General features: G+C 60.8%; 2 protein-coding genes across 2 annotated transcripts; both read right to left on the bottom strand.

The window, feature by feature from the left end:
• Positions 1-42,345: 42,345 nt before the first annotated feature.
• Positions 42,346-48,793, bottom strand: IFITM10 (interferon induced transmembrane protein 10). Its single transcript, XM_047101176.1, has 2 exons — positions 48,255-48,793; positions 42,346-42,981 (listed from the first exon to the last, which is right to left on the bottom strand). The coding sequence occupies exons 1-2, from the start codon at positions 48,780-48,782 to the stop codon at positions 42,832-42,834; spliced, it is 678 nt and encodes a 225-aa protein (XP_046957132.1). The 5' UTR covers positions 48,783-48,793; the 3' UTR covers positions 42,346-42,831.
• Positions 48,794-53,528: 4,735 nt separating this feature from the next.
• Positions 53,529-63,374, bottom strand: CTSD (cathepsin D). The gene is made up of 9 exons (XM_047101168.1): positions 63,251-63,374; positions 61,100-61,259; positions 58,998-59,121; positions 58,418-58,536; positions 57,223-57,443; positions 55,281-55,403; positions 54,747-54,891; positions 54,564-54,662; positions 53,529-54,403 (listed from the first exon to the last, which is right to left on the bottom strand). Exons 1-9 carry the CDS (start codon positions 63,316-63,318, stop codon positions 54,236-54,238), a joined length of 1,227 nt encoding a protein of 408 aa, XP_046957124.1. The 5' UTR covers positions 63,319-63,374; the 3' UTR covers positions 53,529-54,235.
• Between the last annotated feature and the right edge of the window lie 5,713 nt (positions 63,375-69,087).

Here is a 69,087-nt window from a genome sequence, read left to right as displayed (position 1 = left end):
CCTTTGGTCCGTGCTCTGTCTTCCTCCGTCTCTGTCTCTCTGTCTCTCGTATACGAATGGAAGTGATGGACTCCTGATGGCCAGGGCACGTGGAGGCAGGCGCTGAGCTCCTTGAGTCTCTGCCTGGAGGAGACCCTCCTCGCAGCCCCCGCCCACACAGCCGACCCAGCCCGTGCCCCGTCCCAAGGTGCAGACCGGCGGCACAGCCAGGATCCCCGGTGTCGGTGGCGTTCATGGAAAGACAGCCTGCTTCCGACGACTGGTCTGTGTGGATAGACACAAGCACCGGCCAGCCCTCAGCTCTGCCGCGGGTGCCAGAGCCACAGTGACCAGCTCCAGGAGGGACATGGCCCTGGGACAGTGGCTGGTGGCAGAGGCCGACCTGACTGCACTGTCACTCTCGGCACCAGAGCTGGGACACTGCTGTCAGGGCCAGAGGGCCGGATGGAATGGCCTCAGTCCCTGGGGATGAGCTGGCTCTTGCAATTGCCTGGAAAGGGGGCGTCGTGCCCACATGCTTCTCAGTAGGACAGAGGGCTACACTCGCCCCTCCTCTTGCTGGTGGCCCTGCAACTGAGGCAGGGACTGTGGGACCCAAGCTGGGCCTGCCCTGAGCCGGGTGTGGGTTGGCTCTGACCAGTGCGTGGCCCTGGTGTGCTTTGTCCCCGTGTCCCCAGCTGCCCACAGGAAGGATCTGTCTCCTTTGCCTTTAGTGGTGGGCAGAAACTATTGCCCCTCACAAACAGTACACGCCCGGGGGACGTCCCCCCAGAGGAACGAGGGAAAGACGGCTGGTTGCTGGAAAATCAAATGAAGTAACAAATACTCTCTCCACACGCCCCAGAGGCACTTGATAAAACTCAGCAGCCACCTACAACAAACCCCAGTGTCAAACAAGGGTGGAAAGAAACTGCTTACACGTGAAAAATATTTTTCAAAAGCCAATGGGGACATAACTTAAAAATATGAAACTCCAAGCCATTGTCACTAAAATGAGGATTAAGTTAGAGATTCCCCTGTCACCACCTCTATTCATCATGGTGCTGATGCTGGTGGTGGTGATGGTGTGAAAGGAGAATGCAGTCTGCCCACGTTGGTACGACGACGTAGAGCGCATTCGGTGCTAACTTCTTGTCTGCCGATGACAAATCACCGGGTGGAGGTTGGAACTCACTCCAGCCATTTGGGTTGCCTGGTCTGCTACGGTCTGACGGGTTTCTGGATGCGGGACTCTGTGTGCAAACGCCAGAGGAGCACTCGGCCACCTGGGACGCACTGGTCGCCCTCCTGGCCGTGACTGATGGGTCCCTGCCTGCGTCCCTGTCAACCCGGGATGAATGAGCTCATTCGCGGTCTCCCTTTGCATCTGTAAGACCCTCCCGATTTTGTCCTATGTGCACCGGCCATCAATATTTCTTCTTACACATGAATTTCCCATTTACATGACTTGTCCATATTTCTACTAGTCTTTTTGTTTTCATCTTTTTAATTTGAATTGCAGATATCCTGGGGCTCTCCAGCTCATTCTGGATCTCAGTCGTAACTGAAGCGTGTCAGCATGAAGATATTCACAAACAAGGGTGTCTCTCGCTGCATTATGTGTCATGGAAACAGCAAAACAATACAAAACAGATGATCTGGAAATAATGTGATTTTCCACCGACGGGGTAACTGTTTAACGCACGGTGATACACCTACACGATGTGCATCTGGGGGGCAGAATGAACCACGTCTACACCCGTGACCCCAAAAGACTCCCGTTTGGGAGAAAAACAAGGTACGTGCACAATGTCCACGTTCGTGCACGGAGCTGGGTGAGAGTTCGTACCAACGATGCACTAATATCGCTGTGCAAGGTTGGGCTTCGGGGAAGCTGGGAGAAGACCTCACTTCAAACCCATTTATCACCATATTGTTGGCCTCGGACGGCGACTGGGGAGTCCCTCTATAAGGAGCACAGTGGACAGTGTAAGGGCATCTTGTCAGGTCCCTTCTCGTTTAGTTACACGCCATCCACGGAGGAACTAGAGACAAAGTTTGTGACTTCATAAAATGAAAAAGGAAAAAGAAGGGAGACGGAGTGAGGCGTAAATGAAAGGAAAAGAAAAGAAAGAGAAAAGCCCAGCAGAGCTGACCGAACTGAAAGCTGGTGTTTGCTCCTCGAGGTCGCGGCCCCTGCCTGGACACGGCCCTTTGCCACCTGGACCAGCGCGTGGTTGACACGCGCCGTGGCAGCTGGGACAAGGAAAATACACAGACCCCATGGTTGCGCCTGACATCGCCAATGACACAGGTGGGCAAAGTATGGACGGGTCAGAAATGTGCTACCCAAAAAACATGTCGATCCTCAGGCTATAAGCTAATCACTGAATTAACTAACTTTACTTGCTACCATAATATCGGGAGGAACAGACAGCCCGCCACGAATCGTCCTGGGAGACGTGACGTCTCGAGGCCGTCACCCCCGCCCCCTGCACGTAATCCCAGGCCCCAGAGAAGACCCACGTCACAGCAGTGGTTCTGCCTCTGCAGACGCTTTTAGCTTTTATTCTAGGTACAGCGGGAAGCCACCAACGCTTTGAAGAGGGGAGGGCTGGGCGCTGGCTTGTGTTTGTGGAGGCCCCTGTGGCTGCCCTGCATAGACGGGCTGTCAGAGGAGGAAGAATGGGGGCCACGGGCCGAGTCCCCGGGCATCCTACAGGTGACGGCGGCCGTGACGGCCGGAGGGCCTGCCAGCCATGAATCTGAGATGCGCAGTTGGGAGCGGGAATGACAGGGCCTGCTGACGGATGAGCGTGGAACAGGCAGAGCCAGTCCCCAGCGGGACAGCGGGCAGGCTTCTCACCAGGGGCTCGTGGCACCAGCTCCCACATTGGGGCGGGTGGCTGGAGTGCGTGTGGGGATGCAGGTGTCTGAGCGTGCCCTGAGTGCCAGGCACAGAGTGCGTTGTGAGCACACTGGGGGCTGGGCAGGGGGCTGGGGTCTCCTGCATCCAATGGACAAAGACGGAGGAACAGGGCGAGGGCTGCGGTGGGGGCGGGGGGGGGAGAAGAGGGATGGGGGGAGGAAGACGAGGAGGAGGAAGAGGGGAGAGGAGAGGCCATGGGGGGAGGAGGACGAGGAGGAGGAAGAGGGGAGAGGAGAGGCCGTGGGGGGAGGAGGACGAGGAGGAGGAAGAGGGGAGAGGAGAGGCCGTGGGGGGAGGAGGACGAGGAGGAGGAAGAGGGGAGAGGAGAGGCCATGAGGAACTCAGCACCTAACAGACCAGGAGAAGGTGCTGAGAGACGACCGGCAGAGCTGGGGGTGGGGGGGAGCGTCGGCTGTGGACGCTGATGGAGAGGGGCTGAAAAGGATCTTCAGTGGTTTGGGGGATGCCGACGGCCCACACCTGCGCCTGGATACCCCCCCCCCGACACACACACTCAGAGGCTGACAAGTAACCACGCCCGCCACCACCCACAACCTCCCGCTGCCAGTGAAACCAGGTGCTGCGGCGTCCCCCCGAAGGACTCCGCTCCGGGCACTGCCAGGTCGAAGGGCCCGGCACACTGGCACCCCTGCCCCCGGGTGCCCAGCAAGGATGGGGACACGACCACAACAGCCCGGATGACGAGTGCACAGCCAGCAGTACGGTAGCAGGTAGCCAACACTGGGGCTGAGCACACGTCGTGCCGTGTGTCCAGACCTGCAGGGGGACGCCAGGGTGCGGTGAGCAGGGACCCTGGGGTGTGCAGTGCCCCTAGAGTGAGCAGTGACCCCACAGTGAGCAGGGATCCCACAGTGAGAGTGACCCTGGGGTGAGCAGTGACCCCGGAGTGAGCAGTGACCCAAGAGTCAGCAGTGACCCCACGGTGAGAGTGACCCCACAGTGAGCAGGGACCCTGCAGGGAGAGTGACCCCGCAGTGAGCAGGGACCCTGGGTTGAGCAGGGACCCTGCAGGGAGAGTGACCCTGGGGTGAGCAGTGACCCCTCAGTGAGCAGGGACCCCGCAGTGAGCAGTGACCCCACGGTGAGCAGTGAACCAAGAGTCAGCAGTGACCCCGCGGTGACAGTGACCCACAGTGAGCAGCGGCCCCACTGCGGGTGGGGGTGTCATTGTGGACCGTGCGGCCGGCCCGACATGCCGCCCCGACCTGGCCCGTGGGGGCGCCCGACAGAGGACGTTCCTGCAGGGCAAGGGGTCCTTCAAGGATGATCACACGGCAGGGGGCTGCAGCTCAGAGAGGCTCGGGGGGGGGGGGTGGTGCTGACTCAGTCCAGCCACATCTGGGTGTCACAGCCGGCGCTCAGGAGGACCGTGGGTCTGCAGCCAAGTTGGAGGTCACCCCTGGGTGCATGGGACCGTCTGGGGTGGCCAGCGGTCCAGGACGGAGACCCCGGGACGTCATGCTGGGCAGCGTGTGGGGTTGGAGGGCTCACTCGCCCCAGAGTGGGTGTTGGTGGGGGCTGCACGGGCTCCCGGGAGTTTGAGGAGGGCGCCGGCCTCCGTGAGCCCCGGGGTCCAGGCCCGCGCACTGGTGCTTCCTGGAGTCCGAGGGCGGGAGGTACCGGAGGCCCAGGGGACACGGCACAGCCGAGGGTCCCCGGCCAGGAGGGGGGAGAAGGAGGCCCGGGGGACACGGCACAGCCGAGGGTCCCTGGCCAGGAAGGGCGAGAAGGTCCTGAGGACAACAGGACCAGCAAACCCGGGAGGGGCAGCTCTCCAGAATGATGGGAGGACATGGGCAGTTGCCGCAAGGGGAAGGGACAGTGGCAGGACGCGGGACTGGAGCTAGAGGCTCAGTCAAACCCTGTGGAGAAGGAGGACCGAGGCCGGCCTCTGGGAAGGGGGTGCAGCCGGGCGATGGCCGGCCCGCGGTGGGCAACGGGGCTCTGGGGACGCCGGCAGGGGTTCTGTCGCTGCACGGACGGGGCCGTGGCCCCGGAGCAGCCCCGTAACCGTGGCTCCTGCGGCTTGAGGCTGGAGACGGGTCCAGGGGCCCCTCGTCCCCGCTGTGGTTGGGCTGTTCCAGGGCCCCGTGTGGGACCCCCGGCAGCTCCTCCTGTGCCGTCCTGACCCCCCGCCCCCCACACCCCTGCAGCCCCTCGAACGGGTGCGGACGCCGGGTCCCCCGGGCAGCGGGGCGTCTCTCGGGCTGTGGAGCGCCCCAGGTCCCGCTGCCCACTCACAGCCTCGGGGGGGGCGCCGGCCATCCCGTGCACTGGCCTGCGGGGACTGGGGGTCTGGCGGAGGCCCCCCTGTCCTGCACGTGGGGCGCCGCTGCCCAGGCTGACGTGGCTCGGCCCGCTCCCCACCTGCGCTGCCTGCCCGGGCTCCGGCTGACCACGCGGGTGGCCGGGCCACGGGCCGACGCGTCCCCCGGATGGGGCCGCCTGGACGTGGCGAGCCTGGCGCGATGGCGCAGACGGTCCCGGGGGACCCGAGAGACCTGCAGAACGTTACCGCCGGTGAAAGGGGGGCAGAGGGAGACACAGACGCGGCGTGCTGTAAACAGTCTGATTCCTCGATGTAAACCAGATTCTGCCCCGGGACGTCAGGTAAACATCTGTGCCGGAGCCCGGGCCCCCCACCTCCGGGGAGGCCCAGGGGTCTGCATCGCCTACTCTGGGACGCGTCAGAGGGACCGCCCAGACGTTCCGTAATTAGGCAAAATTGGCCTCGCGTTCCTTCGCTAAGTCCCCGAGATCTCTGCAATTTTCGGTCTTCTCAAAAACGAAAACACTTGGTAATTCAATGACACAGGCGAAAACAGCCCGGGATGTTCTCTCAACTGGAAAATACCAATTAAGGCAGCGATTCTGGGTTTCCAGCCCGCTCGGGCTGAGCCGGGGGCTTATCTCCGGGGAGAGGAATCCGCGGGCACCGGGGCCCCGCGAGGGCCGAGGCCCGGGCTGCTTCCCGCAGCCTCGCCCGCCGGCGCTGCCCCGGGGCCCGGCTCCGAGGGCCGGGGGCTGCCGCGGGGGTCCCGGGGCTGGGTGACCCTTGGGGACGGAGCCCCGGTCCTGCATGCAGCTGTGTGCCAGCACCAAGGACAGTGCCTGGACAGCTGGTGTCCCTGCTGGGTCTCCCTGCAGGCGGCTGAGTCCCCCCACCTGGTGGTGGCTCCCGCCTGAACCTCAGGCCACATTGTGGGGGGGGGGGCGGTTCGTGCCATCAGTGACGCCCCCACCTTCTGGCCTCAGGAGCTTCCTCCCTCTGGTCACCCAGCTCAGCTCACGGTGGGTCCTGTCCAGTCTCCTCCCATGTCTCACGTTTGCTTGGAGCCTGTCCGGGGTCAGCGCTGCTAACTCAGGGTTTCCGAATCTCTCACTGCTGAGAAGCCAGTGGTCCTTGTCATTCCGTCTGCTGGAGAACCTGCCCCCACTGTCCAGGGACTCGTCTGCAGGGAAGGCGTCCCTCTGTGTCCCATGTGCCTCTGACCTCCAGGCCTGGGTTTGAGGCCACATCCTGCTTCCCCTTGCCCCTGAACAGCCCACAAGCTCAGGATCATTTTTACATTTGAAATCACTGAGTGAAAACCAAAAGAATAGCACTTTGTGACACGTGAAAACTGTAGAAGTTGCGATTTCTGTGCCCGTAAATAACGCTTTACTGGAGCACAGCCCCCACCACGTCCAGACTGTTCGCGGCCACTTTCCTGCTATGAAGGCCGAGCTGAATTGTCCCTGTTCATGCGAGATGAAATAGCCTTTCAGAATTCTTTTTTTTAAAAAAGGGAGAGAGTTTTATTCGAGCCCCAGTGAGGACCACGGGCCGGTTTACACAATCTGCACCAAGAAGCGAGAAGACTGGGGAAGGAGAGCGTCACTCGGGGCCTGTGTGTTCTTTCTTACGGGAGCACTTAGGAGTCATGGCGAGGGCAGCCCGGAAAATCACAGACTTTACCTTATGCTTCTCGTGTGCAAGGCCCCCGGCTCCGGAGGGGTGGGAACGGAACTCAGGGATATTTTTACTCTTATCTTTAGTTTGAAATGTTTCTTTCAGGCTATTTGCTGACGAAGCAGATGTCACGGTGTGTGATCGGGGCAGAAATAGAGCCCCCGCTCTGGGGTCTGGTGAGGTCACTGTGACCTTGGTCCAAGTTAATGTATGGCATCCCTGGGGGCCTGGGAGCAGGGCCCACTCACATTCGAAGCTGAAAATTCCCTTCATCGCCCCAGAGACCATGTGGCCTGCAGAGCCTAAAATATCTCCTTCCTGGCACTGCAGAGGCCTGGGCTAGGTCCACACGCAGAAGCTTCCCTGGTTCTGAACAGCCCTTGTGTCCACCTCCCGAAAGCCTCCGTCACATGTTTCCAGAACATCCACTCACGACGGGTTATCAGGTGGGCAGCCCAGGTGACTGTCATGTGGTCCTGGTGTTCAAGGGCATCCTGATCAACCCAGAGAGATACAGAAGTCAGGTCACACGGAGGCTGGTTTGAGCTGGACGCTAGGCTGGGATGCCCAGAAGGCTCTAGAGCTCCAGGCCCCTCAGAGGAGTGACCGCGAACACGTTTTCTAACCTCTCTGAGCACTGGGTCCCATCTTTCAAATGATCTGATTACAAACCAATGGGCAGATGCGACGGGTCTGCTGCTTTTTTTTTTTTTAAGAGGTAATTGCTAGGTTCGGTGCAGTGGCTAGCACCGTGTCACAACCACACTCACACACACACACACACACACACACACACACACACGGGTCTGGGCAGGGAAACACCGCTGCGTGGTGAGCAATGGCGTGCTTTTGTGTGAACATATGGCTGGGCCAGAAGCGGGGGTATGCTCTGGTCGCTCTCGGGAACCCCCAGGTCTACACTGCTGATGCCCCAGACGTCACAAGAAGGTAGGAGAGGACTGGCACTTATGTCACGGGCTTCTGGGGAGGGCGGGGTGGCTCTGGGAAGGGAGCCGGCAGGGGCTCTAATTTGGGGCGGGGGTCCCTTGCACGGGCAGAGGGCCGCAGCCTGTGTGCTCATCTGTGCCGTCCCATGTAACCCTGGCTGCCCGAGCGGCCTCCCGACACAGGCATATCGCTGCCCGCGACCTCCGTGTGCCCGGCAGTCTTTGCGACGAGCCTGAGGCCCGCGTCCGCACCCCCTTCCCCGTTTCGCATCGGAGCTCCCAGAAATCAGTTCACCAGCCCCGGGTCACACACATTGAGGGGCCAAGGCCCAGCACCTCAAACAGCTCTGATTGCTTCAGACTGTGTCCGAACATCAGTAACGGAGCGGAATGATGTCATATCCCCTCAGAGCCAAGTACATTTTCTTCTGGCAGCAGGAAGAGAACAACGGGTCACGGCGGTTCGGTCAAGGCCAGTGTGCTGCTCGCTCACTCCCCGTGTAGCCCCTTCCCAGGTCTCAGCTGACAGCCGGGGCCCCTCACGTTGGCTGGCCTTCCCGGCCGTCATTTGCTGAAATCTCTCCCTGGAAATCTGTTTCCTGCCTGGTTTCTCACGCCACGCATACACGGTTCATTGTCAGAAATCCCTCGAGGAATGTCACATATGTGGGCTCCCTTTTCCCTGGGAACGTGGTCCTCCGAGTCCCGCTTTCCTCGGGACTTGGGTTAGGCACGCTTCTCCAGAGACACAGAGTCGAGAAACACATATGCAAATATATACATGAAGTTACGGGTTGTAAGGAGTTGCCTTATACGAAGGCCGTGAGTCCAGAATCTGCAGCTCAGGCTGAAGACCCGGGACCACTGAGGGTGCGGGAGGAGTCAGAGGGCCGTCTGCTGGGGTTTCCTCTTGCTTGGGGAGGTCAGTCTCTGGTTCTATCCACGCCTTCAACTGATTGGATGAGGCCCACCCACGTTATGGAGGGCAACATGCTTCCTCAGAGTCTACCCCCTTGAGTGTTAATCTCACCCCCACCCGCCCTCCAAGCTGACACACACAATTAGCCATTGCAGAGCAGTTAACATGTATCTCGTGACGTTCCGAGTAAAGATTTTTCAACAAGACCCTCGGCTTGAAAGGCTGGCTGAGAGAGACAAAGAATATCAGACTATCGAGAACCAGGCCTGGGAGGCTTGGATCACATTCATCGATTCTGGCGCAGACGGGCCCTGAGCATGTTTGGGAAGGAGGAGAATACAGCTCCGAAGACGGAAGGGAAGAGCCTCCCCGTGTGCCTGGCGGTAGGACCGGGCGCATCAGGGTGCGGGAGGCAGACGAGGCCTCTCCCGTGATTAGACTGGAGCGGGACAGGGGTGCGGCTGCAGGAGGCCCAGCTTCCAGCCGCTGTGCTGCGCACACACTCGGAAGAGGCTGGGAGAGTACGCGTTGCTACCTGTATTTTAACACAATAAGGAAGCGTATCAGGAGAAGCTTTCCTGAGTCTGCACGGGTGTGATAAACTGCACACATCGAAAGTGTGTAATTTTATAAATGCTGACACGTACCCGCCCATGACACCGTCAGCACAACCAGGAGAGGAAGCGCCTTCACCCCGAAGGTCTGCCACGCGCTCGGGGCCCCCTCCCTGCACCGCTGCGCCCGCCCGCCCCGCACCGCCGGGGACCTGCTGTCATCATATGTTTTCTGAATGTTCCAGAGAATGTCTGGCCTTTGCACTCAGCACGGTCACCTCGAGACTCGTCCAGGTCGTTGCTGTACCCCCGGACCACTCCTCGGTTGCCCCGCGGACCGTCTCAGGGAAACGGCACCGGGCGTGTGTCCCTGCACCTGTCGGGGGCCCTGGTGCTGTGTCGGGTTTGGGCCTCCGGGCACAGAGCAGGCACGTGAGCCTCTGTGTGGTCGTACCCTCCGTTGTCCCCAGTAGGCACCGAGGGCCGAAGTCTCCGTCCCACTGAAGGAGTCTGCTCGCCTGGTGGCGAAACCGCCAACCCGTCCTCCAAAGCGGGGCCCCACCTGCTCGCCCCTCGCTGGAGCCCGCGGTATAATTGCAGCCTTCTGTAGCCGAGTGATGAGGGCACCGCGGTTCTGACTCCCAGTGACTCACCATCTCTCCACGTGTTCGCTTCCCATCTGTGTATTTCAGGGAAGGGACTGTTCCATTTCTGCCCGTTTGTAAATTGGGATGCTTGTTTTCCCCTCACTGGAGATGTGGGAGTTATTTCTGTACTGGGGACGCGCGCCCTCTCTCAGGTGGCTTGCACACGTCCCCCCATCTGTGCGTGCCGTGTCCTTCTCCCGACTCGTCGTTCAAAGAGCTGAAGCAGCAGTTTTTAATCCTGGCGAAGTCTGATGGAGCAGCTTGTTCTCTTACAGACCGTGCCTCTGGCGCTGCACCTAGCGGTCTTTGACCAGCACGTGCACGGAGGCCCCTCCAGGAGCTCCTGGCGGTTTTATGCTCTCACGCCACTCTAGATCCGTGACACCCGTTCGTCTCTGTGGCAAATGAATATCGAGTTGTTGGGCCGCTGGGTGCCAGCCGGCATCGAACGCGAGGTCCTCCCCCCACCGGGCTGACGTGCAGCTTTGCTGAGCCCAGTTGTCCATAGTGGGGTCTCTTCTGCGCCCCGCGCTCAGCCTTCCGATCTGCTTTCCTCTCCCGTTGTCAGCACCGCACGGTCCGGGTTCCCGCAGTCGGTAACGAGTCTAGAGCTCACGTGGACTGGCCCCTCCGTCTTCTTTCTCCTTCTCCTCAGAGTTCTTTTGGTTTTTCCCACATCCTCTCGTTGCCACAATCGGCATGAATTTTGTAATCACCGCAATGAGTTCTATTAAGAGAAGGAGTTCCTGAGGTTTAGATCTGCTGGGCACTGCGTCCAGAGGCCAACTTAGGAAGAGCCGTCCGCTGACCGGCGTCGGGATCTCGACCCCTTGACAAGATACGCACCTCAGGGCGCCTGAGTGGCTCGGTCGGTGAAGCGTCTGACTTCGGCTCAGGTCACGACCTCACGGTTCGTGAGTTCGAGCCCCGCGTCGGTCTCTGTGCTGACGGCTCAGAACCTGGAGCCTGCTTCGGATTCTCTGTCTCCCTCTCTCTGCCCCTCCCTGACTAGTGCTCTGTCTCCCTCTGTCTCTCAAAAATAAATAAATGTAAAACAAAATTAAAAAAAAAGATACGCACCTCAGTTTATTTGATTCGACTTTGCTTTCTATCAGCAGCACGTTGTACTCCTAACTGTATGGGTCTTGCACACTTTTGTCTGATTTACTCCTAACTTTAAATGTTTTCTCCAATATCTCAGTTGTTAATGGCTGGGATAGAGAAACAGCTCTGGTGACATACAATTCACACACCACACAATTCGGCCACTGGCCGCGTGCAATCCAACTGTTTTTCGTGTGTTCACAGGTGGTACAACTATCCCCACCATCTAACCACACGCGATGCGATTCTAGAACATTCCCATCACCCCAGAAACAAGCCCCATACCCCTCAGTCATCACTACTCATTCCTCCCACCCCACGACGCCTCGGGCTCACGCGACCACAAACCTCCCATCCCCGCCCGCTCCGGACACTGAGCGTGATGGGAACCTTGCACCGTGTGGACTTCTGTGCCCGGCGCCTGTCACTGAGTGTGAGGACTTCAGGGTCCCTCACGTTGCCACACCAGGATCAGTGCTTTGCTCCTTTGATGGCTGAGGGACATACCATGGGTGGACATCTGGGGTGTTTCAGCTTTGGGGCTGTTACGAACAATGCCGCGGTGAACGCTATGTGTATGTCTCCGTGTCTCTGGGCTGTGCCTGACGGGCCATGTGTAGCATCTGGGGTAACTGCCAGGAGGGTTTCCAAAGGGCCCGTAGCACTACGTTCCCGCCAACAATATCCGAGGGGTCCGGGTTTGCCACATACCTGGAGGCACTTACTGGACTCCCGTCTGCTGAAACTTTGGTGTCTGTGTTTGTGAGGAAAGCCGGCCCGTGGTTTTCCTGTGGTGTCTTCAGTGGTCTTGGGATGAGGGTGGTTCTGGCTCCAAGAACGAGTCGGGAAACATCCCTGCTCTGGATTTTCCTGGGCTACATTGTAGAGAGGCCACACGGGTTCTCCGCTAAATGCGCGCGGCCGGTAGTTTTCTTGGTCAGAAGCTTGTTGCTACAAACTTAATTTCCTTAACAGGTGTATCTATTTCTCTGGTGGTTTGTGTCTTTTGAGAAATGTGTCCGTTACATCCAAGTTGTCAAATTTACTGACACAAAGTTGTTCCTAAGATCCCCTTTCTCATCCCCTCCAGTGTCTGTAGGGTCTGTGCTGTCATCACTCGGTCCTGATTCACTCTGTCTCTCTTGCCTTTATCGATCAAACTGGGTAGAGATGCCTCAGTGTCAGAGGCTTCCTCAAATTACGCCTTACAACAGGAGGGACCAACGCATCTCCGCCTCTCCGGCTCTGGACGCTGAACGAGACGGGGCTCGGAACCGGCAGCGACGGAGGGTGGATGCCGTCCGGGGAAGGGGATCCGGTTGTTAGGCTCCCACCTCCACAGTGACAGCAGCCTACTCTCTCACAAGGCGTCTGCGTGGCCAGCTGTCCGGCCCGGGCTGTGGCCTCTGATGGATGCCGCTGGTCACCCGAGTCTTGATCTGATGACACGGCCCCACGGGGCTTCTCAGGCCACATTCACCCAAGTGCAGAGCCGTGTGGTGCAATTCACCTCCACACGCCCGTGTCTGGAGTCAGGATCCCCCTTCTCTGCAGATCTCCCAGGGAGAGCTGAGGCCCAGGAGGGACGCAGGTGGAGGGAAAGCGAGGAGGTCCCTGGACCTGTGCCCTCTGCTGTGAGGTGTGTGTGACTTGAGCTCCATTACTTCCTAGGTTTACTTGACTAAAATACAAAACAGTAAACATACACAGCGGGACCTAATTGTAGTGACTATGTCATTATTTTAAGACTAAAATAAACAAAACAAATTTCTCTGGGTAGTGGTATAAATAGAGGAAGAAAGTGACAGGGGCTAGGGACACCCTGGCGGGTAATTAAAGCCCCCCCGCCCACAAGGCTCCACACCTGAACACCTCCCCTCTGCACCTGCGTCTCTGACCGACTCCGCCCAAAACCCACCAGAAACATGGGCTGCTGTGGCTGTTCTGGAGGCCGTGGCTCCAGCTGTGGGGGCTGCGGCTCCAGCTGTGGGGGCTGCGGCTCCAGCTGTGGGGGCTGCGGCTCCAGCTGCTGTGTGCCCGTGTGCTGCTGCAAGCCCGTGTGCTGCTGCAAGCCCGTGTGCTGCTGTGTGCCAGCCTGTGCCTGTTCCAGCGGCGGCTCGTGTGGGGGCTCCAAGGGAGGCTGTGGCTCGTGTGGGGGCTCCAAGGGGGGCTGTGGCTCCTGTGGGGGCTCCAAGGGGGGCTGTGGCTCCTGTGGCTCCTGTGGCTGCTGCCAGTCCAGCTGCTGCAAGCCCTGCTGCTTCCAGTCCAGCGGCTGCCAGTCCAGCTGCTGCAAGCCCTGCTGCTGCCAGTCCAGCTGCTGCAAGCCCTGCTGCTGCCAGTCCTGCTGCTGCAAGCCCTGCTGCTGCTCTTCCGGCTGTGGGTCCTCCTGCAGCCAATCCAGCTGCTGTGTCCCCGTTTGCTGCCAGTGCAAGGTCTGAGGCTCTGGCTGATGGCCTCGGGGAACTCCGAAAGACCTGTGCTTGCCCTCAAGTGACTATAGGTACATCCTGGTTACACCCCCCCCAAAAAAACACACAAAGCCCGCCCCCCAAACACTTCCTCTCCACTTGCTGGATCCCTCCAGTGTCTTGGCTTAGACTTTGCCCCCAGCCAGCCCTTGTGGCAAAGCAATGGACTACTCTCATACACATTCCCTACAAAGGCGATCCCATCCTGCAGGCCCTTTGGCCTCTCCTACGGCCATGCCTTCATGCCTGAGCCACACTACCTGGAAAAGGCCCATAGGCCCAGGACGTGGCCCAGATCCCCCTCTCTCATCATTCTCTGTGTCAAAGCACCACATCCTTGCTCTCCTCTGCTTGCTAGGAGCTTGATGGCATTGGCATCGCAATGTCTCCTGGAAGCTGCCTCACTAACACAGGTGTGTTAAGATCCAACGGGTCTTGGTGCACCACCCCCATAAGTGGTAAATGAACTCTCCCCCCATAAGTCTTGGTCTTCGTGTGGCGGTTTCCTTCCATCCGCGGTCTCACTTGCAAAACACACCGTGTGTCCCTCATCTCACTTCTTAAGGGACCACCGCTCCCCACATCTTCACTGCTGTCACTCCACTGTTGGCTCACTGCTCACTGCACATACGTTTGTGGAATTAAATCAGGAACGACTCACTCACTACACGCATGGAGGAATGAGTCAATAAGTCAGGAAGAGACGACTGAATGTAAAAGAGTCGTTCTTATCAGGCTTAAGGGAGCCCAGACAGCTGAGCCTCCATGGGATTCAGACTTTGTGGGAATCGTGGAGGCTGCTCCTTCCCCATGCCATGATCTGCTTCGCAAGGCATCCCATGAGTGGTGTCTGCGCCCATCCAGGCCGCAGAGCAGGAGCCAAGCCTAGAGAGAGGGCAGGGACTTCAAAATGGGCTGTGTTCCTCAGGTGTTCCGGATGACAAAAGGAGAAACGGTGCCGTTTTCAGACACCAGAGGCAGGGTGTCTCGGCACACACTGACGAGCACTCTTTCCATCTCTGGGCTCACAGACATCACAGCGTTGGTTCCACACAGGATGGAACACAAGGCGATGTCCTCGACCCGAGCAAAGGATCTACCAAACAGCCACAGCTGCCACCACACGTCCCACTGAAAGCCTGGAATTTCCTTTGAAGGTCAGGGACAGGAAAGGATGTCCACATTCACCACATCTACTCAACATTGCACGCAAGGTCTACCCAGGCTAATAAGGCAAGACAAGGACGGAAAAGGCATCCATGTGGGAAACGAAGAAGGAAAAGTATGTCTCTTCACAGAACACATAATCTTGCACAAACAAAAGAACCTAAGACGTGCATGCACACGCGCGCGTGCACGCGCACACACACACACACACACACACACACCACGCTCAGAAATCAACTCAGTGGGTTGCACGATCCATCCGCAATATACAACAATCAGCTGTATTTCTAGACACGAGCAATGAAGAATCATCATTGAAGTTCAGAAAATGTCCTCAAGAAGAACAAGTACTTAAGAATATACTTGAAGGGGCACCTGGGGGGCTCAGTCAGTCTAGCGTCCCACCCTTGATTTTGGTTCAGGTCGTGGTCGCGCATGGGCTCGTGAGTTCGAGCCCCACATCGGGCTCCATGCTGACACCTTGGAGCCTTCTTGGGATTCTCTCTCTCTCCTCCTCTCCTGCCCATGCACTTGCTCTCTCGCTCAAAATAAATAATGAAACTTAAAAAAATTATTTTAAAAAAGGCACACTCAACAGAAAAGGGCATATCCAGACAAAAGTAGTTGGAAATTGGAAAGGATGGCATGAGGTTGTCAAGAAAGATTCTCAGATAAACAAGGAGTTGAGAGAATTGTCCCACAAAACCTGCAGCAAAAAACACCAAATGATAAAGGAAAAATATCCAGTAGGCACCGGAAAAGGTATAATAAAACAGAATGATAAGATATTTTTTGATAAATTCATTATCTGTTTTAAAAAGGCAAGAGCCAAATAAGAAAAATTATATTACTGCATTTTCTGTACAATAGTTATGTGTGGGAATAAAAATGAGTTTGCAAAGGCACATGTTTCGTTAACAAGGAAATATAGACATTGTTCAGTTTCAATTAAAAATTAAGTGTAATCACCAGAAGAATAAAAGCAGAATGTTTAGGGGAGCCTAGGTGGCTCAGTCGGTGAAGCGTCTGACTCTCGGTTTGGGCTCAGGTCATGATCTCACGGTTCGTGAGTTTGAGCCTCACGTCAGGCTCTGCACTGACAGCACGGAGCCTGCTTGGGATTCTCTCTCCCTCTCTCTGCCCCTCCCCCCCGGAGCTCGCTCTTTCTCTCTCAAAACAGACAAATAAATAATAAATATATAATGGATAATTTTTAAACCAGGAGAAGAAACCTGATGTATACGATGGCGTGTGGTAACCACAGAACAAGAGAAGACAGCCCGGTGACAGACGTGACTTCGATGGCAGAAACAGGTCCTGGTCTGGCAAGGACATCGTGAGAGTGGTGGATTCCATCTCCCAACAGAGGCTAGGGGTTAAATTAAAAATAAAAGACCCAACAGTCTGTGACCTACAGGACTCAGCGTAGCTGACGATAGAAAGACGGGAAAGTCCGCACTGGGGCGTGTGCACCTGAGGACGGGGACAGCAATGGCGATGGTGAGCCATAGTGCAGCCTTCTGATGCTGAAAGGGCCAGCACGTGGAGCACGTGTTCTCCTATCCCAAGGCAACACTTGGAGCACGTGTTCTCCTATCCCAAGGCAAAAATATTAGAAATTAAGTCACAAAGGCAGTAGTTAAAATACTGTATGTTTGCAAATTCGGGACCAAAGAAGTAATCACAAGAGAAAATATGAAATACTTAATGGTAATGTTAATAAAAGCAGCACTTGTTGGAGTGACTGGAACACAGAATACAGAGGCTGTCCTTGCTGGCAAATGTACGGTAGGAAAGAAATAAATGTGTCACAAATCATGAGATCGGTGAACTGTCTGCTCAAATCTTTTGCCCATTTCTAATTGGATCTTGTCTTACTGTTGTAACAGGTTGTGTGTGTGTGTGTGTGTGTGTGTGTGTGTGTAATACGTATATACAATCTTCAGCACCTGGCGCTCGGCAGAGCTTTTAAACACAATATCGAAAGCATGATCCATTCACATTTTTTTAATCAATGAATTAGACTTCGTCAGAATTAAAAACTTTTGCCCTACAAAAATAACGCTGTTTGTTCACCATCCTGGAATGAAAATAAATAGCGAACTTGTCCCACACAAGCTGCTGCTGGGAACCGGAAAAAAAGAAGCTCCAGGCTGGGAGGAAATGTGTGCCAACCACACAGGTGAAAACGGACTGGAACCCAGAACATAGGGAGGACTGTGGGGCCTCAGCGGTCACGAGGCGGACAAAACCGGGAAAGGCACGAGGGACACCGAAGGGGGTGTGAGTGCAGAATACGCACCCAAGATGCCTGACGTGGCTCTCCAGTGGAGATGCCACCGGGCGCCCATCAGCCGCTGAAAGGAAATAACGACAGGGCCCAACGCCCGCAATGTTCGGAAAGGTGCGATCTCGGACACAGCTGCGGAAAGCGCGATGTGACAGCCATTCCGTGAAGCAGTGTGACAGGTTCTTAAAAGACGAAGCACCCGCTTACCACACGGCCCGGCGCTCCCACTGCTGGGCGTCAATCCCAGAGAAGTGAGCACTCATGTACGCACACAAAAAACTACACGGATTGTTGGTCAGGGTTCTATTTGTTACAGCCGCAAGCGGGAACCAACCTGACTGTCCTTCGGAACGGATGGCTACACACTCAGGGAACACTGAGTCCATAAAGTCCATAAAGGGAACAGAGTAGGACACACACCGCGACGGGCGAGGATGCCCAGGGCGTTCTGCTGAGTGACGTCACCCCGATCTCGAATGGTCACGTAGTGTGTGATTCCTTTTACCCCTCATTTTTCAGACGTACGAGGCAGGTCAACACAGGGAAGGCAAGGTGACCACCTGTGACTGAGAAGGCGCAGTGGGGACGTGGTGACGGGATGGACAGTTCTCTCACCAAGGTGGCATGTGCCAGATGCTATGGCAAGGTCAGCTCCCGCTCACATGGCTGGCAGCTCGTGGGGATGTAACCACTGGAGTGCACAGGTTGAAGGGTGCATGAGATCTCCCTGGACAATATTTTTTAACATTTATTTATTTTTTGAGACACAGAGAGAGACAGAGTGAGAGCAGGGGAGGGGCAGAGAGAGAGTCACAGAATCCGAAGCAGGCTCCAGGCTCTGAGCTGTTAGCACAGAGCCTGCCTCAGGGTTTGAACTCATGAACCGTGAGATCGTGACCTGAACCACAGTCGGACACTTAACCGACTGAGCCACCCAGGCACCCCTCCCTGGACAATTTTTGAAATGCCCTGTGAATCTATAACTATCTCAAAATTAAAAGTATTTTCTTAGGGGCGCCTGGGGGGCTCAATCAGTTAAGCGTCCGACTTCGGCTCAGGTCATGATCTCACAGCTCGTGGGTTGGAGTCCCCTGTCGGGCTCTGTGCTGACAGCTCAGAGCCTAGAACCTGCTTCGGATTCTGTGTCTCCTCTCTCTCTGCCCTTCCCCTGCTCATGCTCTCTTTCTCTCGAAAAAATAAACATTAAAAAAATTTTTTTAAGTTTTTTTTTTTTAATGATGTGTGTGAAAAAGAGCCTATAGCGCCCTCCTTTTGTGTGAGAAAGAGAGGAAATGGGGACACAGGCACTGAGTGCTTCCTCCTGCAAGAAAACTTCAGGAAAGGTGAACAGCAAACAAGTGGAGGAGGTGATGACAGGAAGTCAACTCCGGGAGGTTTTTCCCCACGTTCTCTATCGTCCAAAAATGAAATCCATAGAAATGCTCACAAAGGAGGACAACTGAAATGGAACAAGGTGAGAGGTCTGCAGTCATTTTTCCGGAATACTTCTGACCGCAGCCTGCACATACCCCCCCGCCCCCGCCCATACACACACAATGTGGCCTGAACACACAACGAGGTTCAGGCGGGAGCCACCACCAGGTGGGGGGACTCAGCCGCCTGCAGGGAGACCCAGCAGGGACACCAGCTGTCCAGGCACTGTCCTTGGTGCTGGCACACAGCTGCATGCAGGACCGGGGCTCCGTCCCCAAGGGTCACCCAGCCCCGGGACCCCCGCGGCAGCCCCCGGCCCTCGGAGCCGGGCCCCGGGGCAGCGCCGGCGGGCGAGGCTGCGGGAAGCAGCCCGGGCCTCGGCCCTCGCGGGGCCCCGGTGCCCGCGGATTCCTCTCCCCGGAGATAAGCCCCCGGCTCAGCCCGAGCGGGCTGGAAACCCAGAATCGCTGCCTTAATTGGTATTTTCCAGTTGAGAGAACATCCCGGGCTGTTTCGCCTGTGTCATTGAATTACCAAGTGTTTTCGTTTTTGAGAAGACCGAAAATTGCAGAGATCTCGGGGACTTAGCGAAGGAACGCGAGGCCAATTTTGCCTAATTACGGAACGTCTGGGCGGTCCCTCTGACGCGTCCCAGAGTAGGCGATGCAGACCCCTGGGCCTCCCCGGAGGTGGGGGGCCCGGGCTCCGGCACAGATGTTTACCTGACGTCCCGGGGCAGAATCTGGTTTACATCGAGGAATCAGACTGTTTACAGCACGCCGCGTCTGTGTCTCCCTCTGCCCCCCTTTCACCGGCGGTAACGTTCTGCAGGTCTCTCGGGTCCCCCGGGACCGTCTGCGCCATCGCGCCAGGCTCGCCACGTCCAGGCGGCCCCATCCGGGGGACGCGTCGGCCCGTGGCCCGGCCACCCGCGTGGTCAGCCGGAGCCCGGGCAGGCAGCGCAGGTGGGGAGCGGGCCGAGCCACGTCAGCCTGGGCAGCGGCACCCCACGTGCAGGACAGGGGGGCCTCCGCCAGACCCCCAGTCCCCGCAGGCCAGTGCACGGGATGGCCGGCGCCCCCCCGAGGCTGTGAGTGGGCAGCGGGACCTGGGGCGCTCCACAGCCCGAGAGACGCCCCGCTGCCCGGGGGACCCGGCGTCCGCACCCGTTCGAGGGGCCGCCGGGGTGTGGGGGGCGGGGGGTCAGGACGGCACAGGAGGAGCTGCCGGGGGTCCCACACGGGGCCCTGGAACAGCCCAACCACAGCGGGGACGAGGGGCCCCTGGACCCGTCTCCAGCCTCAAGCCGCAGGAGCCACGGTTACGGGGCTGCTCCGGGGCCACGGCCCCGCCCGTGCAGCGACAGAACCCCCGCCGGCGTCCCCAGAGCCCCGTTGCCCACCGCGGGCCGGCCATCGCCCGGCTGCACCCCCTTCCCAGAGGCCGGCCTCGGTCCTCCTTCTCCACAGGGTTTGACTGAGCCTCTAGCTCCAGTCCCGCGTCCTGCCACTGTCCCTTCCCCTTGTGGCAACTGCCCATGTCCTCCCATCATTCTGGAGAGCTGCCCCTCCCGGGTTTGCTGGTCCTGTTGTCCTCAGGACCTTCTCGCCCTTCCTGGCCAGGGACCCTCGGCTGTGCCGTGTCCCCCGGGCCTCCTTCTCCCCCCTCCTGGCCGGGGACCTTCGGCTGTGCCGTGTCCCCTGGGCCTCCGGTACCTCCCGCCCTCGGACTCCAGGAAGCACCAGTGCGCGGGCCTGGACCCCGGGGCTCACGGAGGCCGGCACCCTCCTCAAACTCCCGGGAGCCCGTGCAGCCCCCACCAACACCCACTCTGGGGCGAGTGAGCCCTCCAACCCCACACACTGCCCAGCATGACGTCCCGGGGTCTCCGTCCTGGACCGCTGGCCACCCCAGACGGTCCCATGCACCCAGGGGTGACCTCCAACTTGGCTGCAGACCCACGGTCCTCCTGAGCGCCGGCTGTGACACCCAGATGTGGCTGGACTGAGTCAGCACCACCCCCCCCCCCGAGCCTCTCTGAGCTGCAGCCCCCTGCCGTGTGATCATCCTTGAAGGACCCCTTGCCCAGCAGGAACGTCCTCTGTCGGGCGCCCCCACGGGCCAGGTCGGGGCGGCATGTCGGGCCGGCCGCACGGTCCACAATGACACCCCCACCCGCAGTGGGGCCGCTGTCACCGTGGGGTCACTGCTCACTGCGGGGTCCCTGCTCACTGAGGGGTCACTGCTCACCCCAGGGTCACTCTCCCTGCAGGGTCCCTGCTCAACCCAGGGTCCCTGCTCACTGCGGGGTCACTCTCCCTGCAGGGTCCCTGCTCACTGTGGGGTCACTCTCACTGTGGGGTCACTGCTCACTCTAGGGGCACTGCACACCCCAGGGTCCCTGTTCACCGCACCCTGGCGTCCCCCTGCAGGTCTGGACACACGGCACGACGTGTGCTCAGCCCCAGTGTTGGCTACCTGCCACTGTACTGCTGGCTGTGCACTCGTCATCTGGGCCGTTGTGGTCGTGTCCCCATCCCTGCTGGGCACCCGGGGGCAGGGGTGCCAGTGTGCGGGGCCCTTCGATCTGGCAGTGCCCGGAGCCCCGCCCGGAGCGGAGCCCTTCGGGGGGACACCGCAGGACACGGTTTCACTGGCAGCGGGAGGTTGTGGGCGGTGGTGAGGTCTGGGGCTGTGGCTCCCTTGGGGGACCCCAGAGTTGGAGGGAGGAGGGGTGCTGTAGAACATGCTTGGGGCTCAGGGAAGGTGGGAGCCTCCTCTCCCCGATGGCTCCGAGCTGGTCCTGGTGGCATTTCCTGTGGCGTCTGTACCCAGGTCAGCCACGCAGCATCGGCTGCTCAGAACCGTGGCCACCTTCATCCTGAGGTCGTCTGTCCTGCCTCATCTGCCGGAAACCTGTCCCCAAGCTTGGCTGAGGCCAGCCGTGGCCTGTCCCTGAATTCCCTCCCTGCCAAGCCTCTGAGCACCCCCGGGGCCAACGCCTCCCCTGGGACACGTCCTCCCACATCCTAGCCCTTTGAAATCCTCCCCGGGGTGCTCCCCAGAGGACTGGAGGAAGTGCTGGCACTTAGGGCAGGGCCACGAGCTCCTTAGCTGTCCCTGAAATTCTTGCGCTGATTAGACGGAGAACGGATTGAAGGATTACTTCTTTAGTGAAAAACAGACGAACAGAATAAACAAAATAACTAATTTCCAACTTCCGGGACAAAGCGAACTCATTAGCCTGGGCCTTTGGGACCTTGCCCTGCTCCCTCTAGGGTCAGCACACCCCCGAGGGCCCGGGGCCGGCCCCACACTCCTCTGCACGCCCCAGGCCCCCTCAGCTGGCGTGGGTCCCCTGGGGAGGGCGCTGCCTTCCAGTTTCCCTTCCCCGGCTCTGCACACAGCTGGCGCCACATAAATGTTTCACGTAAGCAGTGGATGAGCAGCCGAGGGACAAAGGTGGATGAGACCTTGCCTCTCCTGCCAAGGCCAGGGGCCAAGGTGTCTGCACCACAGCGGGCCTGGGGGCCTGCGCCCCGGGGCCTGATTGGCTGCTGGGGTCGGGGTCCGGGGAAGCTCCTGCAGACGCTGCCCAGGGTGGGCACACGTGGGGCCCGGGGGCTGTGGGCCCGGGGAGGGAGTGTCAGAGTTCCTGACACCTCCCGACTCTTAGCGGGCTCCTGGGTCAGGCCTAGAGCCGGGCGGGGGCCACCAAGGACGGGGGACACCAGACTAGCCCTTGGCGGTGGTCGCACCGTCCTGAGCTGATTGGGGGGTGAGCTGCGGACTGAGCTGTGTCGTCCCCCAAATGCACACGTTGAATCCCCAGTCACCCACGGGATGGTGGTGGGATGGACGTGGGGGCCTCTGGGAGGTGACTGGGGGAGATGAGGTCATGAGCGGGGGCCCCCGAGGTGGGATTAGTGTCCTTACAGAAGCAGAGACAGCTGTCTCTCCTCCAGGTAGGAGCCTAGAGGGAGGAGAGCCCTCACCAGACCCCCCCACCACCCACTCCGACACCCCGACTCGGGCTTCCGCCTCCAGGTCAGCTAGAAGTGAACGCCCGCTGGTTAAGCCCCCGTCTGTGGCATCCGCTGCAGCAGCAACGGGGACGCTGTTGGGGCAGGTGCTGTCTGGGGAAGGAGAGCAGCAGAGGGACTCGTGAGGGACTGAGGCCAAGGAAGCTGTGGTTCCAAGCGGCGGGCCGCCAGGGACAGCCACTCTACGAAGGGCCAGCGAGCAGCAGGCCTGAGCCTTCACGACTGTGAATCCTGCGGCGGCCCAGGGAGAAGGCGGGTGGCTTCACCCGGTTTGGGAACGCACCTCTCTCGATCCCTGGGTGCTGCCAGAACCTTCCAAGAGGACTGACTCAGTGGTCAGTAGCCAGCAGGAAGAATGAAGTCTTTGGTGCGTTGAAAAGTTCTGGACGGAGAGAGAAAATGGGGAGGGAGACCCCCCACTCTGCAGGAGCCTCTCCCCAAGTCGGCCATGGCCCACTAGGTGGGTGGTGGAGGGGTATCGGAGAGAAGGGGCACAGACACCCATGCATTCTGCATGCAGGGACGTAGCAGGGGGGTCCCGATGGCAGCCGGAAGCAGAAGACCCCCACTCGGGCAGGGTCCAGAGAAGACCCCCACTCGGGCAGGTCCGGGGCTGGACGTGCCCTCAAGGTTAAGATTTCAGCCAGCCCCACAGCATGTCCACCCCAGGAGCCACCCACCGCCCTTGGGGGTCCTCAGGCTTCCGGCCCCACCCCCGCCCGTGTCCCCCGTGGCCGTGGGGCAGGCACTTCCCCGATCCTCCCTGACCTCAGCCAGACCTCCGGCTGCACCTGCTCAGCTGGTGACCCCACGAAGAGGAGCCCACAGAAACCACATTTTAAGGATGTGTGATGTTATTTTTAAAAAAAGCATCAAAAGCACTGTGATTGGGAAGGACAAACTTCAGAGGACACATGGGCTAGTTTTGGTTCCGCATCATCTTTTCCAGATGGGTCAGGAGAGGACAGCCCAGGCGCTTTGGAGTCCGCAGGCGTTTCATCTGTCCCACCTGTCCAGCTGCGGACACGCTCCTTGAGAGGCCGGGGGACTCCTGCAGACCCCAGACCCCCAGGTCTGCGGGTCTGGTCACTCTCTCCCCCGCAGAGCCCTCTGGGAGAGGAGCCTCCCTTCCACCGCCCCCGCCCCGCCATGGGCACATGCTGCCACCAGGTGGCGCCCTCCGGGGCGCGCAGACCCTGCTGCACCAGGGGAGCCCCCCACCCCAGCCCACCCCACCCCCCGCCCGCCCACGGACTTTGCTCCTTAACGTGGGCGAGCCCCGCGATTCCTGCTGCGACTCTAGAGCGGAGAAAAGGAGGCGCAGAGAGCTCGATTGACTTAGTGACAGTGCTGGTGGGGACCAGAGCCTACCGGGCACACAGCCCCTGAGAGATGGGGAGGGGTGCTCGGGCACCTGGAAGAACGAGTGGGCGGGGACAGGGGGGCCACACGGAGTCCGACGGGCCAGGGTCCAGGGAGACAGGCGGAGCGTGCGGTGACCCAGAGGGCGGCAGACACGCCCGACCGCCCGGGGCACGCGCAGGAGGGCCTGGCTGCACGACCCGCACCTGCCTGGGGGAGCGGGGTCAGCCCGGGGGAGAAGCTCAGAGAGGTCGGGGACCTCAATACCGGGCTTTGGTCCCCGCAGGAAAGGCACCGGACCCGGCCTGGCCACGCCAAGGTCCTCACCTGCGGAGCGGAGTCGGGTTCCAGGCTGTCCCCGCCTCTGAGCCCCGGGGCAGGCCGGCTCCCTCCCTCGCGTCCCAGGCCAAGCTGACGCCAGGGGGCGAGCACGGCCCAGGCTTTCTGCTCCCACCTCTACTAACGCCAAGTGCGTGCGCCCCCAAGCTCCCCCACCCCACCCTCAACCCTCAGGCCTGCCATGGTGGGGGTGAGGGGGATTGAGGGGAGTGGGGGGGGTGGGGGGGTATGGGGCGGTGGGCTGCGGGGGGAGGGGGAGGGAGGAGGGAGTGGGGTGGGCTATGATGAGGGAGAGGGGGCCAGGCCAGAACACTGATCCCAGAGTCCACGGAAAGCAAGGGTGACCTGATAACTGCTCCCCCTGGGAACCTGGAAAGGCCTGGAACTTCACTGTCATTGTCATTTGCCCTCCTCCGCAAGCAGCCCTTCCCTCACTTTGAACCCCACTTTACAGAGGAAGAAACTGAGAACCAGAGAGGTTACAGGATTGCCTAGGGTCACATGACTGGAGGGGGAGGAGGCGGGGCTTGCACTCTGTCTGGTTGTACAAGAGACTGGAGGTCCCACCCCCAGGCCCATGGTCCCCACAAGCACGTCCTGCAGTCCCCATCTCACCCTGAGAGGCGGTGGACAGGGGTGAGGACAGGAGCAGGGCTTGTAGGCGGCTTTCACTGGGATGGGTGCGTGCGTGAGTGGATGGGTGGTGGGTGGCCAGCGGGGCTGGGTCCTTGGCACGGTCTGCTTGTGACCGAGTCTGCTTGGAGGCACAGAATCTGGGGTGTGTCCTCCAAGGCCTGCCGGGTCTGGGGAAAATCAGATTCCTGGTGGCCGTTGGACCTGGGCCTGGGGTGCCCTGTGCGTCCCTAGGTTGGCCACAGGCTTCCGTCCCTCTGCCCGGCGAGGCTCCCAAGGCTTCGTGGGTGCCACACGGCAAGAAAGGTTTGGCGTCCCCTTCTTGGCCACTGGCCCTGTGGATATCAGGGGCTTGCAGGGGGCTCGGGACTGTGACTTGAGCCCCGCCAGAGCCACTGTCCTTCTAAGTCCACTATGAGGGGGTGCCAGAGGGGTCAGAGAGCTCTGAGCCCAGGTCCCCAAGCCCCACCTTCCTGCCCAGACTGCCCACCCCTCGCAGCCACCGAGAGTCTCTGCTCCCCCTTCAGGAGCCCCGCTTAGCTCTGGGGCCACCAGGAAGAAGCCCTGCCTAATGCTGGATCCCTCCCCATCCTGGGTTCTTGCTTCCCACCCCAGAGCCTGCAAAGGGTGGGCGGGGCCGGGGCAGCGCCCCCACAAGGCCTGGAGAGGACCTGGGCTGGGCAGGGGTGCTCTGTGACAGGCTTGGCCCCTGCCCCCAGCGTCAGGAGCATCAGAAAGGCGGCACCTTCCCGGCTGGCTGTCCTGGGCCAGGGGTGCTCTGCGGCCGGAGGGGTCCACCCCCTGTGGACCTAATCCAGCATTTCCCTTAGCATGAAAACGGGTCACAAAACACTCAGAGCTAATCTTTACTGGGTGTCATGCACCAGGCCCTGAGTTAGATGTTTTACGTGCTTCATCCCAAGTGCATAATTAAAAACGCAGAGGACGTGAACGTAAAGGAATTTTCCCCAAGCCATAAAGGCAGTAAGAGCAGAGCTGGGATCTAAAGCAATGGCCCTTTGTCCCCAAGGCCTGATGCCACCCTGCCTTGCTTGGATTCCAGTTGACTCACCCAGAGGGTGTAGATTATCTCAGAATAAAAGCTCAGCAAGCATGTGACGGCCCAAAAGGAGAGAGAGAGTGGAGAGCTCAGTGACATCGTGACATCCAGGTACACAGAAAGTCAAAGAGCCCAGCTTTTGCTGTGAGCTCCCTAGCAGCCAGGACAAAAAGGGAAAGAGATGCCGCCTAGGCCTTGTCACCTGGGAGAGGGAGCGGAGAGGTTCACAGAAGAATGGCTTTCATCTCATTTCAGAGTGAAGGGTCATGTGGAGTCAGGCCCCAGAGTAGAGGACGCCCTCCAGGGCAGAGGATCCCCAGTGCTGCCTTAGGGAGACACGAGGGCCAATTCACAGGCCTGATTTGGAAGAGCGGCACTTTTGCAAGCCTAAAGCTTGATGAATTCGTGCGTGGGGCAATGGATTTGAGGTTAATGTCCAGAGAAATCACGACCGATCCAACACAGAGCAAGGATGTGACCTGTGCATTCCCGACCGTGATGGTTAATCTCATGTGTCAACTTGGCTGGGCCGTGGTGCCCAGACAGTTGGCCAAACGCTATTCTGGATGTGTCTTCGGATGGGATTGATGTTTAGATCAGTAGACTCTGAATAAAACAGCAGGCTGCCCACATTGTGGGTGGGCCTCATCCAGTCAGTTGAAGGCCTGCGGAGCATAAAAGACCGACTTCCCCAAGCGAGAGGAAATTCCGCCAGCGGACAGCCTTTGGGCTACAACTGCGACTCTCAGCCGAGTCTCCGGGGCTGGCCTCCCCGCTCGGATTTGGGGCTCACCGAGCCTCCGCGGTTCGTTAACATAAGTACCATTCTCTGTCTTCACATCCTTGCTGGTGCTGTTGCTCTGGAGAACACTGCCCCACACACTAACCGATGGTTGCGGGGACGCCACCCACAGACACCTCTGGCCCCCCTGAGCCTCTTCAGCGTGATGGCTCCTAGGACAGCGGAAGCCAGAGCTCAACTAAGCAGTGCTGGGAAAGATGCCTCCCCCTCGGGAAGACGGTAGCCCTTCACCTCAGCAGGTGCTCACGCGTGCGGAACCCACGGGCCTCCTGGGAGACACAGGCCCCGGGGCTGCGGGGGGTCGGAGGCTCGTGAACAGCAGGTCGCCCACGCCAAAGGCGGGCAGTCTCAACATCAAAGACACGGCAGGGGTGTGGGAGAGGGCAGGCTGCCCGCGCTGGTAGGAGGGGGCGGTGCTCTGCTCCGTGGATGGCTTCCGGTTCTAGAAACTCAAGAAGGCGCAGACCTGGAAAACCCTGCACCCTTAAAACCTTTGTAAAAATGATTGTGGGGTACGGTGAGCAAAATCCTTTTAAATCCTTCGCTGAGCTTATAGAAGCTCACGGTCACGGTGGAGCAACAAAGGGGGGCTGGGGGTGAGCGACCGCGCGGTCCAGGGCCGCCCGCGCCCCTGGCAAAGGCCCCCCAAGATGTTGCTTCTCGTTTCTGGCGAACCGAATGGAAATGAAACCACAGAAAGGTGGACAAATCATGCAGGAGACCTCACCTGGTTTTCACAAGCCCCTGTGCACCCAGCCCTCAGATCGAGAACAGTCCGGCACCCCAGGAGACACTGCCCTCACCCCAGATGACCGTCCCCTGACTCCCCCAGGTGAATGAGTCCCCCCGTTGCTGGAGCCCATGCAAATGCAAACACACACTGCTGTCTCCTGATGCACGTGCCCCGGGGGCACCCCCCGCACGGCCGCAGATGGCCACTGCTCTGGCCGAGGGCACTCCCCTGTGGGGGCACCAGCACCCGCACGCCGAGACTTTGGAGGGAGGGCAGGAGACAGACGCGGGGCAGCATGGCAGGCGGTGGGGGCTGAGGGCTCTGCCTGCAGGGGACACTCCTGAGGCCCCCACCCTGGGCCCCGGGGGCAGGGTGGGCTAGGAGTCTGCGTGGCATCCGAAGGAGAGGGCAGGAGACCCCCCTGCTCGGAGTCTGAGGTCCGGAGAAGTGACATCTTCAGCTCCCGAAGGTGGGGTCCTAGGGGCAGGAGGGCGCCCCCGCCTCTCAGCCACACCCACTCAAAAGGCAGCCCCCCAAACAGGCGACTGGGGCAGGAGGAGGGAGGTGAGCAGGGCACCCCGTGTTCGCGACTGTGCCATGTGGGAACCCAGTGGAGCTGTGGCGGGAAGGACGGCACACGTCTTGGTTCAAATACCACAGACCCCCGGTTGGCATCGGCGTTTACTAGATTTCACTGAATAAATGCTTCTTTTTAAAAAAAATTTTTTATAATGTTTTTATTTATTTTTGAGAGACAGGAACAGAGCACAAGTGGGGGAGGGGCAGAGAGAGAGGGGGACATGTGAAGCAGGCTCCAGGCTCCGAGCTGTCAGCACAGAGCCCGACGCGGGGCTCGAACTCACAGACTGTGAGATCAAGACCTGAGCTGAAGTCGGACGCTTAACCGACTGAGCCACCCAGGCGCCCCGAGTAAATGCTTCTTCGTTTGAAGTGACTGTAGGGCCATTGCCAGAGACTAAGTGGCTGTTTTTGTTTTTTTTTAAGATTTTCTCTATTTCAGCCCTTCCTCAAAGGTGGCGCCGAAGGCAGAGGAGGAAGCCCTTCCTCAAGCCGAAGCCAAAACAAAGGCTTTGAAGGCCAGGAAAGTGGGGCCGAAAGGCATCCTCAGTCACAAAAACACAAGGTCTGAATGTCGTCTGCATTGCGATAGCCCAAGACACTGGGTCTCCGAAGGCAGCCCCAGTATTGTCCAAAGAGCCCCCAGGAGAAACTGACTTGGCCTCTAGGCCATCATCAAGGTCCTCCCGACCCCCGAGTCAGCCAGGAAGAAAGAAGGCACGACAGATGACACACGTGTGTTCATTGTGGATGTCACGGCCCAAACTCCAGATCAACAGCGCCATCAGGCCCGATGGAGAGAAGGCGTAGGTCCCCTGGCTCCTGACGAGGACGCCCTGCGTGTTGCCAGCAAAACTGGGGTCATCCAAACCAAGTCCAGCTGGCTAAATATAAATATCAATGTTTTCATCAAAAAAAAAAAAAAACCCAAAGAAACAAAACGATTTTCTCTATTTCACACGGGGGTGAACCGTGGAGCCCCCCTGACGTCACCCTGGAGGCAAAACCCCCGTAAGTGAAATTTTCCGATAACCACGAGCTCCCCCAAAGGCTTAAACATTTGGTGAATGAAGAAAGCAGCTGTCCCTTCCGAAGGGACGCTTGACGTGACGTCCCCAAGGCCAGCTTTCCCCTCCTTCCTTTGGGGAGAACAGTAAGGTTTTATTACCTTACCCCTTAGATTCAGAGCGGAATGAATTCCACTCAGTACTTTTGTTGCCTGTATGCAACAGTTCTCGTTACTCAAGGTCATAAAGACCTTCTCAAGGTCATAAAGACCTTCTCGGAGGCTTCCTTCTAAAGGTTTGAGCGTTCTGGATTTTGTACGTACACCTGTGACTGATCGGGAGTTACTTTCGTGCAAAATTTGGGGTTTGGGCCTTTCTTGTGTGTTCTAGCCCCACTGGTGGAGAACTCAACCTTCCCCAGTCGGCTGTCCCCGCTGTGTCGGAACGCGGTGGCCTGCTGCTGTCACCCGCGTGCGGACCCGGTCCTTCCACGTCGAGGTGCGTGCACCCCGGTCTGGACCGCCGCGGCTTTGCTGACTCGTCGTAAAGGAGCAAATACGTTCCTCCTACTTTATTTCCGTTTTCAAAATTGTTTTGGCTTTTCGACTGTTTTTGCCTTTCTACCCTAGACTTCACAAACACACGAAACTTCATTTGGTCTGTATCTACAGGAGAATCCTGCTTTTTATCGGAATCCCGTTAAGCTAGCAGGTCAGGGCTGGGAGCGTATCTTCCAACCCGTGAACACGTTCCCTCTGTTACGTCTTGTTCGATTTCTTTCACGGGTGTTTGTGCGGTGGTCAGCGGGCTGATTCTGGACAGGTTTTATTAGATTTACACCTAAATATTTCATCTGGGGGGGGCTATATTTTCAAAACTGATGTTATTTATTTATTTATTTATATTTTATTTTATTTTTTTTAATATGAAATGTATTGCCAAATTGGTTTCCATACAACACCCAGTGCTCATCCCAACAGGTGCCCTCCTCAGGGCCCATCACCCACTTTCCCCTCCCTCCCACCCCCCGTCAACCCTCAGTTTGTTCTCAGTATTTAGGAGTCTCTTACGGTTTGCCTCCCTCCCTCTCTAACTTTTTTTTTCCCTCCCTTCTCCTCCCCCATGGTCTTCCATTAAGTTTCTCAGGGTTAAGAGTGAAAACATATGGTATCTGTCTTTCTCTGCCTGACTTATTTCACTTAGCATAATACCCTCCAGTTCCATCCACGTTGCTGCAAATGGCCAGATTTCATTCTTTCTTATTGCCATGTAGTATTCCATTGTGTATATAAACCACAGTTTCTTTACCCATTCATCAGTTGATGGACATTTAGGCTCTTTCCATACTTTGGCTATTGTTGAAAGTGCTGCTATAAACATTGGGGTACAAGTGCCCCTACACATCAGCACCCCTGTATCCCTTGGGTAAATTCCTAGCAGTGCTATTGCTGGGTCATAGGGTAGATCTATTTATCTTAAAATAGATTTTATTTTTGGGGGTGCCTGTGTGGCTCAGTCAGTTAAGTATCTGACTCTTGATTTCGGCTCAGGTCATGATCTCACGGTTCGTGGGTTCGAGCCTCATCCTGGTCTCTGTGCTCACAGCAGGGAGGGGAGCCTTCTTTGGATCCTGTCTCCCTCTGTCTGCTCCTCCAGCACATGCACATTCTCTCTCTCTCTCTCTCTCTCTCAAAAACATATATAAACGTTAAAATAAAATAGATTTCAGTTTTTAGAGCAGTTTTAGGTTCACAGCAAAATTGGGTGGTAAGTATGCCCGCACCCACGTGGGCTCCCACTATCGACACCCCCACCGGGTCGCTTGTCTGTACAGTTCGTGGACCTCCGTGGATATGTCATCATCAGCCCGAGATGGACACTGGGACTCACTCTTCATGGTGTGTGTATTTTTTTTCTGAAGAAACAAAGAGTCCAATTATAGATGCCACCGAGCAAACCACATCCAGGAGTGTCTCCAAGTGACCAAAAGACAGAAACACGATGAAGTTCTCCCAGTGAAGAAACCCGGAATCTTCACTGGCCCAGTGCTTCTGAGGGTCAGGCCCGGAGCAGCCGCCTGCGAGGCTGGTTCTGTCATCACAAATCTCTCGCCCTAAGCGAAGGGTGGGGGTTAGTGGGGGCCCTGTCCCCCCATGACGCTGGGCGCTCTTAGGAAGTCACCAGTAGGGCTATTGTTATGGGCTGAGCTGTGTCACCCCAAATTCACGCTGAAGCCCTGACCCCCAGCACCCCAGGACATGACCGTATCTGGAGAGGGGACTTACAGAGGTGATTGAGGTGACATGAGGTCGCCAGGGAGGGTCCTGATCCCGTGTGACCGGGGTCCTTGTAAGAAGAGGGGATCGGGACACAGACACGCACGGAGGGATGACCCCGTGAGGACACAGGGGGAGGACGGCCGGCCACACACAAGGAGAGGGGCTTGGGAGGCCCGGCCCTGCCCACGCCTGGACCTTGGGCTCCAGCCCCCAGGACAGGGGGACAATGAGTCCCTCCGGTGTCAGCTGCCTCATGTGCGAACCCTCGTCACAGCGGCCGTGGCAGGTGACCCCAGCGGTGTCTGCAGACATTTCTGACTGTTACACCTGGCGGTGGGGGTGTCCAGGAGTCCGGCCAGGGCTGGGCTGCTGCAAACAGTCTGCAGGGCACGAGTGGCCACACCGTGGAGAGCCGCCTGGCACCAAGGGTCAGCAGAGCCGAGGCCCAGATGCCACACGGCACATGAAGAAACCAGTAGAGGGTCTGGAGACAGACACGCTTACACGGACGGCTGACGGTCCTCCCGGCAGAAGGCGCCGGAACAATTGGAATTCTGCGTGAACAATGCGCTCGGAGTCGTAGTTCAGACCATACGCAAAAATCACTTCCACTGGGTCCCAGATCGAAACGCAGAGTCTGGGAGAAAATCTTGGTGACGCTGGGGTTCAGCCGAATAGACGTGAGAGGAAAAAAAATGAGATACGTTGGAACTCACCAAAACGGAGAGATTTTGCGTTCGGAAGGCACCGGGAAGAGAAGGGTGGGAAGAGGGCATTTGGAAACAAGCGTCATCGTGGTGAGCAATTCTCAACCACCAAGAAAAAGAAAACAGCGCAATATCGAGCCACGGGCCAAAGACGTAGGGACCCCTCCCCAGAGGGGCACTCAGAACAGCCCATGGCGTGACCCAAGGGAAGCCACGGTGAGACAGCCCCGTGTGGGCTGCGCTTGGCGGGTCCTTCCAGAATTAAGCGCACGCACATCGTATGACTCTGTCCTGCTGACAGACGCCGACTGAAGGGAAGGAGGAGAAAGCCTGTGTGCACACGTTGGTGTGTGATCCCTGCCAGGAGAGGCGGTGTGGCCTGTCCCTCCCCCTGGGGGTGGACACACAGGGCAGCCACGTGGGGCGCCACCTCTTGGCGTGCAGAGTGAATGACCGCGGCACCGGCCACGGTGGGAGAGGCTCAGGCTCGGTCTGAGGACGGAGCAGAGAGCTTGATAGGGTGGATGCTGTGTGGTGCCATTTTGATGGCCTTCCGGAAAAAGCGACGTCTTAGGGACAGAAGAGACACCCATGGTTGCCAGGGCCTGGGGCGGGGAGGGGCCTTGACCACAAAATGGCACAGGGGAGTTTTCTGGTGACGTGGGAACTCTTCCGTTTCTTGGTTTTGGTGGAGGTTATGCGACCATGTATTTGTCCAAAGAACCGTGGGTTTTACTGCGTGTCACTTAAACACTACTTTTTTTCATGGAGAAAGAAGTCCAATCCCAGGAACACGTCCCTGGCTCCTGCCACAGTGCCCGCTTGTTCCGTGACTCTGGAGGGGCTTCGTCTGCAGCCTCGCCCGTCTGTCCGTCCGGGAAGTGCCAGCTCCGTCACGGGAGGGGGACCACCTCTGTCGGCTCAGAGTCCAGCTGGGCGTCCCCATCTCTGTCCTCAGGGTCCCTTACCTCCTGTCACAGCCATCGGTGTTTCTTTGTCCCTGGATGGGCATCGCTACAACTCTGCCCTAACCGCCGTCTCTGCTGTCTCTCTGGGCCCTGTCCCTGTGTGTCCCCCAAACACCTGCATCGTCACACCCGCCCCAGGGCGCTCCTGCCCCGGGAGGGACTTCTCCTCATCGGCTGGGGTGAAATCTTTAACAAAACAACGGGGCCTCCAGGGTGTTCTAGGTGCCATCCGTGTCCCGTCCGACAACCAGATCAGGTGCCTCAACCCCCCGCACCCCCTCCCCTTGCCGTCCTCTCGGACCCTCTCGGTGGTGCTCCTGAGGGTTAGGGTCTTCTAGGGAATGGACACCAAGACAGGACCCAAGCAGAGGACTTCACTGAGGAAAGGCTGTGAGAGAGACGGTGGGAAGGAGCCGTGGCCCAGAGACGGTGTGAGGCCAGATGCGCACCTGACCCCGACTCAGGGTTGGGGGGGCGCGGGGGCAGGAAGCCTGTGAGGCTGGGGTGCACACTCAGAAGGGCCTGGCAAGGCCTCCAGGTGCCGAGGCCTCAGGCTCCGACAGAGGAGGGCGGCCCGGGAAGGGCTGACTTCGGTGTGACCGACATGTGAGGTCTCGGGGCACAGCCACAGGGGCCCTGATCGACCGCTCCCCCCTTTGCAAAGCCAGCAAGCCTACAGAAGACGGAACACCACAAGGAATGCATTTTACCTGGAGGCCCCACAAAAAGCCCGACTCCAATGCTGTAAAATAAGTAAGTTTCTTGAGGGACATTTGGACACAGATTGACCCTAAAATAAGTTTCAAAACATTTCGAAAGGTCGAAATCTTACAGAAAGTATTCTGTGCCCACAATGCACTTATGCTACAAGTCTGTGAAGAAACTGAACTAGAACATTCACGTTTGGATATTGAGAGCCGTCCTTATGGACGTGCTGGGGGGGATGAAAATATAATGTGATGGGCGAAATGTTTTTAGTGCAACTAATAATGTTAGACCCTCTCAGGCCGACTGGATGCAATTGCTAACACTTGACTCTTTTTACCTGTGAAAGCAGCCATTTCATTTTTAAGAAATTATTTAAAATGTTTATTTTTGAGAGAGAGAGAGAGTAGAGGGGCAGAGACAGGGACACAGAATCTGAAGGAGGCTCCAGGCTCTGAGCTGTCAGCACAGAGCCCGACGTGGGGCTGGAACTCACGAGCTGTGAGATCACGACCTGAGCTGAAGCCGGACGCTGAACCGACTGAGCCCCTAGGCATCCCTGAAAGCAGCCATTTCAAATGGTTCCATCCAATGTTGTGAAAACACTGCACGTCAAAGCTAGGAGAATGACTTTAATGAACGAGAGAAAGAGAGAGAAGAAGGCATGGCTTAAATTAGAGCATTTCTGATCCCATGATGATTTTCTTTTTTCTCTGAAAACCCTGCCACTTGTGAGAAACCAGAGGACAAAATAATATTTTCATTCATTTTAATGTGACAAATTACGATGTGTTTTGTCACAACCCAAAGTATCAAAAATTGCTTTAACAAACAGACACTTGGTTCCATCAAACAATGAAAACAGTTGGAAATGACTGTAGTTTGTGCCTAAAATGTAATGTCAGGGGGCACCTGGGGGGCTCAGTCGGTTCAGTGTCCGACTTCAGCTCAGGTCACGACCTCGCGGTTCACGGGTTCGAGCCCCACGTCGGGCTCTGTGCTGACAGTTCAGAGCCCGGAGCCTGCTTCGGATTCTGTGTCTCCCCCTCTCTCTGCCCCACCTCTGCTTGTGCTCTGTCTCTCAAAACTGAATAAACGTTAAAAAATTTTTTTTGTAATCTATTTATATATTTAGGGGCGCCTGGGTGGCTCAGTCGGTTAAGCGTGCGACTTCGACTCAGGTCATGATCTCGCGGTATGAGTTCGAGCCCCGCGTCGGGCTCTGGGCTGACAGCTCAGAGCCTGGAACCTGCTTCCGATTCTGGGTCTCCCTCTCATGTCTGTGTCTCAAAAATAAATAAACGTCACAAAAAAATTTTTAAGAGGAAAATTACATAATCAAACCAGAAGAGGCAGGCAATCATTCCGCGGTATTCCGTATTAATTTAATAAGACTGAACCATTTCTGCTACGACGCACGTTCACAAATCGGCTCAAAAGCGATGTGTAAATACGGAGCTCTGGGCCCGGCACGCGAATTAGGCCCGTGCGGACACACTTCCCCCAGCGTGTCAATGGCTTTACATAACTGAGGTGGGCGTGTGCACAGTTCAAGAGAATCTCACGGACCCGTGGGGAAGGCCCCGGAGCCCCGGGCGGGCTGCAGCAGTCACACGTTGGTTAGTGCATCCAGAGAGACCCAGGCACCGATCAGGACCCTGGAAAGACACCCCCCTCGTGTGAAAGAAGGGCCGGACATGTCTGTGCTCTGGGCCGGACGATGAAGTCGGCTGAGACCTGGAGTGAGCGCCCTTAGGGGCCTCGTGGAAATTAAGGGTGGCAAGTGGTTGCAGCCGGCAGAGAGTGTGGGTGGCCTGGGGCGCTGGCTGCAAGCCCAGTCGGGCCGCTTGGAGCCGCCGCTGCTCTTTGCTGGGTCGCAAAGGTCCCCGGGTCTCGCGCAGTCTGCCCCCGCGTCTTTTCCCGTTGGCTCTTTTATTTGCAGTCTGTGCCTTTGCAGGGTGCTAAGTTTCTCATGTCTGTGGCAGTACAGCAAAAATGTCAATATTAGCATATTATGACTACCAGGGAAGTGCCTTAAGCTAATCGCGGAGGTCTCCAAACACCTAGAGCAAATATCATCCGAAATCATGCAGCCTGGAAGGATTTATCTTGGGGATAAGGGTTACAAAAGAAAACCCTGCCGTCGCGACCTCTGTTTCCCAGTGTGACTGAAGTTCTAGCAAACGCACTGAGAAAAACAAGCATAAGGTACGTGGGTCAGAAAGGGAGAAAGGAAACTCTGATTTTGCACAGCGACAGGCGCTGCGGCCGAACACGTGGAAAATCCAGACGTTACGAAAAATATCATGAAAATAAAAATCCTCTTAGCGAGGATGCCGAGTGCAGGACGGCTCCTCAAAAGGCAAACGCAACAGACACTCAGGAAAGAAAACATTTCACACTGTAACGTTTGCCATAGCACCAAAATCAAGTATCTGCAAGTAAGTCTCACGAGTCCTGTGCGAGACCTCGACGCGGGAAACCATGGCGCGTTTGGGGAGCGCTTTAAAGAGACGGAAGCAAATCAAAGCCTATGGTGCTAAGCTTACAGATTTGAAAAACTCAGTCTTATAAAAATGTAAATTCCTCCCAAATGTATCTCTGTGGATTTAACCACAATCCCAGTCGTCTTTCTCCCCCCTGCTTGGTAAGTTCTCCAATTAAACGAATACCGTAAGTGGAATGGCCAAGAAACCCCTGAAGAAGACCGGTGAGGGAGGCCTCGAGATGTCTGGGCTCGCCGTAAAGCTGCAGTGGTTCTGATTACGTGGTGCCACGTCAAGGTCAGACAGTCCCTGCAAGAACGGAGATGTCCACGCCGAGCAATCAACCGAGGGCAGCTGTCCAAACCTTAGATCAGAGGCAGCAGCCGACAGCGTGAGAGGCGTCCGGGCGACGTGAATCCTATCAGCAAAAACATGAATCATGCGAGAGAAAGCTTATGAATGAGACTTGATGACACGCAATCGCGTGGGTTGAGGGAAAGACCGCGCAGGCGCGGATCCTGTCTGTGGTGACCAGCTCTGACCGGAGCGGTGCCCCTCTTCCTGTGGCTCCCGTGGCCACGAGCCTTCTGCAGAGGGCAGGACCCTTCTATTTGGTTAGTGTGTCTGGCGCTTGCTCACGTATTTCTGGCCGTGTGTTAGTGAGCTCGGGCCGCGTGAGATCGCAGGGAACATCTCTGTGGGTCCCTGGCCGGACTCCCGACACTGACCTCCTAAAGCCCTTGGAATTTCCTGGGTGACGGGAGCATCCTTTGTTCTCCCGAGGTGACTGTGGGGTGGGGGTGGGGGGCCCGGGTGGGGGCGGCCACCAGAAAGACCGAGACCTCATGAGAACCTCCAGCACGTCGTGGAGTTGATGGTCAGTCAAGTCTACGCGGGGAGGAGCCTCCAGGAACAGCCCAGAGACGTGGGGTCCGGCCGGCTTCCGGGCTGGGGAACACACGCAGGTTTGGGGCGAGGGCACGGGAGCCCCGCGCCCTTCCCGCACGCCTCCCCCTGCTCGTTCGTCTGCAACCCCCAGGCGCCCCTCCCTCGCACACACTGACGAGTGCAAGTGCGCGGTTCTCCGGGGTCCTGTGAACCGCCCTAGAAGATGGGGGGACCCCCAGGAGGGGAGGTGGGCACCTCTGGGGTACCGCCCGCTGGGTCTCCGTCTCCCTCTGCAGTCATGACTGTCCTCCAGGCTGGCCTCTCAGACTAGAGACCCCCTTGCTCACTGAGCCTCCAGTTTGTTTATGAGTCTCCGTGTGGACTCATGGTTTCCTCTTTCATTCAGTGGATTTACCCTGAGGCCCAGTTGTCCCTGATTTGGCCGGAGTGGGGCTCATACCTCATCAGGTCTTTGCTTCCTGGTCCCAGGTGCCTCAGGTCGTCTTGTACGTCAGGGTCCAAGCCCCCCCCAGGCACCGCCTGCAACCAGCCGTCCCCAGGGGGCCCGGTCCCTGCAGGGGGGCAGTGACCTTAAGAGCCAACATCTGGGTGCCAGTGAGCTTGTTGTTTTGGGGCTGTTGGGGGTCGTGCAGACCCCGCCAGTGGGAGAGCTGGGGGTGCACAGGTTCCCCTAACCCCACCTTGGCTCCTCTCTGTCCCACTCCACTTTTGTCACAGACTCCCATCAGCCTTAATATATGTAATTATTGGCTGGGGGCGGGGGGAGGGGAGGCACCTGGGTGGCTCAGTCGGTTGGGCGTCCGACCTCAGCTCGGGTCATGATCTCGCGGTTCGTGGGTTCCAGCCCCACGTCGGGCTCTGTGCTGACAGCTCGGAGCCTGGAGCCTGCTTCGGACTCTGTGTCTCCCTCTCTCTACCCCTCCCCCAGTCACACTCTGTCTCTCTCAAAAACTAATAAACATTAAAATATATATATATGTAATTATTTGACCAGAACCTGTGTGTATCTGGCCTCCCGTTGTCTTTACTGACCCCACCCCACGCACCCGCCTTCTCCCCATAAACCTTGTTGGCTCCAATCCCCCAGTGGTTCCCCTCTCTGGGGTGCAGCCACCAGCACCTGGGGGCCCATCTCACTCTTGTCCGTGTGGTTTCTTCCAGAGACATTCTGTCCTATGCATCGTGCTTATTTTGAATAAATAAAAGGCTAAGCTCCCAGGGACATTACAAACAAAGCTGTGCATTTATCAACTGGTTTTCGTCCGTATGTGAAAATAGACGTTAATGCGCATGAGTTATTTCCCATCCGTGGCGTCTGTGAACATATTTGTGTAAGTGCACGGATGTTGTGCAGAGGGCTACCATAAGGCATGACTATACAACATAATGACTTTTTAAAAATTTTTTTAATGTTTATTTTTGAGAGAGAGAGAGAGAGACAGTGTGAGCAGGGGAGGGGCAGACAGAGGGAGACACAGAATCGGAAGCAGGCTCCAGGCTCTGAGCCATCAGCCCAGAGCCCTACGTGGGGCTCGAACTCACGGACCGCGAGATCGTGACCTGAGCCGAAGTCGGACGCTTAACCGACTGAGCCACCCAGGCGCCCATATGACTTCTATAAAACAAACACTCACGTAACCACCACTGGAGTCCAAAAGTAGAACTTGATCAGTGCCTGAAGTCACCCACGTGTGCCCTGATTTGGCAAACGTGTTGGTGTTTTTCTCTCCGTGCACTCCTTTCCGCGTCCTGGGCGAAAAGCCTCCACTGATGAAGACAGTGGCAGTTGTGACCGTATTGAGATTGGACACTTGTGTTTAGTAGAACATGCCAGGGAGAGAGGGCAGTGAGGGCCTCCGAGCGGGGCAGGGCTGTCAGGGGACGGAGGGGGGACGTGGGCGGAGACACCTGGGTGCCACTAAGAAACCCACAGCCCAGTAGGAAGGATGTGCTCTAGGTAATAAGACACGCGTTCAGCAAGAGGGCATCCAAACGGCAGTCCGCGTATGAGTCAGACGCATCAGGAGTGTGAGGGGGGCATAAACTGCAGCCACAGGGAGCCCCCCACCTTCCCCCCTCCTCCCCTCCCCCACGCCGTGGCCGAAAGGAAGGGAGCCGGGCACCGGAGGCGAAATTTCTCAACCGCTGCCCCCGCCGCGCTGCCCTTCAGCCCTGCTGGCCGGGCTCCAGGAGCCTCTTGTGTCCTTCAAACCACCCTTGAGCCACTGAGTTTTGGCCTCCACAGCCCAGCAGGTGCCTCGGGTGGGGCAGGTGGGGGAAGGGAAGGTGGCTCTTCCAACGGCAGCCGCCTCCCAGGCCCACCCCCATGAAGCGGGATTGAGCAGATCTCAGGGGGGCCCTGCGGCCCGACGGGGTCAGGGACCCGTTCGTCTGCGTGCCCCCCGTCTGAGCCGGCGGTCGGTGGTTGTTATTCTGTGGGAGTAGGGGGCCTCCGGGGGGTATCTCCACACCCAGGAGGGAAGCCGAGGGCACGCGATGAAGAAGGAATCTTCTGCGCCTTTCTAGTGTGTGGAGAGGGTCAGGCTGGAGCGGGGGCAGCGTTTTTGGCCAGCGGATGATGGGGACCTGGGACACCCAGGCCACTGTGGCCAAGGCAAGAGAAGCTGGGGACTAACCGCCCAGCAGCCCCTCATCGCACAGGTGCACACGCGCACGCTTGCACACGGCCAGCGCCAGCCTCCAGACACTCTCTCCATCCTTGGGCCTTTCAAACTGGTCCGGGAGCTGGAGGTCACAAGGGCGGTGGCCAGGGCCAATCGGGGCAGCATGGGGGAGGGGAGGGCGGGGAGAGTCCCCCCCGCAAAGAAGCGTGAAGCCAGGGGCACGCGGAGAAGGGCAGGAAGAGAGCAAGCCGAGGCGGCCGGCTCATTCGTACGAGTACCTACTGAGCGGCATTTTCCTGGCAGACACTGTGCAAAGCAAATGAAAACAGGGAGGGGGTGCGGGGAGGGGGTGCGGCGGGGAGGGTCGGAAGGTCAGGGCGGGGCCCAGAGAGGCAAAGACGCAGACCTGGAAGCCAGAGACCAAGGCAGGACCCCGTGCCCGCCCGCCCGCCTGCTGGGGTCTGGGCTGCTCGGCCACAGACACCCCGCCCAGCAGGTGCCAGCACCCTCTCCTGAGCCCAAGGTGGCGGGGGGGGGGGGGTGGCGGGGGGGGAGGCAGCGCCTCCGCGGTGTGGCCCCCGCTGCCCAGGAATGGACACAAACGTCTGTGGGCTAAGCGTGCCTTCGGTGCCCGCAAGGCGGTCGTAACTTGTTTGCGACCGGAGCCCGAAAGCCTCAACCGCGAGGGACAGTTTCCAGCGAGAGGCCAGGCCGAGGCCTCCTTCCTGAGGATGCGGTTCCCCCGGGTGACGTCCCGGGAGGTGAGCGGCTGCTGGCAGCAAAGGCTTAAGGAAAAGGAGAGAAGAAAACATTTTGCCTCCACTTTCCCGGCCCCGTCAGGGGTAATGAAGCCACCTGGACCCCAGGGTAGGGCCTGAGCTCGTGACCTCCGGTCCCTGTCTCCCCAGATGCCCTCCCCGTGACCATCCCGGCCCTGACTCCTCCGGGAAGCCGATGGGCAGTGGTGGGAACCCACCTGGGCCTGATCTGGAAGCTCCGGAAGGATCCAGGACTGAGCTCGCTGCCCTCCAGCCCCTCCAACCGCCCTCCTGGGGGCCACCCGGAAGGCTCCCAGCTCCCCTCCATGGGTGGCCACAACATAACTCCGTGCAACCCTGCAGGGGTGCCAGCCCCCCTGCCGTCCTGCCACTGCCTGGGGTCAGGAGTCATGCCATGGTGTTCCGGGCCCCTCCCCTGGGCTTCTGGGTGGGGCCGGGGGCTGGAGTCTGGCCCCCTCACTAGTGTGCCTTTCGCCACCCACCCCGGCCCCCTTTTGCTTGAAGCCCCCACCCCCAGCCTCTTAGCACACTCACCTGGGAAACACCTCTCCAGACCTGACCCGCTGCTCTCGGAAGCCCTGACCCTCTCACGGCAACGCTGCCCCACCCCCAGCGTCCCGCTCCCAAGTCCCCTCCACGCTTCTGTCTCGGAGCCCCCAGCACGTGCCCCCAGCTGACCACGGCCACACCGGTCCACTTGCCCAGGAAAGACCCCAAACACCTCACCCCTGCCCTGAGCCCTGCCCCCCCGCGTGTCCCCCTCCCAGGGAGGTCGCAGGGGAACCCCAGTCCTCGGCCCCACGTCCACACACCCACCCCGTCGTCAGCACCTGTGCCTCTGTCCTGCGTGAGGGAGGAGTCTCTCTCCTGCTGTCTGGACGCTGCCCAGACAGGGCTCCGTCTGTGCTCTCCGCCCTTCTCTGACACCCATGCCCTGGTGACCCCTCGGTCACCCGGCCTCCTCCCCGTGGCTGTCCGTCACTGCCGACCCTGAGCCCCGGGCTTGGCACCCTGCTCTGATGACATCCCCGGGACTCTTCTCCCTTGGCGGCCACCTCCCCGCCCCGCCAAGCACACCTTTCCGCCCCTTCCTTACCTCCTTCCTTCCTCCATCACATTCCCAGAAACCCGATGGGCGCCTCTGGCTTCTCCCTCCTCTGCCCCCGACACTCTGGGTGCTGGGACACCCCCTCTTCCTGCCAGCCTTCCGGAGAGAGGTGGTGTTCCTTGGGCTCCGCGCTGGCTGTCACTGCCGGGCCCCTCTGCTTCCACAGGGCTCCTCCCCAGGTCCCCATGTGAGGGCACAGCCCCGGCCAAGTCGGACACGCAGGGACCCCCGGCTCCTCCCGCCCGCCTCACAGCACATCCAGTCTGTCACCAAATTCTTTCATCCGCCCCAGCCCCAGCCTGCACGGTTCCCACTTCTGCGACAGCCTTGTCCCCTGCCTCCCCCCCACCGTCCTCGAAGCCCACAAAGCAAGCCCAGTCCCTCCCCTGCGAAGCCACCCCTGGGCCTGGGGGTGAGGTCAGCAGGCCTTCCTCCTTCACTCTCTGCACTTGAGCTGCCCAGACGTCCTCTGGCTTCCCAGACGAGCCGCGACCCCGTGCCACGAGGGTTCTGCTCCCTCCCCGGGAACACGCTGGTGTTCTCCGCTCTAACTTACAGCTGGGCAGACAGCTCTGTTCGTGCTGCCTAATCCTCGAGAGGACTCGTGTTTGGGGCACCTTCTGCCAAAGTCCCCCTCGGTCCCCTTGCACCATGGGCAGAAGACCGCCAGGTCACGGAGCAAACCCTCCCCGGCGGTGTTGGCACTGGGGTGGGGGGGCCTGAACCGCCAGGCAGCGCCTGAGTGGGGCCCCCAAAGCTGCCAAATCCACCCACCCCCATGCCCTGCTCGGCCCTGGGACAGAGGCTGGGCTGGAGCCAGACAGGTATTTTATTGAAAGTTCACAGATACAAGAGCTCTGAGCAGGGTCACAGCTTGGAGGAGGTGGGGTCGGAGAGGAGAGAGTGAGTCCCCAGATGCTGGCAGCCCCCCCAAGCCGGGGAGCTCTCACAGAAGCCCTTCTTGCTGGGTGTCGGGCCAGAGGGGCCCCAGGAGCCTGGGTGCGGCACAGGAGGGCGGGGCGGGGGGCAGCCGCTGGAAGCCAGGGTGCGGCAACACAGGGAGAAACCCAGACCCCGGGAACGGGCAGAGGCAGAGAGGGTGGGCTGGCCCGAAGCTCGCTGCCCCCTTACTGTGCGGAGCTTCTGGTGGCCTCGCTGCCCGCTTCACAGCTTCGGGGGGGCCCCAGGGCCCGCGCCCTGCTCTGCCCCAACCACTCCGCATCCCGTGTCGCGTCAGTCATGACAACGGACGTGTCTCGGGGCTTCGTCTCCACGGCCGGCGGCGCCCGGCGGGGTCCTAGTAGTCGGTGAGCGGGTACCGCAGGAAAATGAAGACGAGGATGATACAAGAGGCCGCCAGGGCAGAGCTGGTGATGTTGAACAGCCGGGCGGTCTTGGCGTCTTCCACTGCTCCATTCAGGTCATTGAGAAGCTTCTTGTCTCGAACCTGCAGCCAGAGGGGGGAGGTGAGGCCCGAGGCCAGAGACCAGGGAAAGGCAAATACGGGTATGGGGCACCTCTGTGCGGAGGGCACCCGGGAATTCTTTGTGGTTCTTTTTGCAACTTTTCCACGCCTGAAATTATTTAAAATAAAACAGGACTGTTTAACAATACTGTACTATTCGATCGAAAGTTACTGAATCAAGGAGGCGGGGGGGGGCGGTGACCCCTGGGTGGCTCGGTCAATTAAGCATCCGACTCTGGATTTCGGCTCAGGTCACGATCTCACGGTTCATGGGTTCGAGCCCCACACTGGGCTCTGTGCTGTCAGTGTGGAGCCTGCTTGGGATTCTCTCTCTCTCTCTCTCTCTCTCTCTCTCTCTCTCTCTCTCACACACACACACACACACACACAATAAATAAATAAACATTAAAAAAAAAAGAAAGTTGGCGAGAGCAGATTGTAAGTGTTCCTACCACCAAAAACCCCACCAACCACAAAAACAATAATTACGTGAGGTGGCAGATGTGCTAACGAACCCTCTTGTTATGATCATCTTGCAGGATGTACGTGTATCGAATTGCAACGTTGTGCACGTTGGACTTCTCCAATGTTGTATGTCAACTGTAGCTCAAAAAAGCTGGGATCGACAAATGAATTCACAAGACAAAGGAGAAAGTTGGTCTCAGAGAGTTATATGATCAGCCAATGGAGGTTGTAAGTGTGCCCTAGTCTGAGCGGCTCCTTAATCTAAAACTCACAGGGGTTACCTAAGAATAGGCACTAGACAGACAGGCAGTGGGCCCCGTGGTCTCTGGGAAGGGATGTTGAGACACAGGGAAGACAGTGGGCAGAGCTGGACCCATTTCCAAGATTCTCTGGTTGTGAAGAGGTGTTCCCAAGGAGGAAGCCACCCTCACGCAGGGTAAATCCTAGGATTTCCCTCTCTTCAGCACGTTCTCCCTCCACAAAGTCCAAAGAAGCATAGCTGGATTTGTGGATGGATGAGAAGGGAGGGAAAATAGAAAAAAATGATAGTGCATGGGTCATATGGATGGATGAGATGACATAAGGGATAACAAGGTGAGAGTGAGCAAGGGTGAGTGTGAAGACAGGTACATGATGAATGGATGCACGTGGCTCAGCTAGAGGAGCAGTGGAAAGAAGGGATGCTGTCAGCTTGAAGGATGAGTGGATTTATTGGTGTGCTGGGTCAGAGGATGGATGGATGGCTGACATGTAGAGGTGGTAAGTAAAGCAGGGAAAGCTACTGGGGGGAAGTAAGGTTAGATGAATAGTTAAGTGAACTGATGTACAAAATACATGGGGATGGGATGGGGCAGAGTACGGAAGGGAGGAGGAAGCAAAATGAACATGTATAAACACAGATGAATAGAGGAGTGGGTGACTATTTGGGTTGAAGGGAACAAAGGAGCAGGGATCAATGTATGAGGGATGGTGAATGGATGGATGGATGGATGGATGGGTGGATGGATGGATGGATAGATGGATGGATGGATGGACAGATTGATGGTTGGTTGGATGGATGGACGTGTGTGTGGATGGGTGGATGGATGGATGGATAGATGGGTGGGTGAATGGATGGATGGTGGACGGATGGATGGGTGGGTGGATGGTTGGTTGGATGGATGGATGTGTACGTGGGTGGGTGGATGGGTGGATGGATGGATGGATGGATGGTGGACAGATGGACGGTTGGTTGGATGGATGGATGGATGGGTGGGTGGATGGGTGGATGGTGGATAGACGGATGGATGGATGGATGGTTGGTGGACAGATGGATGGTTGGTTGGATGGATGGATGGATGGATGGGTGGGTGGATGGGTGGATGGTGGATAGACGGATGGATGGATGGATGGTTGGTGGACAGATGGATGGTTGGTTGGATGGATGGATGGTGGATGGATGGATGGGTGGGTAGATGGGTGGGTGGATGGATGGATGGTGGATGAATGGATGGATGGTTGGCTGGATGGATGGATGTGTATGTGGATGGATGGATGATGGATGGATAGATGGTGGATGGATGGATGGGTGGATGGATGGTGGACAGATGGATGGGTGGGTAGATGGGTGGATGCTGTTGACATTCAGAAAGCAGGTAGTGGGCAAATATGTATATACAAAAACTGACACAATACCCCCCCCCAATCAATTTTTTTGACTTCCCTGTCACTGGGAAGTCCACAACCTCCTGGGCCCACATGGAACAACCACCATATCATTATATCTGCTCCTCGTCTCCCGCCCACCATCCCTGCCCTGGTTCAGGCCATGTGCCCCCTTTCCTGGACACCACACTGGGACCCTAGCTTTTCTCTGCCCTGGGGCTTCTCTCATCCTCTTCCTTCACACTGGCTGCAGATTTCATAGCTCTGGTCATATCTTCCCTTCTGGGTCTTCCACATGATGACATCCAAACCCCTCACATATTTTTCCAAATCCTTCACTGCATGGCCTCAGTCTGGCTTTCCAGGACTGTCGTCTCGCCCCCAGAGAATATGGGGGCCTTGCAGTTCCCCCCAGATCGCCCCACCCTCATGTCCTAGTTTATATCTGGAACACCTGTCACCTCACCTGCCCTTCAGAGCCCAGTGAAGATGATGCTTCCTCCCGGAAGTCTCCCACTCTGGACTCCAAACTCACCCCAAACCAGGCAGGAAATATTCTTTTTCTGAAACACCATGACACTTACTCCACCTTGAAGGTGCCCTCTGTCCACCTACCCCCTCGTACAGCCCTGTCTGACCCCTACAGTGGCCGGCGCTGCCTTGGCACCGGTGACAGCAAGATGGAGGGATGGGTCTGGTTGGGTGGGCAACCATGCCTGGGACAGGGGAGTGTCGCAGACCCAGCTGGCATCGAAGGGAACGGGCCCACGTGGGTGGAGACAGCGGATGGACAGGCGCCCGTGACAGGGACACGATGTCTGCTTCACACCCACCGAATGCCAGCCTCTGCCCTGCTCACACGTGCTGACTTGGGCGTTTTCATTTCTGTTTGTTTTGTGAGCAGACACAGGAACCAGCTCAGAGGAAGGTGGTTTGTGAAGAGCTCACCCCTCTTCAGGGACCAAGCTGGGACTTCAGCCAAGGCCTTCTGACCCCAAGTCCGTTAGGCGCCCTTGGAAGTGCCCATGACTGGCTGCAAATAGCGTCGGGTGCAGCAGGCCAGGAGACAGCTGGATGGACAGATGGACAAGCTCCCAGGTGCAGGAGCCCGAGCCCGCCGCTCCTGCACCCCCTCTGCCCAGGCCAGAGACAGCTCACCTTGCACACTCCTTCCCCAGAAGCCCCGGGCCTTTCTGCCCTGGCTGTCCCCCAGGAAGGACGTGGGGGAGCAGCCCCGGGGTGGAGGCAGCGTGATCTCCCTTCCACCCCTCAGAAGGACCAATTCCTGCCCACCCCGTCAGAGCACAAATCCTGCACCATTCAGAAGTCTGTGACCTACCTACAACCTGCACCAGATGGGCCTGCCCTGTGCCAGCCGGCGCCCACAGCCGAGCCAAGGGGAAGGGGGGGACAGCTTCCGGACAGGAGCCCACGCGGCCGGACCCGTGTCCACAGGCCATCGTCAGGGCACGGCAAGAGGGCCCCAGGGGAAGCAGAGCGTCACCAGCTGCCCCCACCACGGTGCCCTCTGCCTGGCACTGTTCCGTTGGGGCCAGAGCTGGGGTTGGCCTGGGGGCCTTCACCCCTAATCCCCAGGGGCCCTTTCCGGTGTGCTTTCACAGCACACACAGGCACACACACGCACACATGCGCACAAAGTCACGTACCATTCACCCACACAGTCACAAATATATGCACACTCACGCACGCACACGCGATGCAATGAATTACACGCACACCCACACCTGTATACACTCGCACACATATGCACACCCATACACACGCACACTCACTTATATACACGCACACACGCGAGCCCACACATAACACACTCGCGTGCACAAATATACACACGCATTCACATCCACACACATGCACACATGCAATTACACTTACACATCCACACCTACACACCTGTGCACACGCGCATTCACACCTACGTGGGCACACACGCTCGTGCATCCATGCACGCTCACACACACTCATTCACACCACACAGGCCCCACGTGGCAGAGGCCCAGAGCTCCGTGCACCAGCCTGGAGGCGAAGGTGTGCCTGGCGGTGGGGAACGCTGACGAAGAGTCAGGAGGTCGGGAGAGCCAGGCGGCTGGGGCATGTGATGCCAGGGGCAGGGGTGGGGCTCGAAGATGCCAGAGGCAGAGCTGTGTCCAGGCTGCTGTCCTTCCCCCCTGCAGCCTCCCTGGCCCAGACCCTCCTCTCCCTGCAGCCCCACATCCCACCGCTGCCCACCCCCCTGCCCCCACCTCACCGGGTGGCTGCAGTCGGTGATGTGCACCTGGCCTCGGACACGCGCATCCGGGGACGGTGACCTCTGACTCTACAGGAGCCAAACCCGTCCGGAGTGACAGGGAGGCGGGTCCTGCTGCTCGGGTTCCAACAGCCCTGGCTCTGTTCTTACACACTTGCACGGGGCTCCTCACCTCAGATGTGAGTGGGTCACAGGCCCCTTCCTGCAATCTGGGCCCATTTCTTTCCCCTCTGCCCCAGGGACGTGGGGTCCTGTCTGCCTGGCACCCTGCTCTGCTCCCAGCCGGCTCCTCTCCCAGCAGTCAGGGGCTTCCCAAAGTTGTACGCACTCAGGGTTTGGGGTCATGCCTCTCTCCCCCTGGACACCCCCCCCCTCCCCGGCCACCAGGACGGATGTCTAGAAAGAGTGTGGGAGAAGGAAGGCAGAAAGCAGTGACCTTGTCCACCGTGGTCGGAGACCCCGGCTACCGTGGCCTCCTTCTGAAGGTCTGCCTGGTTTCGGGTTCCCCTGTGAGGGGCCTGAGCCGTCCTCCTGCTGACACGGGAAGGGTGCTGAGGGTCTGCATCTGTGTGCTGGCTCCCCCCACCCCCCAAGTGCCCAGGGGCAGCTACATCTGAGTGTAATTCCCACGGCCCAGAGGACAGACCGAGCCCCGAGTCTGCACCTTGAGGACTAAGCTGGCTGTGTAGAGAACCCAGTCCTGCGGCCCCCGAGCCCTGTCAAGACGCCCTGGAAGCTTCCGCAGCCCAGGATGGGGAGGGCAGCCCCTCCCTGCGGGCTCAGAGCTGGCCAGCATCCACGTGTCTCCGGATCCCGCGAGGCGGCCCCCACCTGCCGGGACCCGCTCCTCTGCCCCCCGCGCCCCTGCCCGGCTCACTTTGAGGGAGTAGGCCAGCGCAATGAAGCCCAGGCAGCAGAAGTTGAGGTAGACGAAGTTGAAGATGGACCACAGGTAGTAGTCGTTGACCTCGGTGGTGTCCGGGTACACCTCGATGACCGTTGTGGGGTTCGTCATGGTCTTCTTCTCGGCCAGGTGTTTGCAGGCCTGGGGGGCGCCAGAAGCCCGCATGCTGTCCGTCTTGCTGCTCTTGGATTCCATGGGGAACAGGGTGGGCGCCATGGGGGGCGATGCCGAGGGCTCCGGGGCCGGGGCCGCTGGAGCCTGCAGAGCCGGGGGCTTGGACACGCAGGCAAAGCAACCCTTCGGGGAGCCTGCCGGGGGCCTCGGAATCCAGAAGGCCCCGTCCAGGGGGACTCGGGCTTCCTGGGCGCCGTCCGTGGTGCTGGCCGGGGCTCCCAGCGGGGCTGGGCACTGGCCTGGGCCCTGGGCCTGGAGGCGGGGGGAGAGGAGGAGGGAGCTGGGTCCCGCCCGGCCTGCAGGGCTTGCCCTGATGTCCTGCAGCATCTCCCCTGCAGACTCGCAAGCAGCCCCAGGGGAGCTGGAAATCCCCGCCGAGGCCGCCAGCCTGCCACCTGCCTCCCCCACCCGCCCCAGGCACCCCGGTGCCACAGCCCTTCACAGCAGCCTTGGCAGGAACATCGGGGGCTTTTCATCACTTTGCCATCTGCGCACAAACATTCACCCACTGACACACAAGAGCAGCCCCCGCCCCCGGACCCAGCAACGCCCCAACCAACACGCTGTTGCAATAAACACAGCACGCCAGCGTCCCAAACACCCCGGTACACGCACAGGGCACACAGACCCACGATGACGGTGTCTCGGCCACCATCTGGCAGAATGAGCAGAGCCCTCTGGGGCACCTGCACGCTGACGCCCCTAACACATCGGACACCAAAGGCTCCCCAGACCCTGGGCACGCTGTGCGCCGAGATGCCAGGGAAAAGCCCTGCCCTGTGACACGCAGCTTATACACACACAGCCACACAGGATCCGACGCAATCGCCCAGGGATGGCAGCGGGGCGACTGCAGGGGCTCCAAACTCGCGCACGCCGTCCCCGCCCCCAACCCCGGCCGGCCCAGAGCGGCCCCGGGACCCCGAGCACACGCTCCCAGGGAGCCACCCAGCCCGCGCCACAAACAGACGCGCAAGGACACTCTGCCAGACGAGCACCCCTCCCGCCGGGCACCGAGACGCTCGCGCCCTGCGCCCCCCCCCCCCAACCCCCGCAGGGGTCTGTGGCCATCGCCCCGCCGCCCGGGGCCGCCGGGGTCTGAACGGCCGCGCGGACGGCGCGCCCTCACCTGCTGGCGACTCCTGGGCGGGCAGGCGGATCCCCGCACCGCGGTCCGCGCGTCCTTCCGCCGGCCCGCGGCTCGCTGTCTGCCCGGCCGCTCCGCGTCCCGGCGGCCCAGCCTCGGCGGGGGGAGCACGCGGGGCTGGCGGCGCCGCTGTCCCCGCTCCTGAGCTCCCTCCGCAGCGCCAGGCCGGCCGCGCGGCTGCAGCCCCAGCCTGACTCACGGCGCCGGCGGCCGCAGCCACCTCCCCGCCTCCTCCCGCCCGCAGGGTGGGGGCCTCGGGCATCGGCCGGAAGCCAGACCCTGGGGAGGGGGTGCAGAGCCAGGGGTGAGGGCTGTGGGGGGCTCCGGGACGGGTCCTCCCACAGGGCCACCCTGTGTCCTCTCCTGCTGTGTCTCCCTCGCCTCCCTCGCTGTCCCTCCCTCTTGCTGAGCCCCCCAGGCCCACCCCTGTCTGTCTCTCCAGGAGGGAGCCCCTTCATCCTCCTGCTGTCCCCCTCTGCCCCACCGTGGCCACCGGCAAGGCTGTCTGAGCCCTTCCCCTCCGCTGCCCCCTCTCTGACTGCTGTGTCCCTCCCCTCCCCACATGTCCATCCTTGCCCCTCCTGGAGTCCTGGCCTCACCAAGCACCCAGCCCACGCAGAGCCCCCGGTACTCTGGCCCGTGCCCCTCACCCAGCCCAGCCCCCATCTGCTCTCCTGTTCTCGTGTACCCCTCGCCAAAACCAAGCCCCTCGAAGGCCCCAGGTCCCCAGCTGTAGCACCTGCCTGAGCAGGGTGCACCTCACTGAGCCCCCATCCCGTTACCCACCTCTGCACAATCCTGCCACTAACCAGGTCCCCAGCCCCAGAGGCCACCAAGTCCAGGCCTTCCCTGAGCCGTGCTGGCTGGCCCCCATGTGGCCCTGTCCTTTCTGGGCCCACCCTCGTGGAAGCTCCAGACCCCCTTTCCCCAGGTCTGACCCCACACAGCCCGGCCCAGAGCCCCGAGCCCCACCTCCTGAACCTGCATTCCTCATACAGTCCAGTCTCCAAGCCGTGACCTCTCACCCGTTCGTCCCCTCTGCCCATGGGGCCAGATGTCCTTGTCCAAGCCCCTAGTGACACTTATCTCCTTGGAGACAAGTCCACTCAGCTGCCCATGCCTCTCCGCCAGCCCTGCCTGGCCCACCTGGGCCTGGTCCCCTGCAGATGCCCCTTCCCCTCATCAACACCGGCCCACCCAGCCCAGCCCCTTCTGGGAGACTCCATTCATGCCACACCCCCTCATTCCCTCTCACACTTGTCCCCAGCTGACCTCCCCTTCCTGCAGAAGTCCCAGCGGGTCCGTCTGCAAGGGAGAAGCCGCGGCCCTCTTTGCCTCTCCCGGAGCCCCTCACCTCACCATGCAAGTGGCCTCCGAGCTGGGTTCTCTTTACCAACCCACCAGCCTCCACAGAATCCAAAGCCTCCAAAGCCCCCCAGTTGTGTCTATGCACCGGGGCCCCAGGTTTCCTTCCCCAGCTCCCTCCAAGTCCCTGTCCTCCTCTGAGGCCCTGACTGCACCCAGAGCCTCTCCTCTCCTAAAGCCCCCTTTTCCTCTGACCAGCTCAATCTGGTCAATCCACTGTCTCCACGACCCTCTCTCCTCTGAGCCTGGGCCTTCCCAGGGGCCCCTTCTCTCCTGGAGTCCCTGCCCGCCTCTGCCCCAGTCCTCTGCCAACCCCCTGCTCTCCCCGAACCTCTGTGTGCTATGAGCCCTAGGCCCTCTCTGAACCCTGGACAGGCCCCACCCCCTCCGCAACCCTCCCTTTTCCAGCCCCGCCCCCTGGCCTCCCAGGCCCAGCCTCATCCGTGGCCTCAGGAACCTCCAGGAGTCTGACAAAACCCTCTGTGAGTGGGAGGGGTCCCAAGCACCAGGGCCACCCTCCATCCTGGTCCACGCCCTGGGCACAGCTGGACCCGGACCAAGAGCCCACGGGCATGAAGGTGACGGGGACTGTGGGGGGACCAGGATTCAGTTCTCCTTCACGCGACACCCACTGCCCCCTTGCCAAGGGCCCTCGCCTGGGGGCACCTGGACCCCCAGGCCTCAGGAGGCGCCTGACCTAAGGTGTGGCCCGCCTGTGGTCTGCAGCCACACTACCGGGTCCCCCGGGGCCCAGCGCTGCCTCCCCTGCCCCAGGCCCCGCCCCACGCTGCTCTAGGCAGGCAGGCTGCAGGCAGCGGCCAACAGAGCCGGTCTGCACAGGAGTCCTCCTGGCCCCCGGGGGCCTGCTCCAGACTGCCTTGAGGCTGCCTCCTTCTGAGGACCCCAGAACCCAGGGCGGTTGGGGGAAGGGGGCTCCAGCCCCCACGGGCCTCCACCCAGTGGGTGAAGGAAGGGGCTCGATTTGGGTGGGGTGTCCTCCAGGCAAGGGCAAGAGGCGGGAAATGCCCACCGGAGCCCGCGGTGCTGACGCAGAGCCCAGCAAGCCCGCCAGGAAGAGTGCCAGGCGCTGAGCTGGGCACCCCGTGGGTCTCTGCCAGGCCCCTGGCGAGGAGTGCCCTGTTATCACCCATCTTCTAAAGACAGACCAGAGGCTTAAGGTTGGTTGGACCGTAGAGGCTGGACCTGAGCCCGGAGTCAGACTCCGGAGTCCGGAGGACGCCGACCAGCAGCAGCCCAGGCCAGCCAGCCGTAGGGTCCTGGCTCTGGGCAGGGGCGTCAGCACCCCAGCGGCCGGTAGGGGCTGGAGGCCCAGCCTGCGCTCATCGCCGTAGCGTCGGGGGAAGGGCCGGGGGCATCCAGCGGTGCTGGTCCCCAAGTCCCAGAGAGGGGATGGGGGGGGGGGCGTCCCGGCCGAGGGCCAGAGCTGCGTGGCGAGCGGCACGGCGGGTGGTGGGAGACAGAGCCCAGGGCAGCCGGCAGGAGCCGGGCAGTGGTGCAGAGTGCGGCCTCCCTCCCGGCCTGCCCTGACGCCAGGCCTCTCGGCGCACGAGGGCTCGGATGAGGCGGCCCCCCCGGCAGCCTTGCCAGGCCCTGCGGCTCTGCGACTCCAGGCTCCCCACTCATGTTTCAGGCGCATGTTACCATCCTCCCTGCGATTCTAGCCGGATGTCTGTTAAAGGCGCCAGTGAGGGCTCAGTTCTGGGGTGCGGCCCCCTGGCCCCCCCTCGACAGCCACGCCCCTGAAGGCTGAGGGGGTACCGGCACGGTGCCGCGTGAAATGCTTGCCGTTTCTTCACACCTGCAGGGGGTGGGCGCCCGCCAAGGGTCCGGAGCCACTGATCCCAGCTGCTCACAAACTCCTACTCATCCCTTAAAACCTCCTGGCCGTGCAGTTGCATCTGGGTAGATACTCCCGAGGGCCCCTCAGGGAACTCCCAACAGGCTGGACCACCAGGAAGGTCACGCCACCTGAGGGATTCCTAACTGGGACCCCCGAGCCGAGGTCTCAGGACCCCAGGCTGGCCTGCTCTGGTGCCGGCCTCGCACAGAGGCTGCGTTCAGGTGCTGGCTGGGAGCCCCAGGGGGAGGCGGGGTGCCCTTGCCATCAGCCCCACGCAGGCGCCTGTCCTAGACTCTAACGGGTGTGCAGGGGGACCAGGGAAGTCCAGGGCCCCGCCGCTGGCGGAAAGCGAGGCAGGTGCTCACCTGGACCACTCTGAAAGCCCCGTCCTGCGGCCTCCCGCCAAGGCCACATCCGGCTGGTCGCAGCCCCGGGCCTCACTACCAGCCCGCTCCCGGCCAGTGGCATCTCAGCCTCGAGGCTGGGCGGCAAACCAAAGCCTCCAGGGTCCCTTGTGCAGGGCAGGGGGGCTGGGGTCTGGGAGCCAGGGCACCCCCAAAGGCCCCCCCCCCCCGACCCCGCCCCAGCCTGGCTGTGAGTCAGCCCTCTGAAACAGCCTCACACTGGCCACACCAGCTCCTTCCCACGTCCGCATTCAGAACCTCCCTCCCACCAAACACGACACATGCCAACACAGAAAAAAGAGGCCCAAACAACTGTATTTTCACATCAACATCGGCTCCCAGCCACCAGCGACGGTGGCACCAGCCCCCTTCCCCCTTTTCCCCAAACCTGGACCCATGAGCGCCCTCCTGGACGAGGTCAAGCCCCAGGATGACCCCACACGTGTCACAAGGCTGGCTTTGGTCTCTGAGCCCCTACCCTTCTAACCCCTTCCTGCTTGTCCTCGGGCCTCGGCTGGCGCTTCCTCGACGGGCCCACGTAGAAGCACGGGTGGGGCCGGGACCCCAGGCCGGGCAGAGAAGGAACCCAGAGAACAGCCTGGCACAGGGTGTGAGCTCAGTCCAGAGGCCCTGCCTGGGCAGCCAGGCCCCCAGGGCTGGGGAGGCAGGGGACGACCTGGGGGACGGGTCCTGGGATACAAAGGGGCCGGCTGCAAAGCGGGGCCCGGTCGTCCGAGTTAGTGCAGCGGCTCTGTGCCGATCAGCCCACGGCTGCTGCCCGCACCCGGCCCTCCATCAGACAGACAGACAGACAGACGGACGGACGGGCGTGTGGGCGGGACTTCCACAACCAGGGCTGGGGAAAACCGCAGAAGAAATCGGCGGGCCGGAGGCGCCCGCAGAGCAGGGGTGTGAGTGTGAAAGTGTGTGGTGGGGCGGCCAGGAGGGCGGGGGCGGCCGGCCTCCTCCTCCTGGACTCCCTCCTCCGCGGCGGGCGCGGCGGCTACAGCCTGGTGGCCTCGGCCAGGCCCACCCGGTTCTCGTCCCGGTCGAACACGGTGTAGTAGCGGCCGATGAAGACGTCACCCAGGATCCAGAGCGGCCCACCGGGCGGGGGGATGTCCATACCCATGAAGCCGCTCAGGCATATGGTCCTCCCGCCCTGCGACACCTGGGACGGCCCTGGTGGTCAGCGCCCCGCCCACCTGCCCCTGCCCTGCCCCCCCAGCCCCCGCTGACCTCGAGCGTGTAGGCCTTCGAGGACAGCCTGTGCCCTGTGCCCTGTGCCCTGGTGGTCAGCGCCCCGCCCACCTGCTCCTGCCCCCACTGACCTTGAGCGTGTAGTCCTTCGAGGACAGCTTGTACCCTTTGCCCCCCAGCTTCACAGTGACCTCGGGCAGGGTGGACACCTTCTCGCAGGGGATCATGTACTGAGGGAGGGAAGAGAGTTTAGGTGTGGCCGGTGGGGGGGGGGGGGAGGGCGGCATCCTGCCCACACTGCTGGGCCCACTCACCTCGCCCTGGATCAGCGGCACAGCCCCAATGGCCTTCTGCAGCTCGCGCACCTCGTCCACGGGGCCCACCATGAGGGAGGTGCCCGTGTCCAGGATGGCCTCACAGCCCCCCTTGCACAGAGTCAGGCTGGTGCCCACGTCCACCCTGAGGGGGAGGAGGTATGAGGCCCCTGGCTGGGCTCGGGGTGAGGCCAGGGGGTGGGTGGTGGGGGGTGGGGGGGGGGGTCAGTCCTACCGCCAGGGCCGCCTGAGACCCCTGCCTTTTCAGTACCCTCTCTTCCTCTCTTTGGCTGGGGGTGGAGGCGGGCTGGGGCCCAAGAGGCCAAGAGCAGGTCAACAGCCGCCTTTGACATCACGAGCGGGGCAGGGCCCGAGCCCAGGGGCCAGGGGCTCAGCTGGGTGCCAGGAGGTGGGACAGGCACCCAGGGCCAGGGGGGTCCAGGGCCCAGCACGCCCACTGCAGCCTCCCAGCCCCGAGAGCTGGAGCTGCCCGGAGGCCTGCTGCGGGGGGGCTGGGAGGGGCCCCACACTCACTGGTCCATGTGGACCTGCCAGTACGCCTTGCGGGTGACGTTCAGGTAGGACAGGGAGCCCTTGTAGTACTTGGAGTCCGTGCCACCCAGCATCAGCTCACCCCCGGGCTGCGCGTTAGGGTCCCTGGGAAGAGAGAAAAGAGGAAGTCGGCCGCCCTTGCCCCTCGAGCACGGGGGACCCCTGGAGCACGGGGGACCCCTGCCCGCCCCCACACCAAGCCTCCGGCCTGAGCGTCGGGTGCCACCGGCACCAGCTGGAGCCAAGTCAGAAGCGAAGGGTGAAGGGTGGAGGATGGGGGGGGGGGGGTGCTCTCCAAAGACCCACAAGGATGGAAGGATCCGGAAGGGAGGGGACTTCCTTCTCCCCAAGGGGAGGGGCTCCAATCCCACACCCCGTGTGGCCTGCAGGCCACGAGATACCGCCCAGACCTCAGGCGCTCCTGCTCTGCCAGCGGAAATGGGCCAGGGTCAAGACAGCGGGCAGACAGGGAAGTGAAAGCTAGGAGCCCGGGGAGGGGACCCTCCTCTGCGTGAAAACAACACAAACCAGGGAGGGCTTGCAGGAGGCGGCACCGAAGTCAGCTCGCTCCTGCCAGGCCTGGGGCCCGTGCAGCTGCTGTTCCAGGGACGCTCTCCGTCCACATCCTCACCCAACCGCCCCCACCCCCACACCTCCGCTCAGCCTGCCCTGAGCACCCTCCCACCTCCAGACCCTTCTCCAGACTTAGTGTTTGAGCTCGCGGTCTTCTTCCCGGGCTCTCCCCACACCCAGAAAGCACCAGGCCAAACGTGGCCCTCCCTCTACTACCTGTGGCCTCCAGCCCACCCCCTGGCCTTCACCTCCCATCACCTCCGAAATCCCAGACCACCCGCAGCCCTGCCCCACCTCCCTGCCCTTGTCCGTCGGCCCCCACCCAGCACTGACAGCACTGACCGCACTGTCCGTCCCTGGGCCTGGGCCTGGGCCTGGCCAACCTCCTCCCCCTGTCCACCCACCCTGGGCCCGAGGCCACAGGAAAAGACCAGCCTCCAGGGGTGGCTCTGCCAGGCCCGGCTGCTGGGTATTTACACCGACCAAGCTCTGATCAAGGGACAGAGCGCAGCACCCAGGCAGGGGCCAGGCTGAGGGCAGGGTTCGAGCTGGCATTCAGCCAGAAGGGCAAGTGGGCAGGCCCTGGAGGGTGAGGGCTCTGGCGGGGGGGGAGGTGGCGCGGTGACCACCGGTGGTCGGCAGGGTTGCCCGCTCACACGCTGCCCACACGTCCAGGCCTGGCACACGCCCATCAGGGCCGCTGGCACCGCCCTGAGGGGAGACACGAGGCCCCTGCACGTAGGTGACCCCACCCTCCGTGCGGGGCAAGGGCCACCGGGGTGGGGGCCTTCTCTGCGGCAGGCACAGACACACTGGGGGCTGCTTCCAGATGGCGTGACGGAGGCCGCGCTCCACACCAATCTTGGCCCACGGCCGCCTCTAGCAGCATCTGGCACTCAAGGCCCAACGGGGGTCACCTCCCGTGGAAAGCCCCCAGAATCCTCGTCTCCAGAGGCCCTGCTTCAGGTTGGGGCCCATGGCTTTGTCCCCTCTAGGCCATCAGTGACCCAGGGGCCACGTCTTCCTCTCATCAGGCCCAGGGAAAGCCGGGCTGACGGACCCAGGAGGAGTTGTGGTGACGCCCGACCGGGGTCCGGTTCTCCCCAGGCGGCCCGCTGAGCAAGATGCTGGACCCACAGCCCGAGCCCAGTGGGAAGCCCGGGCTGTGCGGCTGCCCGTGGGTCTGCAAGAGGGTGGCCAGTCCCGCCTCCGGTCAGAGGTCAGAAGCTGCAGCCCGGCGCCTGGAGGGTGGCCAGGGAGGTGGTGGCCCGAGCCCCCTGCACTCAGCCACACTGAGCTGGGAAGCGGGGTGAGGACCGGGGAAGAGAGGGGGCCGGCCCTCCCACCCCACCTGTTCAGGTAGAAGGAGAAGATGTTCTTCTCCACCAACTTCTGCTTCATCAGGTTATCAAAGACGGGGAGCACGTCGTCAACGGAGATACGGGGGTAGGCCATGCCGAGAATGCCGTCGAACTTGGCTGCGATGAAGGTGATGCCCGGCTGCTTGATGGCCTCCCCGAAGATCTGCCTCTCCACCTTGACGCCAGCCACGGTCGGAGTCTGGCAGGGTACCTGCAGGCCGGAGGGGGGTGGTCAGCGGGCCGCAGGGGCCTGCGGGGCCCGACCCCAGGTCCCGCGCGTGCGCTCACGGCCACAGCTCCGACACCCACTCCGTCCCCACGGAGCAGCGGTGCTTGGCCCCCGCCCGCCACTGCGCACCCAGGACCTGAGACGGGCAGAGGGCCCGGGAGACAGGCTGGCGGCACTGGTGGGACAGGGACGTGGGGTCTGTGCCGGTCGGGGCACCGACTGAGTTGGAGTCAGCTCAGAGGGCTGGGCTCCGTGCTCGGCTCCGGCCTCCTGGCCCCCTCCCCCCGCCGGCCCAGGCCTGCTCCTGCCCTTGGCCTGCTGGAACCCCATGACCCAACCCCATGACCCAACTCAGCAGACTTGAGGCCACGCCGCCCCTCCCCCACCGCGGGCCAGGCAGCTGACAGAGAGGCAGAGCAGGATGTGGGAAGAAACGTCTGTTTGGGGTTGACACCCTGCGACACCGGGAACAGGGGAGCGTGGCAGGCGACATCCTGTCGTGGACCCACAGAGTCCAGGAGGAGGGGACCCTAACAGAGCAGGTGGATACGGGGCAGGGGCAGTGCGCCTGCAGGAAGGTCCCCAGCCGCCACGGCCCTCCCCACCGTCCAGACAAGCAGGCCCTGGGGTGCCCTGCAGCCTCCTGGTCCGGCTGGGGCTTCGGGTGCCCAGACGGCCCTCCCGGCGTCCTCCACAGGGGCTCTGGCACACCTCAGCCCCCCTTGACCGGCTCCCCTGCCTGGCCGCCGGCCGCGAGGCTGGGAGGAGGCCGCACCGCCAATCACTCGCTCGCCTGCCGGGTCCCGGTTCCACACCCGCGCCCCGGCGGCTCCACGGGTGTCGAGACCCTGGCTGGCCGCTCTCCCCCCTTCATCGCTCAGCGGCCCGGCCCTGCGGTGGGGCCGGGGTCACGGGGAGCATCCCAGGGCCCAGCAGCGGCCTCGCCACAGACTCACCGACACGGTGTCCTGGCTCAGGTACCCGGAGAGGCTGCCGGAGCCATAGTGGATGTCGAAGGACGTGCCATTCTTGACGTACGTGCTGGACTTGCCGCTGTTATACTTGTTGTGGAGCCCTGCGGGCAGAGCCGCCGTCAGCCCGCTGCCCCCGCCAGGCCCTGGGCGCCTGCCACGGAGCCCCCCCCCGCCAGCCTGGGCCTCGGCCAGCGGTGCTCTGGCCTGGCCTCCTCCATCCTCGGCCACCCCGGGGCCCTGCACAGACACCTGGAAAGCGGGGTGCCCGGGGAGGGCAGAGGGGCCAAGCGCGTCCGGTGGGGCTGAGAGCTGGAAGCCGCACGTCGCCCAAGAGGGGCCGAGGCAGGGCCACCGAAGGCCCAAGGGCTGGCCTGCTGGCCCCCGCGCACGGGGCTGCACCCGAGGTAGGGCGGCAGGGCCCGGAGCCCGGGGGAGAATGTGCGGCCGGGGGGGGGGGGGGTTGCATGCGTGTGAGGTGGCGTCCAGGCCGCGTACCCACACCCTGGGGCCCTCCCCTCCCTGCCTGCTCCCTTCGGCCGCACGAGGCGGGGCTGTGACTCACAGCAGGCGATGTCCAGCAGCTTGCAGTGGATCGAGGGGACCCACAGGTTGGCGGAACCGGTGTCGAAGACGACCGTGAAGCACTGTGGGGGCGTCCCAATGCCGATCTCCCCGTAGTACTGGGCCTGGGCAGGGGAGGGGCGTGCCTCAGGGCCGCGGCGTGGCGGGGGGCGTCCCGCGTTCCCGCTGGGCCACAGAGGGACCACTGGTTGCCTTGGGAGTCAGACTCTGGAAGGCCCAAGTCTGAGGAGGCACTGGAGCCTACCCCCTCCCGCCCCCCCTCCCCCCCCAGCCGCTGGTCCCCATACCCTGCAAGACCCCTCTGCCTCACAGATCCAGGCCCAGAAGGGGAGACTTCTTCCCCAGGATGGGAGCCAAGTCACAGCTCGCCTCTGGGACCTCAGTTCCCACCCTGCCCTTGCCCCACAGGGCCAAGCCTGGAGGACTTCTAGGTGGAGGCATGCGAATGGCCAAAGGGAGGAGGTGCACCCTGGAGACCGACAGTGTTGGCTCAGAGTCCCTCACTGCCTAGACTCCCTGCCTTCCCTGCTCTGAGCCTCAGTTTCCCCATCTGTGCACAGCGGGGGAGGGCAGCCTGGGAAGCCCAGGGTACTCGGCTCAAGGCTCAGGCGACCATGAAGGGGGCACACGCCCCCCGAGCCTCAAACCTCGTCGTCGATGCTCTCATAGGTCAGAGGACACGAGGGCTTGGATGTGAGATACGAGCTTGAGGCCCCCCGTCCCCTGAGAGGCGGCCTAGACCATAGGTCACCATGGGATTCCGGCTCTGGTCCCTGTGGGAGCCTCTCTGCTGCCACTTGGCTCCAGGGAAAACCCCCAGCTGCTGCCTCATGACCAAGCAGAAGTGTCCAGATATGGGGGGCTGGGGGATGACTCAGCAAATGTGTGTGTGTGTGCCTGAATTGGGGGACCAGGAACCGGTCAGTCAGCAACCCCCCCCTCCCCCTCCGCCAAGTCCAGTCACATGCCCGTGAGGCCACAGCTTCCTGGCACTGCTGGGGCTCTGGCAAGAGAGGACAAAGGCCGCAGCCACCTGTCCCAGCCACAGGTGGGCCAGAGGCTGGATGGCAGCAAGGAGCGAGGTCCCCAAGACTCAGGGGCAGGAGAGACAGAAGGACGCCCACCCGGGCAGCCCCAGAACCTGACCCCAGAGGCGGGACCAGGCCGGGCCAGCTCTGGCGTGCTATGTAGCTTATAAAACATCCCTCAAGGAGCACGGGGCAGGTGCAAGGCTGGCTGCTGGCCAGAGGGAGGAGGTAAGGAGGCGGAACTGGGTCGCGGGTGGCGCCAGGCCTCCCGGCGGGACAGGCACCCCCACAGAAGCTCCAAGGCAGTTAGTTACGCCTGGGCGGGCTGGCCCAGATGACCCACGAGGACCCCACAGCCTCTCGGGGCCTGACGCAGGCTCCTCCGTGCCCAGCTGATGGCCCTGGGCCCAGCCCGGTGATTTGCAGAGGGTGGCCCTGTCCCACAATCCCACAGACCGGCCTCAAGAACAAGGTGGCTTCTGGGGGGCCTGGGTGGCTCAGTCAGTCGAGCGTCCGACTTCGGCTCAGCTCACGATCTCGCAGTTCATGGGTTCGAGCCCCGCATCCGGCTCTGTGCCGACACCTCGGAGCCCGGAGCCTGCTTCGGATTCTGTGCCTCCCTCTCTCTGCCCCTCCCCTGCTCGCACTCTGTCTCTCTCTCAAAAATAAGTAAACGTTAAAAAAAAAATTAAAAATAAGAAAAGAACAAGGTGGCTTCTGAGGTCGGTGATGGTCAGCGGGACGCAGGGGGAGAGGTCATGGAGGGGCCAAGGGCACCCCAACCCACCCTCACCCTACACAAGCAGGCCCTGCAGGGGAGCCGTGCAGACCCCCCAGAAGGACACCGTGCGAGTCCTCCACGTGGCAGGGGTGACAGGAGGGGCACCGCAGGGGAGGATGTGGCTGAGCAGAAGCCCCTCCCCCGCACCGAGCAGGGGGGTTCAGCAAAAGCGCTGCTTGCTAAAGAGTATTTCGTGCTCGCTTATCAGTTCCCGTCAAATCAGTGTTCGCCACCGACCGGGCCCCCGCCCCAAGTGGAGACCCCCATACTCACGTCCAGGTAGTTCTTCAGTATCTCGGGAATGGGCCCCCCAGTCACAGCGGGCACTCCCTGGGCGTATTTCGAAACGGGGCCCTTGGCAATCAGATCTTCCACGGGGCCCCCCAACTCCGACATGGTTCGACGCACAGATGTGAACTTGTGCAGCGGGATTCTGTCAAGAGGAGGGGGCCCGTCAGGGCTCGCCTCCCCTCTGCACCCTCAGCCGCCAGGGGCTCCAAAAGCGCCCACCCCATCCCCGTCCCCCGCTTTGTGTCTGCTCTGGTCTCTTCTGGGACAGTGGCCCATGGGGGTCTGTTAGGACATCGGCGTCACAGGTGACCCATCCGCCTGGCCCTCTCAATCTGTTCTCCACAGACGCCATGCAGAGAGGTCCCCACTTCCCCTGTGTGGCCTCTGGTTGGCCGTCTCCTGGCCACCAGATGGGACTCAAGACTGCCACCACCTCGGAGAAGCCCTCCTTGGCCATCCCTCACGTGACCCCGTTTCCCTCCAGGGCCCTCTCCAATGCTGTAGTGAATTTATTTACTGCTGGCCTGTGCTCTGTCCCCACCACGGTACAGACCCCAGGAGGGCAAGGACTGCACTGGAAGGCTAGGGGTCCGTGCTCCCGGGTCTGCCTTCCTCGGAGGTGCCCCAGGGCACCCCCACGGGCAGCCCCTGCCTCCCAGCCTTGGCAGTCTGCCTGGGCAGAAAGAGCACGGGGTTGGGGTCAGGTGTCCCGGTTCCTGTGCCTGAGGTCCCTCCCCCACCCGGACCCTTGGCTCCTCAGGCCCGAAGCTCGCACCCCTGCTTCCATGGCGCAGGGGTGGGGCAGGAGAGCAGACCTGAGCAAACTCACACACCTGGATGACAGGTCCTCCCAGCCCAGGGGATTTGGGACTTCAAGGTCACGGCTGGCCCTTCCCAGCAAGCCAAGGGCTGCTTCAGAAGATGGGACTCTTGTCTGAGACCTGGTAGGCCGTAAAAGCCCAGGGTCCTTGCTTGGGGGGAGAGGGGCACGCCCTCCAGTAACCCAGGAAACAGGCACCAGCAGTCCCAGAGGACGGGGAGGAGGTGTGAGGGGCTCTGGTTCAGCTGCCCAGCCCCAAGCAACCCAGGTTCAGTCCCCGGACAGCCACGCATCCCTGGAGAGGAGGCCTGTGGGTGGTGTCAGGGGAGGCTCCATTAGGGGCCACACGCCCCCAGGCCACAGCCCATGGTGCAGCCCTTTGGCAAGGCTGAGTCCACTGGCGCCCCCCCCACCCAGCTCCCACGGCCCTATGACCTCACCCACCTGCCCCTGGGCAAAAGGCCCGCCTTGGAGTTGGAAGGATGCCTTCCCGGGCCCCGGGGCGGGGGGAAGGGGGGCAAGGGTGGGTGCAGGAGCAGAGGGGCTGGCCCACCACACCCCTCCCCAAGCGGGAGGCGGGGGGGGGGGCCTCAGGCTGCCTTGCCAGAGTGGGAGTGGGGGATGGAAGCGCCCTCCTCGGCCTGGGTGGCCCACAAGGCCTGGGGTTGGTGGTCTCTCCTGGTACAGGGGGGGCAGGCCCTAGAGACCTGAAGAAGGTGTGGTCCTCACTAGAGCGAGGGCACAGGTGGAGGACCCCGCAGCCCCGTGCCAGCTGCGCCCCTCACCCGGACCCTCTCCTTAGGCTAACTCCCTACTGTATCTGAGACCCCCGGGGGCCCCCAGCGCCCAGAAGGCCTCCCGGGTAAGAGCCCAAGACCCAAACCAAAGGCGACCGTGCCCAATCCACAGCTGGCAAAGGGCAGGGGGAGAAGCGGGAAAATGACTTGCCCAGATACACCTGGGTCTCCAGACTTCCACACAGGTGGGCCTCGAGTACAGGTGCCGCGGCCCCACCTGTCCTGGGGAGGCTCGTCGGCCTGGGTCTCCGCCATCCTCCCTCCCGCCGCCTCCTGCCCCCCCCCCCAAGGCAGACTCCACCGTGGTAGAGAAGAGGGGTCCCCGGGCTGGCGGGGGACCCCGGGTGAGGCCCTGCAGGAGGCCGCGCGGGCCGGCACAGCCCGCATTCCAGAGCGCAGGGCGTACGGAGGGCACCGGGGGGCGCGGGGTGCACGGGAGGGTGCACGAGGGAGGGGTACACGGAAGGGGGGGGTACACGGAGGGGTCGCCGGGTGCACGGGGTCGCAGGGCCTCACCTGATGAGCGCGGCGGCGGACGCGGCCAGCAGGCCGAGAACGAGCAGCAGCACGCTGGGGGGCTGCATGGTGGCGGCGGCGGCCGGGTCGGACCGGAGCGCCCAGAGGTCGAGCGCTTATAGCCTGGATGACGGCGCACTTGGCAAAGTCAGCTGACCGGACTGTTTGCACCCGGACCGGTCACGCGGGCCTCGGCCGGCGTGCGCGGGGCGGGGTCTGGGCGGGGCGGCGGCCCCGGCCGCGTTCCCGCCGGGCCCGCGCACGGCGCTCGGGGACGCGCACGCAGGCCTGCCGGCGCAGGGGGACGCGCGCGCGGGGCGGGAAGGTGGCTGAGGGCCCCGGCTGCGGGGACCCGGCGCTGGGGCTCTGGGCGCCGGCGGCCGGGGAGCCTCCGGAGCCTGGGGCTCCGTCGCCGCCGTAGACACGCGGGCCGTGCGCCGCGTGGGGCCTCGCAGCCTTTCCGAGGCCCCTGCTCCACCTTCCTGCCCCCGCACTGCACCCGCGGCACCGCCCTCCTCCCCTCCCTCCCCTCCCTCCCACCGTTCGCCCAAGCTTCTACCGCTCTCACTCTTCTCTCAACCCTGGGGTCGTCCGGACCTCATCGCCTCGCAAGTGTCCACCTGTCCTACCGGGCCACCCTGCATCCTGCTTCCTTGGGAGCCCACTGGCCCTTTCCAGGCCCCATCTCAAAGGACACCGCCCAGTGGGATCAGATGAGGAACAGGTCTCTCACCTTGAGCAGCTCAGGTGGTTTTCACCAGCCTCGGAGGGCTGAGAGAGTGAGTCCCTCGCTGGGGCCACAGTGACCCGCTGACCTCCAGGACCCCGCCACATCACCCAGTCGTGCCCAGCTTGCTGTCGGAGGGCAGGGCCACATCCCGCTTCTCCGCCCTCACTCCCAGCCAGAAGGAGGACCGGGCATGAAGGAGAAAAGGAGCTTGGATGGGTCATTTCAGAGAGGGTCCATGTCAAGAAGGAAATAAATCAGAGGAATGTGCTAGAAAGTGACCATTGTTGAGAGCAGGCCTCTCTGGGATGGTGATATTTGAGCAGGATGGGAACAACGAGGAACTTTCACAAAGGGACTCCCCTAGGGCACTTTTCCTTGAGTGCCCCACTAACAGGGGGCAAACAGGTTCTGTGACCCCTGAATAAATCAGGACCCTGACCCCAGCCAACACCCTCCCACCCAGCTTGGCCTGATGGCCACAGATGAGTGCCCACTGCCCTGCCCTGCCTCCACACTCAGCAGTTCTACACAGTTGACCTGGGCTCATCATCTGGTGTGGCGCCGGATATGGGGACTCAAGCCAGGACCGAAGCAGGCAAACATCCTGCCCTCAGAGTCTGACCCAGGCGCGTGGGTCCAGGCCTCGCCCCATGCAGGCCCAAGCGGGACCCTTGCACTGGTCACTATCACCTCCCTCCCCCCCACCCCCCGCGGCAGACGGCTGTCTTGGGAGGTCAGCTGGGCTCTGGATGGGCTGGACGCCACAATCGCTTGAAGGTGGTCCCAGCTGGTGTCCCCCTGGGTCCCAGTGCCCACTAGCGGACAAGACCGTGTGTGTCCCATGATGCTCAGACACAGACGTGTGAGAAAAGACACCTTCGCAGGGTCCCATCTGCTTTACCCACAGAAGCATTTACAAGGCCGGTGAGGCCAGCAGCCGGTGTGGACAGGAGAGGCAGAGTGGCTGGTCAGAGAGGTCAGGGGCGTGACCAGTAGTCAGTTGTGCCGGCCTGAGACCCTTGGCTTTCCCCTGAGGACGGTGGGGAGCCGCCGGTGGCCCTGGGCGGAGAGACCGCGTGTCCATCCATTCCGTAGGCCGCAAGGACGTTGTGTCTGTGCTGCTTGTTCCCACGATCCCCCAGCACCCAGAGCAGGGCCTGGCATGTGCCCACCAACAGGCGTTGGCCCTGAGTGGTGCTGGCTGGCTCCTGGCTGGTTTCTGTGCCCCTCCCCCACAAAGCTCTCCGCCATACCCTGCCTCCCTACCTCTCCAGCACCCGGGAGAGGCTTGGGGTGGAAAGGGAGCCGAAGGGGCTGCCCCCGGGCCCTGCGGCTGCTCCCCAGAGGGCAGTGCGGGGCTCCATCCCCGGTGGGTGGTGCCACAGGACCGCGTGGGCTGGGATCCACGGCCGGCACCAGACGGAGCTGTGTCCCCACCTTACACAGCTGCCCTGGCCCGGGGCCCTGTGTCCCCCCAAACCCTGTATAGCCTCAGCCAGGTGCAAGGGTCCCGAAGAGGGCCCCGTTCCCTGCCCCTGCCAAAGGCCAGGAGAGGCACTCCCCTGTTGGACCAAAGGCAGTGGGCCCAGCACAGAACTACAGGGCCTAGAGGCATTTTGGTGCCCACTGACTGGGGGCCCCAAGGCAAACCTGGTGGGAACAGGTCTCCCAAGTCAGTCCAGCGGGTGTGTGTGTCCCAGAAAGCTGAACCCACTGAAGAGTCCCGCGTGTGGTTCTGGTGTCTCTGGCTCCTAGTGGGTGGGGCCACGGTCTGGAGACTGTCCAGCCCGACCCTGGACTCTAGCAGGGAGAACCAAAGCCCTGACGGGTTGGTGGGCCTGGGTGAGTCAGAGGGTGAGAGCGGTTGGAAGCCACTTCCTTTCTTTTTTTTTAACTTCAAAAAAAAGTTTTTTTTAATGTGTATATTTACGAGAGAGAGAACACACACACACACACACACACACACACACACACGTATGTGTGAGTGGGGGAGGGGCAGAGAGAGGGGTGACAGAGAATCCCGCACAGGCTCTGAGCTGTCAGCACAAAGCCCGATGTGGGGCTCCAACCCGCCAACTGTGAGATCATGACCTGAGCTGATGGCTGACGCTCAACCGACTGAGCCACCAGGCATCCCGGAAGCCCCTCCCCTTGACCTCCTCTCCCAGGCCTCCCGGGTCAGCCCCTCTGGGACCTTAGGCACCTGTCTGTCTCTCCCCCGCACAGCTGTCCGGCGCCTGCCACAGGCCAGGTACTGCTCTGGGTGCTGAGGAAATGTAGGGGACAGCACGGGGGACTCGGGACACAGGGAGGACTCAGCAGAAACGAGGAGGAGCGAAGGGAGGAGCTCCTGAGAGCAGACTAAGGAGGTGATGGGTCGACACCCTGGGCAAGAAAAGGCTGAGCGCAGCGGGTGGGGGCCGAGAGCAAGCGACGGTCCCGGGGCCAGAGAGGGGCTGCCCGGCTGGGTCACTCTGCTGTGCGGCCACCGGGAGGACCTCGTTTGTCTCTGAGGGGGGCTGAGCTGCAGGGAGCACGGTTGAGGGGCAGCAGCTGCCGGAGCTGGGGGCGGAGGTTGGAGGCAGCCAGGGCTTAATGTGGACGGAGACTACGAGCCCCTCGGCTCTGAGAGGTGAGGAGATCGAGAGGGAACGACAGCAAAGGAGACCGGGCAGGAGCGGCCGGGGACGGGAGAGACCAAGAAGGGACAGCCTGGAAGCCGGACGAAGACCAGCCGGAGGAGGTGGCGGCCGGCCGTGTCAGCCCCACCGCGGACCAGGTGCAGGTTGGGATTGCACGCCGACCACCGGATTTGGCAATCTGACCTTGAGGAGAGCAGTTTCGGGGGGGGGGGGCTGGGGCGTAGTTGTAAAGATGCACTGGTGAAGACAGAGGGGTGTTGACACAGAGAAGCCAAGTAGACGGCGGGGACGGCAGGGTCCCACACACTGAGAGGGACGAACGTCTCCGTAAATGGGCAGGTGGACGGGAGGATGTGGGTCTCCCCCTCACGGCATGCCCAGCCACGCAGTCCGGGGGGACTAGAGACATAAACAGTCAAGGGGAAATCCCCGAGGGGGAAGAAGGCGGAGGAGAACATCTTCGTGATCTTGGGATCACGGGTTTCACCGACCGAGATTTGTTGTTTAAGTAGGAAATACAACAAATGAGGCCGAACCTGCAAGAGACGTTATCGAGATGAGACGACAAACTGTACACGGAGGAACACGTTCGTAAAATACGCCCCTGGTAACGGACCGATGTCCAAAATGTGTGAAGAACTCCTTTTTTCTTGACATGTATTTCTTGGAGGAGGGGGAGGGAGGGAGGGAGGGGCAGAGAGAGGGGGACAGAGGATCCCAAGTGGGGCTCTGCACTGGCCGCAAAGAGCCAGACTTGGGGCCCAAAGTCGCAAAGCATGAGATCGGGACCTGAGCCGAAGCCGGACGCTCGACCTACCGAGCCCCCGCTCCAGGCGCCCCAGACCGTTTAAAACTCAACAACAAGAAGATGAACAACCCGTTAAACAATGGGCAAAGACCCAAACCGGGACCCCATAGAAGAAACAAGAGCACAAACAAACCCGTGAAAAGATGCTCACGTCAGGGGGGAAATGCACATCCAAACGACGAGATCCGACTCCACACTTGTTAGGATGGCCGAACCCCAGCCAGCGACGGCACAAAACCGAACTTACGCCGACGTTCCGTCAGCCCTCACGCTCCTTGGCATCGGTTTACCCGAAGGAATTGAAGAAGTATGTCCACATGAAAGCCTACATGTGGACGTTCATAGAGGCTGTGTTCTTAATTGCCACAACTTGGGATCAACCGTGATGTCCAAGTAGGTGGTGAATAAACCGTGGTCCGTTCAGCGTGGAAACAGAATGAGCTACGAACCGTGAAAAGACAAGGAGGCGTCTTGAATGCACCTCACTCCGTGCAAGAAACCAGCCGGGTGCCCCAGACTGTGTGAACCCCACGCTATGACGTTCTGGAAAAGGCAAACCCAAGACGGTAAGAAGTTGTCCTAGGTCGGTGGCATCTCTTCAGGCCACATCCAACCGAAATGCACCCAGCCACCAAGTCGGGGACGAGGACGCCAAAGCCTGGAGAAGCTTGTCCCCAAGGCTGTGGAAGGGACGAACGATTCGTGACAAAGTCACACGATGGGGGCTCACGTCCTTGAGAATGAACGAATTAGCATCACGCGCACCGCGAGGAACCCCTCAAACCCCACTGCACCCGTGGCCCTTCTCTCCCTCGCCCCCCACCCCTCAGTTAAAGGAGGAGGAGGGTGGGGCGCCTGGGAGGCTCAGTCGGTTGAGTGTCTGACTTCAGCTCAGGTCACGATCTCACAGTTTGTGAGTTCGAGCCCCACGTCGGGCTCTGGGCTGACAGCTCGGAGCTTCAGATTCTGTCTCCCTTTCTCTCTGCCCCTCCCCTGCTTGTGCTCGGTTTCTCTCTCTCTCTCAAAAATAAATAAATATTAAAAAAAAAAAAAAAAAAAGGAGGAGAGTGGGGATTCTCCGCTGGCTCTTCTCTGCCTTGGTCTCCCTGCCCCAGGCCAGGATGTCTTGGGGAGGCTCTGAGACCCCCCAGTGGCTCCCCGTGCAAAGCAGGCTGGAAACTGCCAGGCCCTCCCTCCCACTAGAGTTCTGGGCTTGCACTTGCAGCTTCCTGGACCCCCCCCCCCCGCCACCGCCCCGACGTAAAAGGAGGGTCTGCGGGTCCTGAGCTCAGCCCTGGAGCTGGGGGACTTGCCAAGGGGCAGAACCCCAGGGAGGGGATAATGGTTTTCATCAGGTCCCTCCTCCCACGGGGCTACAAGTGAGCCACTGAGATGCTGAGTCATGCCTACTCTGCCCTCTTCCCGTCCTCCCTGCCCTGCCCTCCTCCTGGGCCTGAGTCAGCCCACGCTCAGCCCTCAGAGCCGGCTACACTGGCCCTTGGGAGGAAGGTGAGGGTGCAGCGCCCCGGGGCCCCAGCCACAGGCCCGTGCTCTTAGTTCTGGAAGGGCTGTGTGGGAGGCCGTGTGAGGGAATTAGCTTCAGATCAGCTGACCTTGGACAGCTTGTGGGGGAGGGTGGGAGTGGCTGACACAGTTA

This window comes from Lynx rufus, unplaced genomic scaffold (assembly GCF_022079265.1).
Source record: "Lynx rufus isolate CCGP_SWC_20201006 ecotype Redwood Valley unplaced genomic scaffold, mLynRuf1.p SCAF_58, whole genome shotgun sequence".
In the NCBI taxonomy this organism is placed as follows: Eukaryota; Metazoa; Chordata; class Mammalia; order Carnivora; family Felidae; genus Lynx; species Lynx rufus.
The sequence above is the reverse complement of the archived record's forward strand: the minus strand, read 5'-3'. Positions and strand labels throughout refer to the sequence as shown.

Excerpts from the sequence above, each read along its gene's own strand:
- IFITM10 (XM_047101176.1), bottom strand. The coding sequence starts at position 48,782 with ATGCTGCAGGACATCAGGGCAAGCCCTGCAGGCCGGGCGGGACCCAGC. Across the intron at positions 42,982-48,254 it reads CGCTGGCCTACTCCCTCAAA|GTTCGAGACAAGAAGCTTCT; the intron begins GTGAGCCGGGCA and ends CTCTGGCTGCAG.
- CTSD (XM_047101168.1), bottom strand. The coding sequence starts at position 63,318 with ATGCAGCCCCCCAGCGTGCTGCTGCTCGTTCTCGGCCTGCTGGCCGCG. Across the intron at positions 61,260-63,250 it reads TCCGCCGCCGCGCTCATCAG|AATCCCGCTGCACAAGTTCA; the intron begins GTGAGGCCCTGC and ends TCCTCTTGACAG. Across the intron at positions 54,892-55,280 it reads TGGCAGGTCCACATGGACCA|GGTGGACGTGGGCACCAGCC; the intron begins GTGAGTGTGGGG and ends CCTCCCCCTCAG.